Source organism: Phymastichus coffea, unplaced genomic scaffold (assembly GCF_024137745.1).
Source record: "Phymastichus coffea isolate CEN01 unplaced genomic scaffold, Cenicafe_Pcof_1.1 PCOF00040, whole genome shotgun sequence".
Lineage (NCBI taxonomy): Eukaryota > Metazoa > Arthropoda > Insecta > Hymenoptera > Eulophidae > Phymastichus > Phymastichus coffea.
In genome coordinates this window covers 687582-759670 of record NW_026706851.1, presented here as the reverse complement: position 1 = coordinate 759670, position 72089 = coordinate 687582, and the positions used below count along the sequence as shown (strand labels likewise).

The window sequence follows — 72089 nt, the reverse complement described above, 5'->3', positions numbered from 1 at the left end:
TAGGTCATCGCGATTTTGATCGTAGAGTCTCGCTGTATCTGCAACAAATTTCGTCAATAAAATGTCAGCTTTTGTAATCTGCGTTCTACTTATTGATTGCATTTTTAAGCTTGTATCGCTTCAACTAGTAACTGCCAATGTTCTTCATACTTTTTAAAATTAGGCATCAATTTTAGACTGAGAAAACTATAATATAACAACCATTTCTGCCATTTACGTACATTGCATTATTTTCTATCATTTTGTATTCGTGAAAATTATGTATTTGATTAAGTGCTTACATTTTTGATAATATACGATCAATTTCTGGTATTTCATCGTTTAGTGAGTACAGTAAACTCGATTTATCAAACCACTTACGTCCAAATTGTCAACAGATTCCTAATGAAACTAAATGTATTTCATCAGAAACGAAACCATCTATTATATAAAAATAAGAAAAATACAGTAAAGAAGATATTCCTATTACATCATACGTATCTTTCGATACAGTCAGTTTTTTTATGATACTTCTTTCATAATTTTTAAAGTATCTAGAAAGGATCGCTTTTCTGGTATATAATCTAGGAGTGAATATTTTACTACTCTTTTTTTATAAATCACGGATATATCTGGATAGAGGCATCAATGGCAACCGAAATACCTATTGAACTGTTTGAACCGTATTGAACCGAAATTGAACTGTTTAATTGCTTGCATTGGTGCTCGCACCATAGCGTCTACATAACAACACATTGGGTAGATTCTTATTGTTCTAAAGTGATGATCAATTTTGAAAGTTATGCCTTCTTTATTTACAATGCTAATATTCTTGGCAAAAATCTTAATTAGAATATTCATATCGAGCTTGCTGTTCCCATACCGTAGAACACATTATACTACTACTATATCTTTCGTCAGAAGGTAGTTCGTTTATAATAATCTGTACGGGCTAAATCGAATGATTTGTACTTTTCCTAACGGGAGCCCCGATGCAATTAATAGTTAATGCAATGTACGAATCTTTATAGTTATTATTCAACGAAGAAATAAATTCTCTGTACTTAAAACCATCATAAATATCTTGTAAATTTTCATGCGCACGATTTTAATCATTCACCATTGCCACATAGTACTGATCGTTCTTTTTTAATAATTCTTTTAGTTTTTCTTTTACATCAAAAATGGCAAAAGATTTAACGTTGTTTCTCTTAATAGATACGTTTACTCTACAATTTTCGCAAAATAAATTTGATTTTATCATTGATTTATCATGGAAAAAAACTGCATTATAATCAATACAAAACATTGAATTTCTTGTTACTATGAGTCTACCTTCATTTCTTTAATTTTCATCTATCTATTGGAAAATTATAAACTTATTCTATTTTAAAAAAATCATATTTGCTATTATGAGCTTTCTTCGAGTGTGGTGCTTAAAGTATACTTACAATACAAGTATACTACAATCGTACACGCTCTAGTACATTTTTTTATTAGAGGAGATATAATTGTTATCGCTGTTGAAAATATTAAGCATTTTCATAGTACTCCACCAGTTCATGTTTACCAATACTTAGAGTATAATATTTATCATCGTAAAAAAGAGGGGGAAAAGGATTTTGTATACAGCCATACATAGAGAAGAGTATACATCTATGCTCTAGGAGGTAAGATCTCGAACAAGTAAGTTTTATTGAATAGAATGAAATTATAATATTTTCATTATGATTACAGAATATGATGATGTACTGACTGTCTATTAAGTGTTGAAAAATAACATTGATTGTGCCCTTGTACGTTTTATTGATGATGATGCATTACAAGTAGTAAATATTAACAGCATTTTTTTTATTTATTATATGGGATATAATCCCTTATAAATAATAATACATAATATAATAGAAAAAATACAAAGTAAATACAAAAAATAGTAATAACTTAACTAGAAGTACAAAATGAACAGATTAATAACATAGTGATAAAATTTAATTAGATATAAAAGTACAAAATACAAAAATAACATTAAACTAGCAGCGAATAATTACGTGTTACGTCTTACGACGCATCCCTTTTGTAACAAATGCACATTCGTAAAATTCAAAGCTGCTAAACTATTCGCACGTCAGCAAAAAGCTGACGAAACGCGAGGTAAATGACACTCCGAAATAAAGTCACCGAACGCAAGAATTTATATTCAGCAAAAACAAAATGTCAACCATATCGCAACACTGAGCTGAAAAGAGCTGTAAAAGATATAAAAAGAAATGAACAAAATTACTTACAGTAGTTGATCAGTAGTCCGTCAGTCAGTCAATAAGTACCTGTAAGACTCAACTCCGTACACACCGGTCCAACAATTGATGATTACTTTACTTAATAAACTACTAAGTTACAAAGTAATATCGTGCAAGTATTATTCAACGACCTATCCAATACAATTCAACAAGCAGTTAGAGCCTGCTACATTTCTATCAACAATTAAAAACTACGATTATCAAGGTAGTGCAATTATCATACATACATATTTACATTTCCACATACATTTACTATAAGTGAGACATATCTAACCACTAGTCAACATATTGAAACGTCTCATTCATTATCTATTCGTAGTTGATGCATGAGACGTAACAATTGGTTCTGGTACCGGGAATCGAACCCGAGCCTCCTGGGTGAGAGCCAGGTATCCTAGCCACTAGACCATACCAATTGTTATATCGCGACTACGTAGCCGTGACGTGTAGTTTTAGAGTATGTATGATCATTCATTTATTAATAATTATTATAGTGACAGGAACTTACCTGGGTTATTATTTCGAGTTAAATTGGCTGCTTAGCTCTATCTCGATGAAGCATATGTGAGGTCGGTTGGTAATGATGGACGAACACTCGATTTAAGTAATTATTTATTTATTCAAGAACAGAAATGATTTCTCAAAAATAACAATAGATAAAATGTACGTTATTCGGCCGTCGCGCGTCGCGAATCAGCTCGTAAGAACTTCAACCAATTTTTAATGCTATTGAGTAATCGCGCGTCGCGAATCAACTGCCGAAAAGTCGAGTCTTTGTTTGGACATTGACTTTTCGGCCCGTATTAATGTGTTGAGTAATCAGAAAATCAAAATGTCGGGCGCACCAAATTTTCGGACTACTCATCTTTTAATTTCGCTGAGTTTGTATTTCGTAAAAATGCCGTTCGTCGTTTATACATTATTTCGTTTTTGATGAATGAAGAAATATTTACGTCTCAGGACGTAACACCTCCGTGGCTAGATCGTTGTATATCGGTGTGATATCAACGCAAAACAGAGAGAGAAGAAAAAAAAAATTAAATAAATAAATAAATGTACATTACTCTTGGTGATTCGGCGATTAATTGAATTCGCTTTAATTTTGCATTAATAGTACTTTTAATGCTACGTGAACAATAATACTCCGTGTCATGGTATAGTAGAGCTTCATTTCAGGATTCGATATGTATATATATAACAGGTTTGTGTTTTTAACTAATGTGATTCCAATGTGAAAATTGGGATATGTTGCTTCTTTCTGGTGGAAATTTCTTTAGGACTAGGAACGGGGGGTATGGTGTTTGAGATCTGATTCGTGAATGGGATTGTGGGTTCTCATTTTTTTGTTTGTCTATTATTATTTCATCCAATGCATATTCTTCATCTTTCGATGGAGTTTGGTTTCTCTGTTTAATCAGTGGTTTGTTCAGTGCCACCAGTAGTTGTGTTATTGAATTAAATATGGTTCCTAGCAAATATGTAGAAATTTTATATATAGAGTGTAGAGTGTAGCCTCTGATTATTACGTTGATTAAACTTTTACCGCATTGAAATATAATGGCGGTCATTATGATGGCAGAACTTATAGAACCAAATTTAGTTAGTTTGGTGATGAACTTATTCCATATGTTTTCAGCGATGTTGGTTAGTGTTTGTTTTGTCAGTATTAGGTTTGATACTAATCCTCCCTGTACACTTTCGTCATCTCGCATACTTCTCGCGATTACGTTGAGGAGTGATGCTTTCTCCATGGGAAAGAGGATGTGATTTTGTAATTTTTGTAGGTCTTCTTGGGAGTAGATCCCACTGGTCGCCAATGATTCTAGTTCTGTTGGTTTCCATGTTATTTTGGTGGTTCGTTTCAAGGTTAGAACTGCGTTGGTTGTTTTTCTCGGTGTTGGCGTCAAGTTTATCCATTCGTTTCCTATTTTGTAGTATTGGGGAATGATTGTGTTAAAGTTTATTTCTGTTCCTGTTTTCATTAAGATGTGTGTTTTTGGTGTGAGGTAAAATGTTTCGTTTCTTGAAATGACTGGAAGTTGCGAGAAATTTGTCTGTATGAAGTAGTTGAACTTCTGTAGGCGTACATTGTATAATATGTACGGCTTCCCCTGCCGGGCGAGCTATGTACCCGGGCTTCTCCATGATGTTGTACGCAAATTTATCTGGTGAGAGGGATGCCAGGGATAAGGAGTTATATAGGACTTTCCTTTCCAATTCATATTTTTGTTGCAATATATCTATATAGAGGCTTTTTATTTCGACCCTGAAATGTTTCTCTACATACACAAATTTGCTATTGAAATACGTGAATAGATCATAGCTAAGTATCCCTTGCTTCGATTGAATATCATTGTCGTACAAAATATTGAATTGGGTTCGTTCATATATAAAAAGTTTGGGATGTTCAGTTGTGATTAAGATTCTGTTGCAAAAACTCATGTTCCCTCTAGTTAACAATGCAAAGGATACTTCGTTCGTACTTATGCTAAAAATGGTTTCATGATCGGGTGAGCTTATTTTAGTGACCGTTCCTCTATACAGTGTATCGTATTAATTCTCGAAACAGTTCTCGTGCGGTAGTAATGACCAAAAGGTGTAACCCCCTTCCATATCGATACAATGTTGGTCCGAAAACTTACATACTGTACCTGAATTTAATCTTAATCTATCATTATTTAATTTAACTGCTGCATAGCTTTCTAACAAGGTTATTTTTATAAGTCCCTGTACGAGAATATCGCTCCACGTACCAAATCGGTCGGCGTAGGCTGCCCCTGAACAAGTTTTTCCCTTAACGTTTCCTGCTAGATCTAAACCTACACTTTTTGTCGAGTTAATCCTTAGGTCGGCTATTGTGTGATATTATATTCATGTTTTTTATTAAATTCTCTAGGTATCCATTAAAAGTTGGCAATTGTTCGGATTTTTTTAATGGTATACTAGATGGTAATTTAGCTGGAAAAGCAAAAACTAATTCATGTGGTTGAAGAACATAATAAAAGATTCAAACTCATAGCAGAAAAATTAAGAATGGCAGGATTAAAAATTGAAACGAGTAAATGCAAATTTCTTCAAAAGGAAGTAGAATTCTTAGGTCACATTGTAAGTGAAGAAGGCATCAAAACAGACCCAAAGAAAATAGAAGCAATAAAGAAATTTCCTATCCCGAAAACTATCAAAAATATCAGAGAATTCTTAGGCCTAACAAGCTACTACAGACGCTTTATTGGACACTTCTCACAAATACCAAAACCTATCATAGATTTACTGCAAAAAGAACAACCATTTATTAGGACTGAAGAAAGACAAAAAGCATTTGAAAAATTAAAAAATACCCTATGCACAACTCCAGTTCTTCAATACCCAGATATGAAAAAACCATTCATCATTACAACAGATGCTTCAAACTACGCACTGGGTTGTGTACTCTCTCAAGGAGAGATTGGTGATGACAGACCAATAGCATTTGCATCAAGATCTTAAAATCAGCAGAGAAAAAATACCATACATACGAAAAAGAAGCACTTGGCATAGTATTCGCAATAAAGACATTTAAGAATTACATATACGGAAACAAATTTACCATCATTAGTGATCACAAACCATTGTTATCCTTCAAATCAGCAGATAACAATTCAAGAGTACAAAAATGGAGACTAAAACTAGCAGATTATGATTATATTATCTACAAACCTGGCAAAATAAATACAAATGCCGATGCACTATCACGAAATCCGATGGAAGATATAAAAATAAATGTAGTTACCAGAGCACAAAAAGCAAAACAAGAATCAATAGAAATAATTACAAATGAACGACAAGTACAAGAAAAACAAGAGGAACAAATCAAAATAACAAGAAAAAAAGACAAAGAGAAAGAAAATAGAAATAAAAATATTACACAAGCACAAGTACATATGGAAAATGAAGAAAATACAAATAATGAAGCAAAAATACAGAAACAACATAATATTCGATTTACGAAAAAACCCATCGAATCAAGAAAAGACAACATTATACATTTTATCGACAACAAACATCAATCATTAGATAACGCAACAGAAAGACTAATAAAAATCAAACAGATACAACCAGACAAAAATCTACAGCCCCAGGAAATTGAAATAATACAGTCAGGAACAAAAAATATCTTCATAGCCTGTCTTGACACAAGACAGTCCGCTATGAGGATAAAGGAGAATCTCAAAGGTCTCTTCAAATTATTAAGAACATTAATAATTTGCAAGAAAATAACAACATTCAGCATCTCAAGAGACCTACAATTAAAAAACATACATTGGGCCGAAATAGAAAACATTCTAGCAACAACATTCGAAACTTCTGAAACTAAAATTATTATTTGCCTAAACTACATCGACTACGTAAAACTCGCAGACCGAGACAATATATTCGACCAATATCACTCAAGTGCACTAGGAGGACATTCGGGAATCAACAGAACATGGAACAGAATAATGAACAAATACTATTGGGAAAATCTGAAAACTGATATAGAGAACCGTATCAAAAATTGTGAAACTTGTCAAAGAAATAAACTAAAAAGAATAAAAACTAGACAACCAATGATAATAACGGACACTCCCATGAAAACATTCGACAAAATCGCAATGGACATAGTAGGACCTCTAAACGTTACTAATAATCAGAACAAATACATTCTTTCTATACAAGACCTACTCTCGAAATTCATAATAGTTGTTCCACTCATTAATCAAACCGGAGAAACAATTGCTGACGCCCTAATCAAAAGATTTATATGTATTTTCAGTTCACCAAAAGTAGTCCTCACCGACAGAGGAGCGAACTTTACAAGTAAAATCTTAAAAGCCATTACTCGTAGATTTAAATTTGCAAAAATAGAAACAACCGCATTTTTACCACAATCAAACGGCTCCCTAGAATGAGCACATCACTCCCTTTGTGAATATTTGAAAGTTTTTTCTAGTAAAAAAATTGAATGGGACAATTTATTAAAATTAGCCCAATTTCATTACAACACAAGCGTTCACAGCGCACATAGATTTACTCCGCATGAACTGGTCTTCGCTTACCCACCACGATTACCGTCTAGTGAACCGTTAAAAATTTCAGAACAATTGCCAACATTCAATAATTATCTATCAACACTTATACAAAACATGCGGGATATTGCATGCTTAGCGCGAGAAAACCTCGTAACAGCAAAAGAAAAATCAAAAAAAAATTATGATCACCACATAAACCCTTGCAATTTCAAAATAAGAGATCAAGTGTGGCTCATTAAAGAACCTAAACCAGGAAAATTAGAAAAGAATCACAACCTGGGTCCCTTTGAAATATTAAACATCACAGATAAATATAACGTAACAATAAATAAGGGTGGAAAACCGAATACAGTTCATGCAAATAAATTAATATTACACAAGAGTATATAAACTGATAAACTGTTCTCTGTTTTAGGACAAAGAAATCATGTTTTCAAAAATAACGTTATTCATTACATTCTTTCAAATTACTTATGCATACATTGGATATCACTGCGGCACCACAAACACTAACATCACAACATTCTCCCTACTAGACGCTGATGAATGCGACTTCAACACCGAAACCATAAACTCAACAATAGTAAATGTAGAACTTATCCAAGCAGACGAATTTAGAGATGTTCCAGTACATCAATGCAAAATTGAAATCCATCGGACAGTATACCAATGCGGATTATTCGGACATCTCAAACCTGAACAAAACGGAGAACAAGAATACTTGTATGAATTGAGCCATGAACAATGCCAAACTATCCACGAAACGAGAATTTTTAAATATGACAATTTTCATACGATTGCTGATTTAAAAATAAACGCCATAACAACCAAGGGCATAGACTTCGCTGGCGATGCAGGAAGCTGCAGCGGCGTAGCCTACGCAGACAGGTTCGGATCGTGGAGTAAGGTACTTGTTCAAGGCACAATTAAAATCACATTAATACAAGCCTATGCGAAAATTTGTCTGAGTAATGACAAATTACATTTAAGCTCAGGAACGACTTGTAAATTTTCAGACACAACTTGCGTAGACTCTGACGGGGGTTATACATTTTGGGACATTTTACCTCAGGAAGAATGTTTTACTAACACTTATGATATTTTATATAAAGGTCCAGTAACAAAATATTTTAACACACACAATGACGACATAATATACATAGTAAACACTAGTGACACGACCTTTGCTTTAACAGCCAAAGATAAAATATTGAAATGCTACAGAGAGTTCATAAGAACAGAACACCCAAAACTCTTTATCGCGGAAGAAAACAATAACTTCAACAAATACAAATTCGATAAAGATACTGTTACTAGCAAAAGCAAGGTCAATATAGATTTATTAACATACGTAAATTCTAAATTTGTATATGTCAAAAAGCATTTGGGCAAACAGCTGAACGACCTTTACAGAAAAGTCATTACAGATAGTTGCGAAGTAGAGAGGAAAACAATACAAAACTCCCTATCCCTTGCAACCCTTTCCCCTGACGAATTCGCATACAACATCATGAAGAAACCTGGATACATTGCCAGGATCGCAGGAGAAGCAGTTCATTAAAATGCACCCCTACTGTAATAAAGGCACAGCACCTTAGCGAATGGTACAACGAATTACCAGTAATTTTAGGCAATGAAACCTGGTTTCTTACTCCAAAAACACATATCCTCAAAAGAAGAGGTACTCCAATGAACTGCAACTCCATAATACCTACATACTACAAAGTAAACAACAAATGGATAAAACTAACGCCCAAACCAATGGAAACGATACCACTACAAGCACTCAAACCTAACACAAACATAAAATGGAAATTTGAATCCATAGACTCATTAGCAACTAGCGGCATATACTCACAACAAGAATTGGACCAACTACAACAACAAATAATGTTCCCCATGGAAAAAGCATTTCTGTTAAATATTATAGCTAAAGAAATATCAGGAGAAGGAACAACAAAGAACATTTTTACAGAAAATACACTTGCGAAATTGGCTGAAAGCACGTGGAATCACATGTTCAACAAACTAATCACGTGCGGATCAATCTCGTCAGTAATCATAATAATATTAATATTACTGCAAATAATAAAATTGACGATTGATACCATCATCAGAGGACATATACGCTGCACATGGTTTATGGCTGGTCTATGAACCTACTGTGGGCCTTCTTCAGCTCAATAACCCACCTGCTAGTGATACTAGGACGACAAAACCATGACAGTATGACAAAAAATAACAAACAAAACGCAGAAATTCAACTGGACACAGTACACACAAACCTGAACGACACAGATGTCAAGATACAAATTTACCCTGATACCCACTGTCCTATTCCTCAACAAAGCTTACCTCTCGAATCAACACTAGTCAAATACAAACATGACCTATTTTCAACAAAAGTCTAATTAATTGTCGTGTCGTTCAGTACCCCAAATGCTTTACGTCATGGCTACATTTTAAGCGGGGAGGGAAGCGAGATATTCGCTTTAAGATATTGGGCTAAGACTGCAAAGGAATTTAAATAAAAAAAAAAAAAATTTTTATCTAAAAACAAAAGAAAAAAAGTATTTATGTTTACAAAATTACAATTATGTTTACAAATATATAATTACACTTATATACAATTACAATTATATCGATGGTTGGACCTATAATTACATTGTAAAAATCATTAAAAACCTCCATACATACTCGACGAAAACCGTTACAATATACTAACAAATCATAAAAAAATAATTCACGAAGATTCCAAGTATTTTCATCTGGACCGTACTACCCCAAGAAGAAGGCCGTCCGTGTCACTCGGTCAAAATACTCGGTACAAAATTTGTACGGATTTCACACAAAATCTATATAAATTACGTATAAGATTTTTGCGAAATTCCAACGAGAAATGTACGGAAAACGTACGGTTTTTTCCGGATAATCATTGTACGGTAACCGAACGGTGATCGTATTGAAAATTTCACAGATATTGTACGAATTCTATATGAAAATACGTACGGTTTCAATACGGATTCCGTACGATATTCGTATGTATATTTCTGTCGGGGAAGATGTTATTTTTCATTATAGCGATATGTACACCTAAAAGATCTATTAATAATATACTTTTGTGGTATAATAACCTTCTCAAGAAGAATTACGCCCCTACAATAAGAACTATATTAATAGCAATCGGTCATTCTTTGAAATAACCGTCAATGTCAAGTATTTGGTAGAAATAGATTTTTTTAATTCAGAAAGTCTTGAATCAGTACTGAAAAGGATTAGTTATTGCGTTTGATTTTTGCTAACGATGTAACACGTTCATTTCTATAAAAACCTTATTAAAAACGCTACACATATTCAATTTCTACTGACCTGTGAGTTTTCAACTTTTGGACATTTTTTATTAACAAAAACTAAATTACGTCTAATTATTTATGCGTTTCGCTCTCCTTATTAATCCAGCGTAGTTTTTCAATATTTTTTCCAAGTTAATTTTCGTCGATATCTCATTAAGTTCCTTCATCCCACTGCATGCTTAGATTTTACGGGGTGGTAGATAGAGATATTCAGTTTCATAGTCTTGGTAATTCAATAACCACTAAAAGTGTTTCAGCGCGCGTACCACACGCGTGCAACATAATGTTCCGCGTACAATAATATAATCCGATTAGAGTTAATCAACAAAATAATAAATAAAAAAGTTTTTGATGCTTAAAACGCTCGAATGCTCGATTTTCAAGATAGCTAATCGCAAGTCAAATAACAATAACGACTTACTTAATATGGTCGCGTCCTCAAATTTTAGTTCACTTTTATGTTGTTATGATGTGATATAATTTGTGATATAATTATATAAATATACTTTTACGAATGGATTTATGTATAGACTATAAGTGTACTGCGCACGTGCAACTTAATGTTCTACGTACAATAATATTATCAGATAAAAGTTAGCCAATAAAATAATAGTTAAAAAAATTTTTGTTGCTCAAAAGCTTAAATGTTCTATCTCCAACAACCAATCGAAAGTGGAATAAAGACTTATTCAATATGACGGCCTCCAAGAACCAATATAATCGCGCCCTAATAGTTCTAACTTACTTTTATGAATGGAAATTGGAAATGAATGATGGATAAATGTAACGGTGTAACCCGCTATCAGGAATCGATAGAAAATTCACCAAATCGACTTGTTCTCTGCTATCAAACCCTTGCGTCAAAATTGGTTTAATTGCAATGCCTTTCTGAACTGTCTCTTGTTTCCGGTTGCACGTCTTGCAAGTAAATCTCGCTATATGCCAATTTTTTCACAATTACTATTCCTAATTATGCATGAGTAGCTTTCTACAGTTTTGGAAAATATTTTTCAGTTGCAACATGTACACCAAATCATCACTATCGCTGTTTCCTTTCACTATAACGTGGCTTTCATTTCGGATTGTAATGAGCTCATATTCCTTAAGATAGCGATAAAGAGCTGAATTTTTCGTTTAGATCGTACTAATGCTAGACAAAATGTTTCTAACATTATCAGTTGTTCTTTTATTCTACACACATCCATTACTACTTATATTTCCATGCAGCTATGTTCTTCAAATTCTTATACTATATCCGTATAGCATATATGACGACACAAACTTACCATATAGTCTAACCATATACTATATTATCTTTATTTTGTATACTCTGTACTATACACTGTAATTTTCAAAACATTGACGTTATTATAATTTATATCATACTTGTTTTATTTGTAAGTCAGTGGTTTGATATAAGAAATAATCTTTTTTTCATTTTTATTTGTATATAAATTTGATTTTTAAAGAACGACTGAATTGCTAATGACTGACCCGTTCAGGATTTAGAAATTTTCCTTCGTGAATGCGTCAAGGTGTAGCTCCAGGGGATAAAGAAAAATAGTATACGACACTTGGCTTCGTCGGTCATCATAGTACGCAGGCCAGTAAATCCAACTTTTGGGCCACGTATCTTAATGTACTATTGTTATCGTTCCAATGAAATTCTTCAGCAGTGAGAACGTGATCGGACTGGCTTGAGATGTGTAACTTGAGCGATGTTGGTACGATAGCGTCCAACAACTCAACTCGTCTGTTACCGAAAGACTTGTTGCGTGATAACAAGATGAAAAGGGATGATTTGTGAGTGTATGCGCGCGAGCTTTAGGCCGAAGTCGAGGGCAGTATACCAAATGGCTCACGTCTGTTTACTTGTCGGTACACAAAGAAAACGTGGATACCTATTGTAGGGAAGACAAGTTTAGCTGACCCATCAGCAGTGCCGTTCGTAGACCCCCTCCCAAATAAGAAAAAAAAACACGCCAGCTATATAGCCAAGCAGATAAGGTAGAGAGTGGTGGAAGGGGGGAAGACCCGAGGCGACAGCAACAGGGTCTAGCATCGAGACGTTGCGTAGTTCCAAGAATAAAGTGAAACAAATGACGGACGTGAGAGAAAAAAATCTCTGCGGAGGGACGTGTATTGAAGAAGAAGAAAAATGGAGAGGCGCTATTGCCGGCCAGCCACCTTGGCAGCCAAGCTTCCCTCGTTACAGTTAGCCAGAACGTGTGCACGCGCACTGCCTCCTATTCTTCCTTCTTGTGCCGAGAGCCTACTCAACCTAACATGTGGGAGATAAGGTGCTGCGCGCGGATATTGCTTTGGGTATTCGACACTGCCTTTCCAACAGCCTTGCCACTGATGCCTGATTAATTTTACAGCTCCTTCCTTGCCTTTGCTTCCCTCATACCTTTATTGTTTTTTCAATAATATTTGCAGCATTGACAGACATACTTAGCTACTTCAAGATGCTATTAATTCTTTAAAATTAGGTTTTTTCAGAGGCGTGCGGACAATTATGCACGGTTTTACTGTACACGCAAAATTTTGTGCCCAGGAACGTAGCGTAAGAATTGATACACGCTGATATGCGCCATTTTATTGTGCACAATAGCTCAAGACCAAACACACAAAAGAGCTTCGACTGAATAGTTCAATAATGCCAGCACTCAATGTTATTAAAATTGGCTCTCAGCTAACATCAAATAATTATAATTAAAATAATGATTTTCCTCTAAAATTCTAGAACAGCGTATTAGAAAAAATGTAATCATCATCATCTTTTACCTGCATAGGTTAGCTGTATCCTGTTTTCTACAACAGATAAATATCTTTCAGTAAACATTTGTTTTTAATCAAATATACTTCAAGCGTAAACTTCACGTTTAAACGTTGTGCTAAATGGTACTAGAAATTCTAGCGTAAAAGAATATTTCTAAACATACAATATTCTTTTTATAATTATATATATAAAATTATTTCGCCGGCGACCACGCCGTCGCCGTGTACTGGTAGTATAGGTTTTCTCGATTTTTAGCCGTTATTTCAATGGACCCTTTAATTAGAGTGCCCTTGTTAAAGTCATTATTTCGTTGGCCCTTTAATAAAAATGTCCTTATTAAAGTCATTTTTTGTTGGGTCCTTTGATAAGGACACCATTTTTAAAGAATTATTATGTTGGTAAACTAATTTTATTAAATTACTGTCATGTAATTATATATTACAGTAAGGTCACTACTAAATATTACGTCAATCATTATAATAGTCACGGGGGGTTGGCGCACGGAGTGCGCAGGGGGGGCGGAGCCCCCTATATATGTATATATATGTACACACAAATATAAACTATATATATATGATTACTTTATTACTTATTATTATTACTTTATGATTACTTGTACCATAGTAAAATATTTTACCATTGTAAAACAGGTTCCGTAGATAAGATAATAGAGTATTCCCCAGTTTCCAATATATGATACGTGGTGTCAAACGTTTTGTTCATTTCATCGCATCTAGATCATACACCCTCCATTTTTTAATCACATCTAGAAAAATAGCCTTGTTCTAGCTATTTGAAAAAAAAAATCTGTCCACGAGATACTTTGAGCTTTTCATATATTTTCACAATATTTGGCAGAAGTTCTTTAGTGCGTGTTAAATATCGCTTATTATTCATTTATTCATTAATTTATCAGTTCGGAGAAACCTTTGGCAAAGCCATTAACCACCACTCAGCCAGGCATTTTTGTTTACTGCGACGCTTATAGCTTATGCAAATAATTCTGCGAAGGTAGAAAATAAAGTCGATGATGAGTTAAGCTTCTAATAGTTTTTTAAATAATCTGGAGGAGAAGAATATTATGATATACATCCAAGTATCACCAAGTTAACATGCGATATATATAAGATCTAACATTGAATTGGATTTGACAGCGAATAATGAAGTTGTTAGAAAGCAGAAGAATGTTAAATAAAGTAATAAGCAAAGCTGGCAAATAGCAACCGGTAAAAATCAGAAGGGCAACTGATCGGGCATAAATGACGGCGAGCGCAAAAAATTGCGCGCTATCATTCAACAGGCGACGGTGAGAGCGAGAGGCTTAGACAGGGGGGGGGGGATTGCGAACGCTAGAATGCTGCGGGGTAGAACGAAAGCGAGAGGAAGCGAGAGGGAGGAGTGGGCGAGCAGGCTCGGGCGACGTACGCAGGAGGGGGCTGCAGCAGAGAGTGGAGTAGAGCAGCGGCAGCGGCAGCAACATCAGCAGTGCCGGGGAGGGCGGAAAGGCCTAGCCGTGTCCTCGACGTGAGCTCAGCAGTAACGCGCCGCGCGCCAAGCCAAAAGGACTTAGCTCGACGCGCGCGACGGCAGGAGGCGGCGCTCCCAGCTCGTCTGTCGGTCGAGGCGCGTTCCTCCGGTGCTCTTTGCGCGCTCCCCTCGGCGGCGCGGCTGCTCACGCTCGGGCTAGTCGCGGCCGCAAGTACTCGCCGCGATCAACAGGTTATAGACGATCACGCTGCGCAGCGACGGCGAGCCAGTTATATTATATTGTGCGCGTCGCGGCACGTGACGCGAGCGCGAGCCGCGCCGTTGCACTCCTATTGCTGCGCTGCGTCCCCCATCGATCCCTGTGCACGCTGCGAATCCACGGCCAGCCGCCGGAAAACTTTGCCTCCACGTTGCTACGCTGTTCCTCGTGTCGCAGCCTCTTCCCATTCCCTCTGTTTGCTTAGACTTCCAAACGAGATTGCCCGGTCAATCCCGCGAGCCCGCATCGATCTGGAAAAATCTTACTCGAAGAGAGAGAGAGAGAGAGAGGAGGGGGTGAAGGATTAGATTTGCCGCGAGAGATTTGCTACGAGTAGGGCTCGCAAGTGGCCCTCGCAGAACAATGCCACCGCTGCGCGCGAACGAAGGTACTTAGCATAGAACGGACGCGGAATCCCAGGAACAATCGGCGCTCGTTAGTAAGTCTACGCGCGACTACGCGCGAGGTGATTCGCGCGATGCCGAACGTAACTGTGCGAGGCCTGGCACAGCTGGCGCGTTCGAATCCCTTAATTCTCTCCCTCGGCTGGCAGCCTTCCCATGTGTACGTGCGATGACTTGTGCTCAGCACTTTCTGCCGCGGCCAGAGTTGCTGATAACGCTGCCGTCACTATTTTAGCTGGCCTGCCGCATACGTGCACTCTAACTGTATACTAGAAGATAGCACCGAGAGGCGCGGGCACGAATAAAGGCTGCCGGCACCGAAGGGGAGACGAGCTGCTATAATGTCAATAGCCAATTTGCGACCGAGGGAAAAGAGGATCTGCCGAGCTTTCGCGCGAATCTTTGTACAAATTGACTCGCCATGACAGGTGAGGTGCTGCCAGGGAAAGCCTAATTATTGTTCAAACTTTTTGTCTACCGTCACACGACTTACGGTCTTATTTACTTCTGTGTTGCCATCAATTTTCCCGTCGTCCAATCCTGAGATTCTCTCTCTCTCTCTCTCTCTCTCTTTCTCTCTCGTTTTTTTATCCATGCAAGCGTAAACGTACTTTGGATGAGTTTTATTTTTTAACGAGACACTTGTTTTTCAGTTATCGTCAATTATATTTTCACGCGCGACCGCATTTCCACAAGTCTATTATTCTGTATTATAAACTACATTAAATTTTATAAACACAATAAACGATAATCGTTCAAGTGATAATACCGGTAGCGATTAAAGTTGGTACATCTTGAGAAAGTGTTCAGTGAGGTTACATAGTTTGTCATTCGTGTTATCATCTTGATGAAATTTACACTACTGTAATTGTTAGATTTTCGTAAAGTTACTCGTACAAAGCGCGAAGGCTTTACGTTAAAAGCGTGCCATACAACGAAACCGTGCAACTCTAATTGTAATCGCGAGCTTCGAGCTGAAAACAGCTGTTGCACGCTTGGAGCGAGCTCTACAAGCTGAAAATTAATGGAAAACCGTGCCTGGAATACGAAGCACAAACCGTTGCACAATGTTACAGGTAGTCGATCAGCAGACGGAATAGGAGAGGGAACCCACAGCGAAAGGCTAATCGTCCGCGGAAGATAGACGGACAGTCTGACGAGCGACGCGACAATGTCTGGGAGTATCGGCAGTAACAACAGCAGTCCAGCGCCCGCGAGTTTCAAGTCGCCGAAGAGTCCCCGACAACTGCCGCAAGTGCCGGCGCTGTCGGGTCAGCGCAGTCCCAATCAGCTGTCGGCGACTGGCAGCAGGTCGCCCAGCACGCCGCGCGTCTTCGAATTCCCGGCCGAGTTCCGCGACGTCGAGACGCCCAACACCAGCTTCGACTTCGAGGACTTTGTCAGGGCGGCCGACTGCAAAAGCCCGCAGGTGCGTCACTTGCAGCCGCGACCTCTCCCGACCAATCGACGTTGCTCGCGCTGACCTCCGCAACCATAGCCATAGCCATAGCACGGCGCGCAGCCAGGCAGGCGTATTAATTTTCGGCCCTTTCAAATAACGCTCGGTTGCCCGCGCGAGCTCCGAGCCGCTGGCTCGCTTTAGCTATATTCCCGGCGGTCGCGCGCGGCCTTCGCCCAAGCGGGCGCATCTGGCGCTAGCGAATCGACTCCCACACCAGCCGCCGGCAGGCCTGCCTTTAAGCGTGCGTATGAATGATTAAAGGTACCAAAGAGCCCGAGCTCGTTGGCCGGCAGCTCGTCCGCGGCTGGGCCGAAGAGCCCGAGCTGCGGCTCGACGCCGCCGGTCTTCCAGTTCTGCAACCCGCGGCGCAACATCAGCAAGACCCTGAGCTATCCGCCCAAGTCGCCGATCTCGCCGAGTCCGAGCTGCAGCCCGGGCCTCGGCAATCGCGCCGCCTCCAGCTCGCACGTCTTCCTGGCCAAGAGCCCGCGCGAGAGGCGCCGCAACTCCAGCAGCCTCAATTCCCAGCCGAGTGTCCACGGCGCGGCTGAGCCCAAGAGCCAGGTGAGCGCCGCCACCGGCGACCTCAGCAACAGCCAGAGCTGCGCCAGCGATGCCGCCGGTAGCGAGGAGGCCGAGGCGGCCGACGCAGCCGAGGCTCCAGACCGGACCGTGTCAAGGAAGTCCACCAGCGACCTCACCGAGCTCAACGACGCCGACACCGAGGTCACCATGCTCTCCAGCCCCAGGAGGCGCGGATCCATGAAAGGTGGCTTAGGTTCGCGCTCTTTCCTTTTCACTACACTGTTCATTGACACTTGGTCGCGCCGTTGACTACTGTTACTCGCGACTCGGGCGCCCTCCACCTTCGGAGCAATCGTTGCGGCCCGCGCTGTACCAGCTATCGTCTTTCACCTCTCGCGTCTCTTATTTCATCGAGCACATACAATGACAGCCTTGTTCAATTGAATTTCTGCAAAATAAATGGACGCGCACGGCTCAGAATGGTGAATCGATCGTGAATTTTCGCTGTTTTGTTCTCGCAGCACGTAAAAAAATGTAGTCCAAGAAAGAAAGAACAGGCCTCGTTAAGCTTAAACTATCGCCAGGAAGGGACGAAATCGCCATTGTCGAATAAAAAAACGCCCCTTTGATTTGTCGGCCTGTCTCTACCTTCAAAAAAAGGACGTAAAGTAAACGTATAGAAGAAAAAGTATAGAGCAGGCTAAAGAATTGTCGAAGTATAAGCTGTGTAGGAAAAGGGCAAGCGCGTGAGCGAGGACCTCGTTAGAGATACGGGTATTTGGAACAGGGGAGCGGGAGAGTCCAGGAAATTTGCCGTCCGTTGTTGCTCAATATCAGGATTATAATCGGACCAAGCTTACGAAGTCGCGTGAAGCGTTAAAGCGGAATTCCAATAATTACCTGCTTTTATCTCTGTTGTATATATATACGCGTGCAGCGAGTTTCAATTCCAACGCCTTCATTTTCCTTCGGTCACTTACCGTTTCGTCCCTCCTGTTAAGTAGAAAATTTACTGGATTCTCCTGTAGTTTTTTTTCAGTTCAACTGTCTTCAAGCTTTCTCCAGCTTCCTTCGCCGTGTTCTGATAAATTTGATCTTTTGATGGAAAACAATGATCTTATCGTTACGAAGACGAAAGTTTCATAAATTTGTTATCCTATCAATCCACCGGAACACTTCCTTATTTGCGCATGTTTAACAGTAGTGATAGTTCAATTTACTTGACATGATTACGCTACATATTAAAGAGTTTCAAACTCTGATTTGAGACCTTTGCGCAACTAATATGCTTTTAATTTGAAAATTATCAATATGAATGAACGTAGATGTGTCTGTTACAGCTTACCTTGCATCCCGACGTGGTTCACGGGATAGCCAAGCCTCAAATATAAGTAATGAAGAAATCGGCCCGTTGAACTTTAGTGCCCATCCACGGGGTCGACAAAGAAGGACGTCGAATTTTCTAGAACTGCCAGGTACTTATTTATTCTCAACTTTATATATAAACTTATTAGCTTTCCCTGGAGTTGAAGCTATGATAAATCTAACTGCTGTTTACATCAGTATTCTCGAATTAGTAATAATCCAAGTCACATCTGAATCATTCATTTATTGAAAAAGTTTTAGCGAATAATAGCTTTATGCTTTGGAGTGGGACAGATTAGTCATCTCGAATTTTCAAAAAAATAACAAGCCAATAAGCTGTGCAATAGAGTATAATACTACATATATATATATATATATATATATATATATATATATATATATATATGCAATTTGTATACGTTTTCCAAGCAAATAAAGCACTGTGGAAATATGTCGATAATTTAAGCAACTAGAAGCTTCAACTAAATTTAACCGCTGATGTAATCTGCAAACTTATTCCTCGATCTTATCAAGCCACTTTTAATCCGACAGACGCTAATGTTATAATGGGTTTGTAACCCATGAAAAATTAATAACGAAAGATTTTTATACGTAGAAAGCACGCGAAGCATTAAATTTTTTCTTTACTTTCACAAGTTGGTCGTTTATCATTTTCAATCTTACTAATAAAGTAAACACTGGATTCGAGTGTCGAATCGCTAGGTATATTATTAAACAAGAAAATTGCTTTATTGAATCAGTTGAAGTTGAAAACGATATCAAAAAATTCATTGATCACGAAATATTTTAAAACTTAATTTCGGATGATTGATAAAAGGTAGAGGACTTCCCAAAACATTTAAAAGATAGTATTGCATTAATCCAAATGAAACTATAGTTGAGTAATTGGAATTATACACGCAAGTAAAATCATTAACAATTTCGTAGAATATTTTAGAGGCGTAGATCAAAGTGAAAAGCATGACACGTAACTAGCTTCTCAATTAATGCAAGTAGAGTATCCGCGGCATGAGTTTGTGACCTCGCACGAAATATAAGCCATTGCATTGATTGTTTGCTCATTTAGTTGGGTAAAATAGACCTGGCTTGATTCGAGTAAGACTCGGCGATATTTAAAAGTACGACACCGAACATTACAGCGAAGCCGACGCCCGATAATATCTATTCACGCAAGTTGCTAGCTCGCGAAGAAGATTGATGAACTCTTGTAAAAAATCTGAATGGATTCGCATTATGTATATTTGTCCTGGAAAAAGAACGTTGTAAAATTTAGACAAATTATGAACGCAAACTAATTATCAAGTAAATCATATGGAAAGTTGACTGCCATCTATTTACGGTGATGGAGTTTGACGTAAATTATGTGACACAGCAGTTCATAAACTTTGATTACTTCAAGTGACGTTACCATTAAATGTACTTTAAATTTAGGATTGATAAGCTGATTGTGTCCACCTCGCTGAAACTAGTTTTCTTTCACTATTCATTATAGAGAGTTGCTATTTATAGTACTACCTTATCCATAAACGTCTATTAAAAACAGTGGTCAGATATATCGAAGATTAGAGAGAGTAATCGCCCTCAGGGTAGGACGAGCCCCTTACTTTTATGAAGGCTACCACCACTTGAATCTCGATTTTTTTATCATGGCTAGTATGCTCGCCTTCCTTTTTCCGTGAGTTGTTGACCGTCGCTCATAGTTCTGGAATTTTTTAATGCAAGTAATATCTTTTTTATATGACTTTTCAAATTTAGTTTACGGTGTTCTTGCTGCTTGGTAATTTTTCTCTCGGCTTATTGTACTATTTTCAAGTACCATCTTGCCGACCGAAAAATAAGAAGTTTTTGTTACATTCAGTAATATTACACCATTTCCTTACATGACAAACGTACAAAAAGTAGGCTTCCGTAAGAGCTCGAAAAACTGAAACGGCTCCAGCATGAACTTTTGTAGTAAAAGAAATTCGAAACCCTCAGTATCCACAGTGTTCAAACAATTTTATAAGTTCAGATAGGCTGCGTAATTTGCATAAATGAACGATTGAAAATAACTATTACAGAACGGTCAGATTCCTCCGGAGCTCAACAGCTTATTTCGAGGCTCAAAATGTCAAGGCAGCTCAAGCTTTTACATTGAATATTATAGTAGCGAAGCAAATAGTACTTGTTGAGCATTTGAGTAATAATTATGTAAACATTCAAACATAATACTCGTAACGTCGTATGCAGAAATTTATCATGCAATCTTAATGAAACGCTTATATTTCTGACAAAACAAAACACTTTTTAGACTTAAAATCTTTTAAGGATTTGGAGGCTTTTTACAAAACGATACGAAGCTATTGAATCATATTTTACAGAAAATAAGAGCTTCTTGTTGACTTGCCAGAATCAGACAAAGGCGAGACATTATTTTTCCGTTTCACTCTATTTACTAAACGGCGGTGTTTTCTCCTGTTAAAATTTCGTGAACTGTTACGATACGCTAGATAATTAACATTAACAAGAAACACCAATTTCATTTACTCGGTGATCTCTTAGAATTGCCAGCAACAATGCGATGCTGAGATAAAGTCTCATTGAACTGAGGCAAGCAATCGAAAGTATGAAATTGGTTGCAGCGAAGAGGAGGTTGCGGCTGAAAATTGATTAACAACCGCTGGGACCAAACAATGAACGAGAGTGAGGAATATGCGAGAGCGAGCAATCGAAACGGAAATGAAGTGAAAACGAGTGCACAGCGTTGAGTGATATCGAAAGATAAAGGGGATAGCGATAAGCGCGAACGAAAAGTCATTCCTGCTCAGACGTCAGCCTGCTGTCGAGTTATCTGAAGAAATAAGCTCGAGATTGTGAGACTCCCTTGTGAGCCGCAAGATAGCTGCGTGATTACTGTCAGATCCGGCAGACCCATGTAGCACCTTGCTCTTTCGATCTTGACCGGGTGATGTTTGCGATGTTCGGCGCTGTCCAGCACTCAACGCATTGACTGTCGTTCTTCAGCGGCACAGAGAAGCCTCGACGTCCGGCAGCTGCTATTGCTCGGTTGCCGCCTCGAGTTTCATCTGTTTTTTTCAGTCCACTGATGGCTGGCCTTTCAAAAGGTGCATCTCCATCGGCTGCTCTGGGATAGGCAGACCTGAGAGTAAGCAGAAGCTTGGCTCGCGAGCGTACATAGCTCTGCTGGAACTTGCAGTGCCCAGCTGAATCACATCTTGGCCTTTGACTCTAGTGAAGTTGGACCGCGAAGCCCTGCCCATATTCCGACGAATGTTCTGGGACGCCGAGAGGGCAAACAATTGTCCCGTTGTGAGACTGCGCCCGAATCCGCCCCAAAGCCACATTGATTTCTCGCGCAGCCTTGCCAGCTATTATAACTCGTCGTCGCTGCAACTTTCTCTCACTCTCTCGGCACAATCCCGGAGAAAAGAGCCGCGCCGTCCCACCTTCCGCAGGTACCGTAACTTTCAGCCCTCTCCTTCTCTCTCGCGGGATCTGATAAGCTGCGGTCAAGGGCAAATTTAAATCGCTCGACTTATTTCAATCCCCCGTCTCTCCCCCCGCCACACTTCCATCTTTATCTCGTTCCTTAATTCTCCTTTGCCTTATCCAACGGCCGCGACATTTCAATTTCGCCCGTTAGCGGGGCACAATTCTAACAACGCCGCTCATTCACTGATTCACTGGTTGCATCTTATTTCGACTTTTCTTCAAAACCAGCTGCGCTCCATCGCCCTAACAATCAGTGCCATTCTCCGTTTAAATAACCTGGAGTGCCGTGATCGCAACCACATATCTTATTCGTAGCGGCGCCTCAATAACTGTCGATAGATCGCGCAATCGCTTCACTGATAATACGGACAATTGATTCGAAACAAAGTTCCTGTCCATCCAAACTGCGTCCTACTGCATAACTACAACGTGCAATTTCATTCTTCGCTCATTGAATGTTATTGGGTTATTCTTGTCATGTATTGACTACGTCGAAATCGACGATGATCGAGACAACGATCAAAGTTACCGTTCTGGGAAATGCATTTATTCGTCGAAACGTGCTATTTCTCTTAAAAATTACTACTCCGAGTACTATTTTATTTGGTAGACAGATAGTTTCTAGCAATTTTGGTATTTTATGATGTTCTATGATACGATTTATATCACTGTCTTCTAATTTTGTAAAAATCACGCTTCATGCTTTACCCCACACTCCGTAGGCACCTCATTGAATATCAGCAAAAATAATGCCAACTCGTTAAGTAATTAATTTTGTGTAGTGATCAGATGGAAATTTGATATAAAACCGCTTACGTAAACGCGACACCATGAAAAGACAACGCCAGGTCTCAAAGCTAAATCAAGAGTCATTAGTAACTCGATGTGGAGTAATTTACTTTTGAAAAAGTCTTTTCGACGTTGCCTTCATACTAGAAATCTCATTGCAGGTAATATGCATATTCGTGAAAAATTTCAATGAGTCTGCTCGTGTAAAGTTTAAATTAAAGCATTAAAAATTTTTCCCGACAAAAATCTGTCGGTCGTCTGTTATTTTAGTAGCTCATAATAAGCGGTGACTCATGAGATCGACGGATAAATTTTTTGACTGATTTGATTATAAGTGTGTCAGGTGATGAAAGATACCATTGGTTGTTTATATTTACAAGACCGCGGAAAACTTTTCCCCAGTACTAGCAGAATTGAAAAGCTTAGCTCGATAACAGCCGAAATAGGACTGCTTAAAGTAGGTAGACCGCTTATTGATAACGATACGTTAAGTAATCGAAGATGCAGAGAAAGAGAAGTTGAGTGAGTTTCAAGAATTCTGAATTAATCGTAAAGTTTGGGATGAGCTTGAAAAATGATGAAGATAAAAAGAGCAACGCGAAACTGCTTTTACTCTCGATCAATATTTCATTTAGCTGTCCAGATTAAAAAGCCTAGGAAAATGTCTGCGGCTGAGGTAAGTGGCGCAGACAGGCTAGCTTGGGGATTTCGGCTCAGAGACGAGATCCCCAATTCATGACAGCCTGGAACATACATGTTAATTGAAAGGAACGTAGTAATTTTTTTGCTAAGTCAGCTGTATAAAGACGCGAGATGCTATTTGGGATTCACTATTCGATCCGTCAGCTATGTACGTATCTTGGCTCGCGTTCTACTGTACAAGAGCGAGAGAGAGAGAGGTGACACTGTTTTTCTTTTATTGCTCATGGAAAAGTATTCTCTCCTTTTTTTACATGCGGTCGAGTGTTGTCACGCTGGGATATGCTCCCACATTTTAGAGGGTGGTGATTTTTATATCCTTTTATAACGCGCAGGTCCAATCGGGCTATTTTTTCACCCCTGGCTTTACAGTCCATGTGTGTCTATACACGTGTGTACACAGCGTCGGTCGGCACGTCAGCAGAGAGAGAGAGAGAGAGAGAGAGAGAGAGAGAGAGAGAGAGAGAGAGAGAGAGAGAGAGAGAGAGAGAGAGAAACGTGGCGAGTCGTGGCGCTCTTCATTTTCCGAGTGGTGTAGAGGGTAGGGGAGCGAGCAGGAGAGCCAGCCAGGGCCGCAAGGGAACGGCAGGGAGGTGGCAACAGGAGGGTAGTAGGGGGAGACGGAACGCCACAGGTTATCAAATCGATTTTGCGTGTATATAAGGGCTTTATTGTTTTCTGCTTTTTTTTCCCTCCTTTCTACTCTCCTTCCTTCTTCGCGTAGACACGAGGCGAACCGACAAGACGACAACTGTGCCAATGTGGATTGATCTTTCTTTGGAACTGCGCACATATACACGCGCGGAGAGGGAAAGAGAGCGAGGTACTCTAGCAATAAGACGTATTTGATGGCTTGCTGTGAATTATGGCCGATTGATGCGTAAAGTATGTTCTTTTCCAAAATATTGACAGACATCGACCAAGCGGTGAAATATAATGTCAGCGTAGGCAAAGGTAACGTTACGTAAACGCGCGGTTTCTGCTTATTTCAACTATTCTCAACTTTATCTCACGCAATGCCGGGCATTTTTATCCAAGTCTGCCGCGAATACTACTTTCTACTGAGAATACGTGTTTTGTCGAATTGGTATCCCTTTTACCATTTCTCAGACTGGCAGCTGTAAATCAATTGGCCTAGTCCGTCCAGTGCACCTTTTGCGAGATACATTGCTGTTGTTATGCTTGCGCAGCCAGAACGTCAGCGGAAACAATCGCTAAAAAAGCAGAGACGCGCGCGCGCGATTGATTGTATCGTGCAAGGTGGAGAGTTTGGGCTACACGGCAAAGCCGCTGGCTCATAAGCAGAATTAACAACGAGCTCATACAGCGCGAGTCCGCACGAAAGCAGCGCCATACGAAAGCTAGACAATGCGCCGCGGAAACGGAGAGGGAAGTGAATTAACGACGTGCGCGACTGCAGCGGCAAAAAAGTCATCGCGCTTGCTTTGACACGGGACGCGCGGCGCGGATACAAAGCGCGGCGAGCGCACGTGCAACGCGGCTGTAGTGCGTCGAGGCGCACGGCGGCCAAATTGAGTGATTAAGGTAGGCGTACATGCTGCACGAGCAGAGCGTGCAACGTGCCCGCGTGCCCTTGCCCACACTGGACACGCGCTTTGACAAAACTCCAGCGATGGCTCCATACTTGCAAGCCTATTTACAGCACAACTCGTCCCTCCGCCTCTCATCCAATTTCGGCTCCCTCTCTACTTTCTCTATTTACTGTATAACATGTTTACGCAGTCTTGTTACTCAATTTTTGTTATACTCATCGGCATCATTGTTCACGCATCGTTCATGTATTCCGCTTGTCTCGTATACCTTGTTCTATTGATTTTATTTATCTATTTATCTGGTCCATGAAAACCATACGGGGTTCTACCCCAAGGTTAAAAATAATGGTAAATCAAATCAAACTTCTCCCTCTCTCTCTGTCTCGCGCGCACCCGGGCGCTTCGGCTTCCACGTGCGCAAGCACTGATTTCGTTGCAGCCCAACTTTCGCAAAGGACGCAGCAGCCGATCGTAAGTACACGTGTACTCTCAAAAACCAACACGTCCCGTTAACGGCTCTCTGCTCGACGCGACGCTCGATCCAAGCCCTGAATACTAATGGTGACGTGCATACCCTCTTGCCTGTTGCCTCGAATAATTATAGTGCTGCTCGCTGCGGCCTCAGCTGATACGCCCGTTTGTACGTGTGCATTCTGTGTATGCGATGGTACACGTGACCAACGATTGGGACGACCACCCCCATGGCCGCGAATGCACGTTTGTAGGCCAGTCCTCGTAATTCACAATTTGGGTCGCAATCACTTCATATGATTATTCCAGCCATGCGCCTCAAATCAACTTTTGTCGCATCTTGCTTTCTTGACAAGCTTTAAAAAAAAGCACCAACCACTGGCCTCGCCGCGGCCAAAAATATTAAAATATTTCTCGAATAAAAACGAGACATCAATAAATAAAGCCCTTCCTTCTAATCGACTCGAATCCTTTTTCTCTGATACATACCGTCGTGTTCAAATCTCTTTCAGTCTGTCGTCTTTTCACCTCTCGTGCTCTATTCACTGAAGGAAAGAGAAAGCTTCATTATAACAACTCTCTGTAATTTCTATATTATTCCGAAATCAGGACCCGTACTTTCATCTCCGAGGATTTGGATAATCCCGGCAGATTAGTCCCTACGTGGATTTTGCATTAAAATACTCTAGCGAGTGAAATTAGTTTGTGGTTTGGCCAGATTCGAATAAAGTTTATCTCAGTGAATGCATACATTTAAAAAAATTGCATAAACAGATCAGAGTCGGACAGAACAAGCTACGTGTATTTTTTTTTTGTATTATCATTCCAATATGCCATTGCTTCACAACTGATGTTCGAGAGTTCAAGTCGGCTCGGGAGCTTAGAAACTTAAGTAGATATATACGTTTAGATATAGAGATTAAATGTATTAACGTATATTATATACATATTATAATAAATCAATGCAAACGATCAGCTCAATTTCATTAGATATCAAGTAACATTTTGCTCATTTTAAATAAACGCAGATTAATTTCATTAAACTTTGCGAGATATCCGTATGATAAACTGTGAATGTTATATATGCAAGAAACTTTTATTGAAAGATAAGTAATGAGACATTCGAGGCTGCATACCTTGAATGGAAAAACTTTTTGCTTCAATCCCTTTGGCATATCGTATTATTCAATACTACTTGGCGCAACATCTTTTATCACACTTTGCTTTTACAACATCAAATGATGCTTTCTACTTTCAGAATAATCTTTCTTTTGCAACCTTTAGCTTTTCTCCAACAAGAATTACGGCGAGAGAAAAACAGGAGAGCAGGATGGTACTCAGTAACTACAGATGTGATGGTGAACGAGCAAATGGTTGGAAGGGACAAAGAAGTGAGAATGACTTCCTCGGCTTCATTGCGTATTATTAATCTCGCTACTTGAATTCCTATCGTGAGAGTTGCGATGAAGGTACATACATTGATTTTTCTCATCGATGAATTACGCTGAAAGGCACGTCGTGGAAAGTGAGAGCTACGATGAGGCAGAAAGGAAGCCAGAGATCCGAGGCCATGTTCGCAAGCCTCCATATATTCGAGTAACGATCTTAATAGACATTGATTTTTACTACCTTTGCTATCTATAATGGTATTGATCTCTTGGGTACAGCTTCACTAGTTTCTTCCTCGGAAGAGTAGTTTCTACTTGAAAACTCGCGAAAAGCTGCCGTCCACTAATAAATTTTTAAATCTATTTCTCTGCATCATCTGATCAATTAATTTATAGCTACAAAATAATCAGCCTATCATCTTTCATTGCTACCTTTTACTTTCACTTTAACTTTATCTCTACGACAAATTATTTTTTCGTCAAACAGTTTTGTTTTGTTGTAATTCTCAAACATTTTGTTTTACTATAAAATGATTCTTGTTTACATTAATCTTTATTGATATTGCAAATAAATCTTCATTGAATGACGATTAGCGTGAATTATGTTACAAGAATATGAAAAAAAAAAATGAAATGAGTATTATAAGGACTGATATTGATACGATTTACTGGAAAAAAATTGAAGGGATGAAGCTATCAACAAACCTTCGGGCAACTCTATGTAGAGTTGAACGCGCGAGAAATCATAAGTAGAATATGTGTAGGTATATTTGAAGACGTTCCATCGCAAATGAAAAACGAGTACAATTGTTCAATATTCCTCATAGTTTGTAATATTTTCAGAACGCATTTTTCGTTTGTATTTCACTTTTTTCCTTTTGACTTTGAAGTCGTAAAATCCAATGTAGCCAATCTCTAATAATCCGTCCACGTGGTTAATAATTTTTCCAATATTATATCTGAAATAAAAATTGAATGCATGATCGATCAGACGGTTCAAAATGTTTCGCTAAAGTACTTCAATTGCAGGAAAAGTTCGTTTTTCAAGGTTTCTTGCAAATAAAATAGCAATCATATATTCTAAGCTCTTGAAAATCCAATAATAGATCATTTTCAAAAAAATACAAAAATAAATAATAAAAATCACGTTCTCTTCATCATGAATAAAGGTACATTTGTTGAAGGTGACAAGTTTCCTAATAAAAGTAGCAAAGTGCACTACAGACGTTACACCGATGTAATACTATAGGCATACAAGAGCTGTGGAACACTAAATCAATAGATTTTGATCTAATTATGCGGTGCAGTTTCAAAAGTAAACTTACGCATTTGTTTGGAGCGTGGTAGCCTTCAATAAGGCATATAGCCATTAGATGCTTTCACTGCATAGAAGCAACGTTGTTTTCAAAACTGATTATTACGGAGGCTACGGCACTCTAATAGAAATAAAACGACAAGCACATGCTAATATGTAATAAAAATGGTTTCTTTATTCAAGACACAATTACAAAAATTTATTTCTCCAATATGAATTGTGTTACAGTGCCTGATCATATAAGACCGCGAGTACACAGTTTGCCGGAAAAAGCATACAACCCTCGTGCTGGAGATGACTTGTACAGACTTCGAGCTTTCAATATAACTCAAAAGGGAGTCGTGAATCGCGGAGACTCCATTATTTCAAGACGGAGCCGGAGTAATACTTCAGTTAACAGTAGTAGGTGAGAATTCACGTTACTAAATATTCTTTATTTCACTTGCATCTATGTTCATTCCGTAATCATGCTCTGGAAGTAAATTGATTAACCAAAAAAAATATATGGCTTCTGAATGGAAATTGCTGAGACGCTGTTGATGAACGAAACTGATGAGTCTGCCTTATATCTTTAATTTAAAAATAAATTGCGCATTAGCTCTCTCTCTCGGTATGCTGATTCTGCCGCACTACTTCCTGCATCTAGTTAATTAGATTAATTACGTGGCTGAAATTTCATAATTCGTTGAGCTAGTATCAGACGTTCACCGCAAAAGTTTTACTGTTTTGGCGCGTTTGAAAGGACTCAGTAGTTTAATTGGACGTGCTCTGATATGAAAAAAATGTCGGCTATGCGACGTCAATATAGTTAAAGTCGAGCACTGAAAACGAGCATACGCGCGCGCGCGAGGATTATTTCATTTAAAAATTCAAATTAAAAGAGTAGGAAGTGGAGCTGGCAGCAAAAGTGCATTCTTGCGCGTGGCCTTAATAAACAAGAGCGCGTTCTCAAAGCCTGCAGCGCGGTAATACGCACGTAGGTTCACTCTGGTCTTTTTTATGGCCACGTCGAGTGGTGCTGGCGCGGCGTCGTTAACCGAGACCTGCCATGAGCTTTATTTAAATTTTTTCGCGTATCACTCGGAAATGGCTTTAGCGCTAGAGAGAATCGCAGAGGTATGCTGAATGCTGCGTAGTTGCCTCATCGAGTCCAACGCATATGACTTTTCCCGTATAACATATTTGCGCGGGGTGTTCGCCGCGCCCAGTCGAAGCGAAGTATCGAACTACTCATCAACCTTCCGAGGATTCAATATTGACCTAGCGTTCGGCTGAGACAGCTCGCTCTCTGCTCGATCTTATACGTTGTTTGCCGAATTTCCAATTGCAATGGTGCTGCATGTTATAAGCTTCAAAGTTAACGCGTTAAATATCCATTCTTAATTAAAAGTAGAGCAGTTTCCGTATTGTAATTGTGTTCGAACCTTACTTTAACTATTTTGTTTGGGAAATAGCCATAGCATTTTTTCTAGTCGATAAATATTTCTAAAAACATTTCTCCATTCACCTTTGAAAATTTCCAAACGGGTTAATAAACACTCGTAAAAATCCATCGCGTTAAAAAATCTTACCGATAGACAGAACGCGCGCACACACATGTACTATTGAATAAGAACACAAGTGAATGCAACCAATACAACCAGGTGTAAAATAGTTAATCATGGGATATTTTGTCTTTTCACAAAACGAATGAAACACAGTTTGCCCTATTTAATTTTTTTATGTTAGCTTATTATACTCTTCAACGCGTGTAATCAATAAAGACATTTTTGTTGCTTTATTTGATCAATTGTTTTTAATTCTAAAATAGAAATATTATTTATAATAATACATGTGAAGATTTTTCTAATTCTACCGAATAAGAATTCTCAAGTTGAACGCGAGCATTTCTTGAGATGGTTAAAAGCAACTTATGTCCAGCAAACTTACTTTTAAAATAACATGGAAAGCTTTAATTTTTTTAATATTCATCATAACTCACTTTAACAATTGATCACTACTATTTTCATTATGACGATAAAGAAAGAACTGTATGAAAATATGTTCAGAAAGAATGTAAAAAGACATGCAGACAACAAAAAATTTGTCGAAAGCTCACAAAGAGAAATATGTTCTCTAACTAAATGGGTTAAATTTGTTCTTGCTATTACGAAGTGCACAAGCTTTATACTTTTCGAAAAATAACCAGCAAATGCTCTGAGAAATGTACTTAAAATTATATTGCATAGTTTATATAGTTTATAAAAAAAATGAAATTTTACTTACTAAATGTTGTTGTTGTTATTATTATTACTTTTTTTTTTAATTTATAGCTTTATTAACTAATATATACATAGTTATTTAGCTTAATACAGGAATAATTATGTTATAAATGTAAAAAAGAGTGGACTACATATTTATACAATAAATATGTATACATTGGTTTTTGTACATACGAGTATATCTGAAGCCTTAGATTTTTATTTTCATTTTTCAATAAAATTATAAACTAAGTGCATAACTTTAATATTGGGTTTGCTCAAATATGTTTTTATGTCAAATGGAGGGTACATTTTGGCCTTTGCCAATGATTTAATTAAGCTGCTTCTCTGTGATTCAAACAATGGGCATTGCCATATTATGTGGTTGAGTGTTTGTACTCCCCATTTGCATTCACATATATTATCTTCTATTACCTTAATTTTATAAAGAGATTCGCATAAACTATGGTGGTTACTACGACATCTACAAAATGTTACTATAAAATCTCTTTTTAATGTGTATTTGGTAAACCAGGGTTTACTACATTCATCGTAAAAGCTTTCGAAATAAGTTTTGCCTTTGTGTAAGCTATCTTCCTTAATTTTTTTGATAGTTGAATTATTTATCAGAGCTTTAAAGAATGGTCTGAAATCGCTATACGGTATGCTCTTGATAAATAGCAATGCTTCTGTGGCTTTTTTGGCCTGTTGATCAGCGAGCTCGTTGCCACTGATTCCAATATGCGCTGGAATCCAGTAAAAGGTGACCGTAGATTTTCCGTTACTTTTGTTGTTAAACGTAAGGTATTTTTTCCTTATTTCGAGAATATGGTAATTAATGTCAACTTTGTTTTTCGGATTTTTTAACGCTTGTATAGCACTCAGGGAGTCAGTAAAAATGTCTATATTGTAATTTATAAATTCAAGAGCAATATCCATAGCGTCCAACAGAGCCATGCACTCAGCGGTGAATATAGATGCTTTGTTGATGACACTTTTCGTTTTGATAACATTTAAGTCAGGGCAGACGCAAGCACTGCCAACTGACGGACGGCCTTCCTGTTTGCTACCATCTGTGAATATTTTGATAGACGGAACATTGTCAAAGGTGTTTTTAAAAATGTTGTCTGGGTTATCACTATTCTTAAGTTGTTATTCTTAAGTCTTGAATAATATTATTATTCACCACTTATCATTTCCGAATTGATCATTGGTATTGATTTGAATTTCCATGATTCTATTATCATAATTATAAAGGCTAGAAAAATCATCATCATGTATTAAGTGACTGATGCTAACAACATGTTTAATACACTCATTCAGGACGTTTATTTTCTTCTTTCTATCGGTGCCAATATCTATAATATACTTTTCAATAGTTTTTCTTGTTATTGAGCGCTTGACACTAAATACTTTCAGGAGAAAGTTAATACAAAGAATTTTTGTTCTGTGTTGTAACATTGTTAACTTAGATTCAGCTAGCAAGACATTGGTGGGCGTGCTCAACCTAGCTCAAAGTGCCATTCTGATGGCTGAAAACTGAATTTTTTCAAGCTTTTCTCTTTTTCCTTTTTGAGTAGGATAATAAATAAACGAGCCATAATCTATAATTGATCGCAGATAGCTTTTATAGAATATTAGTAGAGTAGTGGGGTGAGCACCCCACCATACGCCTCTGAGAAATTTAATGATATTCAACGCTCTATTCGTTTTCTCATGGATATATTTCAAGTGTTTGTCAAATGACAGTGTGTAATCAAGAAACAGACCTAGAAATTTAACGTGGCTTGTCGAGGGCACACTTATATCGTCCTATAAGATTTCGGTATCGCCAGGCATATATTTTTGGTTATTAAAATGTACATAGCTTGTTTTTTCTATCGAAACCTCTATGCCGATTGCTCTTAGCCTGTTTGTGACTATTTTCATTGCTTCTTCAAGCAAAGGTTTTGCGGCATCTGGGTCGTCTGTTACAATATATAGAACTACATCATCCGCGAATTGCAAGTTTTTTATTTCAATGCCTAAATCATTGAATGCATCAGCTACGTATAGAATATATAATAATGGGCTTAAAACCCCTCCCTGTGGAATGCCTTTGTAACAGTCTTTTGGAGCATCTAAGTTGATTTCCGAAAAAATAAATCTATGGTGAGTTAGGAATTTGATAAATTTTAATATCTTTGTTGAGCATCCCTTATTAGCTAGTGTGGATCTGAATGTTTACTTCATTAAAAGCGTTACTAACATCTAAAAAAACTGCCAGGACATGCTTATTATTTTTTATTGCGTTTTCAACATCAAGTTTGAAGGCCGTAAGGTTATCTGTGCAGGACATACCTTTCCTAAAACCAACTTGGCTCTGAGGCAGAATGTTTTGGTTTTCAACCCACCAACGAATTCTATAAGACAACATCAGTTCAAAGAGTTTGTAGTTGCAAGATGTTAACGCTAATGGTCGTAAGCCTTTACCATTTGGTTTTTCAACAAAATGTAAGTAAGTATTTCGCCAACTGTCCGGATATGCGTCTTTTCGATAAATTTCGTTAAGAAGGTCTAACAGTATCAGATGATACTTAATCGGTAGATTGTGCAATCCTTTGTAATTAATACCATCGAGCCCTGGAGCAGATTTGTCGCCTCTTGAATTTAAAGCCGTATTAAATTCAATATAAGTAAATGTGTCATCAAAAAAGGAATTATCTGTGGAAGGCGGTATATCAAAGGGTTCGCGAGGAGCCGGGTCGGAGCACATACTGTTGAGGGCTGTTTCAATTTTTTTACTACTTGTTGTATATTCATTTTTACTCTACGGTCTTATTTTAATCCATTTATTTTTGAAAATTTTTGCTGTATCCCACGTATATTTTAGATTAGTATTGAAATTGATGGATTCAGTAAATTTTTGGTAACATTCTTTTTTTTAATTTTTTTTTTTTTTTATTTAACGTCGCTCTATTTATGCTTCATCAGTGCTAATCAGCGACGGAGGCTTGCAATGTGTTTGAGAACAAAGCACATGAAACTTTTTTCAGTGGTGCTTGTATCAATCAGCAGGAACTGGGAATCGAACCCGGGCCTACCGGGTGCGAGTCCGTCGCCTACCGACCGAGCCATTGCAGGCCTCTTTTTTTTTTTTTTTTAATTTTAAACAGTTTTTTTGTTAAAGCTCTTATTCGCTTATACTCTATTAGGTCAGAAATATTGCTAGTAAACTCCCATTTTTTGTAAGCCGCCTGTCTTTGTCGCTTCACCTTGTCACAGTCGCTATCCCACCACGTTACCGGATTACGATGCTTTGATTTGTTGTATTTTCTTTTTTTTCGGCGTACATTTGGAGACAGCGTCTTTAACTAATTTATTAAACATGTTATATTTTTTGCGGGGTGGGAGGTTATCGTAATCTGAACTCAGAAATTGTGCATGATTTTCATTAAGTATTTCAGTGACTTTATTTCAATTTGTGCTTTTAAATTGTATTTTGAACGATAGTTTGTGATAGAAATATTTTTCGGTATCGAAATAAATGTAAATAGGAAAATGGCCAGAACCAAGAGAGTCGCCAGATACCCTAACCTTCAGTAGATGAGCAATGTTTATAGTCGAAAATACCAAATCAATGTTAGATTTGGTATTCCTTGGTATATTAGTTCGCGTGTAGGTATCACTATTATGCAAAAATAAATCAAGTTGTTGTGATTGATTGAGTAATATTTCGCCGTTCTTATCAGTATCATCGCAGTTCCACGCAATATTGTGTGAGTTGAAATCACCAAGTAGCATGCATCTATTAGTAGTTTTAGTGTAATCAAGTAGAGTTTTCCACTCCTGATCATTCAACACAATATGTGGTGGTTTATAACATGCTATTATCAAGATTGGTTCATGGATGTTGGTGATCTCAATTCCGCAAAGCTCAGTGTAATCGTTAACATTTATAATATTTTTAGCTTCGACGTAATTATAAGTTTTCCGTATAAGAAATAAAATACCTCCACCGGCTGTATATTCTCTGTCTTTACGAAAGGTGTTAAATTTTGCAAACAGGAAGTCATCACTATCTTTCAGCCACGACTCGACACAAATAAAAACATCCACGTTTTGTATAATTTTCCCTATCTCTTCTTTCTTGTTGCACGTACTACGTGGGTTCCAATAAAGGATCCTGAGTTTCGTTGAAAAAGTTTTTTGTTGACGTTTACAGTCATTGTGTATATAAACGCAAGAGGAAAAGGAAGTTTCAGTCTACTGGGCTTTCGAATTCACTATTCGTTGACTCTTCATCGTCTAACTCCATGTCTTCAAGTTTATTATTTAACTGCTTGATAATGTTAGTGATTCTTCTTTTAATATTTCTTCCGGAGATGTATTTATGTGTATTGGTGAGCATTATTATTAGAGCATTTGTATTCGTGGTGAAATTTTCTGCTAAAGTAGGTACCTCTTTATATTCCAAGCCGAAGGTCTGTGACAAAAATTTTCCAAGTTCAGCAATTGTGATCGGATATGTTTCCATTTCTGTTTCAGTGAAGTTAGTGGCGGCAGTGTCTATAAGTGTTTGTAGATTACTTGGTGGCTCTTTGGTGTTGATTATTTTCTTTTTTTTATTCGGTGCTGTGATCTTCGGTGCATCTGGTTTGAGTGTTGCTTGTTCATTATTCCGTTCAGATCCATCGTACGACTTGGAGCTTGCGGATAACGGCCGTTTGGTCGCGAGAGTGTTGTCAAACAGGTGGGGTTTGGGGAACAGCTGTTGGCCATTGAACTCTGGCTGTTGCTTCTGCTGTTGTGCTTGTTTACTGAATTCATTGGCTTCCTGTGTATGTATTTCTTCCGATTTGTCATCATTATTTACTTTAGCCACATTACTTTCGTTTCCATCGGCAGCAGTCGAATTTACCATTGTCGATGACAGTTCTTCGTTATTATGAGGTGGCTGCGCATTATTAACTTTTTGTGTACCTTTGTTTTTTGGACAGTATTTAGTAATATGTCCTTCTTCGTGACAGGTGAAACAAGTAATCTTCTCAGTGGTGATATAAATGTGGTGTATCGAGTCATCATGATTGAGAATGAGCTCCTTAGGAAGTTTATTTACATCGTTTGGGTCGATGTAAAGTTGCCTCCGAAAGCTTAATATGTGCGTGAAACCGATTTCCGAGAATCCAAGCCTGATGCTGCTCATGCTGGACTTTGGGGAAATTCCTTTGTCTTCTGATGCTGAGGTGATTACGTCATGTAGAATGCTGGGATGGACATTTGATAAGATTACTCTTGTGGTTTTGGTGACATAGGGTCGAATTTTCAATATGTGATTATCTATTTTAATAGTATCATTTCCACCAGCTGTTAATTCTTTAACTAGTTTTTCTTGGTTCAAGTAGCAACAAAATCGGTTTTGTGAAATCTTTGACGCAGCAATTATATTCATCGGTAACGTTTTGGTAGCTATAGCCTTCAAATACTTATGGATTTCTATACCTTCTACTGTGTCAATGATTATCGCGAGATTCTTTTTAGGAAACATGTTGCTGTTAGAGACGACTTTGGAAAATGAACTTGGACTTTTATTTTTTTGTTGGTTGTTTGTACTTTGTACTAGTGTAATATTGGAGTCACTAACTCTATTCGAGTCTTGTGTACTACTCATTGTGGAATTATAACAATTTGGTTATTTAACTTTTCGAACTCGTGGTTTTTGATATCAGCACTAATAGTATTATATTAAGAGATTAGGTAAGCGAAGAACGCCGCGGACAGGCCGCGGCAGACGTACACACAAGCACTAGAGTCACCAGTCGGAGCAAACAACAACACGTCTTACTCGCACGACTGTTCAAACCGTACTGATTTTTATTACTTCAAAAGCTATATTTATGTAGAATGGTGCAGAGGTTTTAACAAATTATTATTGCAGACGATTAATTGAATCATTCTCATTCTCTCTATTTAGTTAGTTAATAGGTTAGTTAGTTAATAGCGTAAGTAATAGGTGTAATACAATCATTGGTATCAGAGTTGTCTCTGCATTTACGTACTTACATTCGTCTTACAACGTAGAACATTCTGTCGAAAATGAAACTACGAGGCACCAGTGGTACAAGAAACGCCATGTGCTATGCCTGAGGTAACACAATTTTCCCAACTCTAAGACATGAAGCAATATTATTTTGATTAAATTCATATGAAATGAATATTGGCTTGGCCGATAAATAAATGCAGATACCCATACTTGGACTTGATCTTCGTCTTAAATTTATCCGCAATAAATAGACTTTTATTATTTTATTGTCATCACTGTAAACACATGTATAAGATTAGATAAGGCTTCAACCATTTATACTTCATTTATCACTAATTTACTGGATCCCTGATTAATATCGTCTTGTTTGTACAGCTTTATTATTACCAAATGAATAACTCGACAAATAGTTTTCGTCAATTATGTTTTATTTCGAATTAATTCTTTGACAATATTTTCTTTTTCATTTCTTACATTACTAAACTATGCGATCTTAGACCTGTATTTTACGAGGCATAACTTGTAGAGCTATTTGGTTTTATATAGGTCCATAAAATGTTACTACTCATACTTTTCATTCATTTATCGAGTTATAATGCAACATCCATTCTGAAAAAATTGAAATTTCACTTGTTTAATGAAGCATTGCATTTATTTCTCGCATGCTTTGTGAATTATTAATTTTCCTAATATTTTCAATAACGCGTATAATTTATTTTTTGACTTTTTAAAAAAATAATTCGTAATAGAAGACAACGAATGTGTATAGAAATATGGACAAGAAGCGCTTTCTTCTGATGTAGCTGTAATTAAAACTGAATATTTGGTTAAACCTTTATATTCTTTTTTTAGAATAATGATGAGACCATTTACCTTAATAAAGATCTAAATGTTAAAAATCTAAAGTCGATAACTAAGCGAGACAAGAGAGTGGAGTAAACTAATACATTTATACTATATAAAAATGCATATGATAAGGAATTCCAGCGTGAGAAAAAGAGTTAGGGAAAGCTTAACTCTCTTTCTTAACTAACATCGTGTCGTAAAAACTAGAAGTAAGTGGGGTAAGGTGGGAAATAGGGTAGAGTTGGAAATGTCACTTTCCGGGCAAACTATCAAAGTATATTTGTCATGCGCTACTGACATGTATTTGCAATGACCGTAAGCAAATCTTTATGGTATACTTACGCGTGCAGACGTATTTTTGTGCTCTCTAGAATTTTTTAAAGTTTTTAAAAAATTTCCCACTTTACCCTACTTATCTTTACCTTATGTCAAATGCATGAAGCTTTATACGTTATCAAATATATTACAGATCCATAAAATAGTATACATTGAGTCATCTTTCGAGAAAAGAGTTGAACTCAAATGTGTCCGCCCGCATATGTTAAAGCTAATCGCGCTTCCAACCAATTATGAATCGATCTCTTCGACGGTGCGCGAAATTAAGATGTTCGATGTGACTATTGAACCAATTGCGACAAGATAATCTTGTTCAGTTCCATAAGAACTCGTGGGACTAAGAAGTAGGATGTTTTGCTTAATCAAGTCATAGACGATTTCTGTAATGTTAGATACTTCTTGCAAATGAAAGAAATATACAATTTATTAATAAATTATCAATATGTTATTTAAAAAATCACTTTAAAAAATTAATCTACGGCTAAATCATTCTACTCTGTGTGATATAAATGGACAAAAGTATGACTTGAGTGTACGACATTTAAGTAATGTGACGAATAGATAGAACTCATATTAAACAAGGATGGATTCATTCCACACAACCTAAAAAGAAAAATGTCTGAAAATGTTTGGAAAAGACAAGCAAGTTATATTTAGAACGCTTGCGTATGTTGCTCTCATTTTTTTGTATGGTTGTGTAGTCTCTGATTTTCACGTTGATCCATTTTAAAAAATCACGTATAAAAAAATGTAAGACAACCTCTAGAAATTTGCTTATATGTTTACAAATTAGATCGTCAAGAGAAAAATTAAAAAAATTGTTTACAAAGATAGAGGACTAAGAAAAATGAGAAAATCTTAAAGTTTATCTAGTAAATAAAGTACAACGGAACTTTACTGGATAAGTTTCGTAAGCTGATTTCTGTCTTCCACACACTACTTAATTTTGTCTTTTTCATTTGATTTTGCTTATTTATAAAAGTAAACATTGTCTAAATATTTTTCTCGGAAACCTATTTGTTATTGAAAGTTTAAAAGTTCATTGTTTACCTATATTTTGAAGTCATCAATCATTGCATATGTATTAGAATATTTCTGATATGTAAAGTATTTTCTGATGTATCATTTTGGCGTTTCACTCTTAATATTACTGCGCTAAGATTTTATTTATTTTATTATTTTTATTTACGCAACGAAACAAAATTTAGTTTTTCTTTGGCTTTTATCTTTGATAATCTTCTAACAAATGTGGAAAAGATAGACTTTTTATATTTAGAAAATTAAATTCAAATAATTTTCTGTTTTACTAAAAGTTTTTTCAAAACTGCTATGAAAAAATCCGACTATAAATTAGTTTAAAAACCTAAGGAGGTTTCGCTATCGCTGAAGATAACAATTTCACTCAAAAGCATTTTCTTTATTTTAAGTTGAACTTGAATTTTCATGATGGATTGGTTTAAATTTAATAGCAAGTTAGTTATATACAATACAGTTGTTTAAATGTTTATAATTATTTTATTAATCATTTAATGAATATTTTTATTTATTTATTATTTATTTTTTATTTATTTTTATTATTAATAAAACGGCCATGCATTTCTCATCTTATAAAAAACTCATGGACTTTTTCAGATCCAAAAAATGATGAATAGAAGTTTAGATATTGCAATTTTAGTTCAACGGTTCCGTCGATTACCTGCTTTGTTTTAAATCTCAGTATCTCAAGTTCAATACAACATTTTTCAGTTCTGAAAGAACCAGTGTATTTATTATAACATAGCTAATGCAGGGCATCAGTTCTGAATTTTGCTGTAACAATTAATAAATTTCTTATAGTCTTATAAACATTTAATTTGTTTATAATTAATTACCCATTCATGTCTGGATAAATCACCATCGCAATTCGTGTAACCATCATTGCTGACGATGTAACTCTATTTGTTCAGGAAAAACTATCAAATAGTGAAACCTTGATGCAACAAACAATGAAATTCTCTAAAAACAAATCACAAGCAATTGTTTTGTTAAATTAGAAAAGTACTAATTATAAAATAGAATTAAATTTTGGTTTCAATGACTTATAAATCAAAACCTTAGGTCTAATCTTCTTTTCATAACTCTCGCGGACATCGCACATAGAAAACTCGGAAAACTCAAAAATACAGCGTATCCGATGTATAACGTACTAGAAACTGGAGAGTCAAAAAATAAATCTTAATTGACACCTTCGAAGCATTTACTAAAGTAAAATTGATTACACCAGTAACGTATACAGCACAATTAAAAATTATAAAATCAAATCTTTGGATGATACAGTCGTCATCTCTAATTTACAAATAGCCACAATAAGTGGTTTTACGGCTGATAGAAATCTTAAAGACATGCTCAACAAATTGCGTAATCATTGAAAACAACGCACTATCACTAAACCTAAGAAGAAAAAAACTAACAACAAACTATGTACATATTAAAACTCTTATCTTGAAATATATCAAAACTATAAATTAATACAAGATTATAAACAAACAAAATTGTCACATGGAAAGTAGAAATAAAAAAAATTTCTAGACACCTTTTTACCAAAAATCTATCTCATTATTAAAAAAATCGATATTAAACCAGACAATATAACATTATAGCTAAGATAAAACATGGATTCAAAATAGAATATGCTACGCAAACCTACTTCATAGATAAAGCCTCATTAAAGCACATGATACAGCAATTCTCTAGCTGTAAACCATTTACATAAACGCCACAAAAACACGAGCTACACTTAAAACAGCTGCAGCCTTATCTAATTAGGAAAAGTGTCTCCTAAAATAGTCCAGGCAATAGAGCCCGAAAAAGAGCGTTTCGCGTACTTTTTTCTGGAAAGCACGAAATTTTTACCGTGGATAGTTGACAATGAGTGTAATAACATATCTTCATCCAAAGTCTGAAATCGGTGCGGAACATTGTTAACCAGCCATTTGAAAAAAAAAAAAATTTATCTATTTTCATGTTTTCGCGTAATATCTTTTTTACTAGCAGTTGAATCGAAAAATGGTTTAATGGTTTTTTGTTCGTCTCAGCACGACCTACAAAAGCATGTGTCGTACGTTAATACATGTTAATTAGATAAAAAGTTATTAACACAAAAAGGCCAATCGTTTATTTAATAATTACCGTTCAATATTTAATCATAGAGATTTTCCATGTACCTCAATGTAGTTATTATTACGTAAAGATTATGAGCTTTGAAGCCGCAAGCTCTAATGTTAATTTCAATGGATACATACGGTTAACAACAAATTAACTGTTTCGTTTTGTCTACAGTCCGAATCGTTAAGCAAAGTGACGCCAATTTTTTTATCGGTACTTGTTAGAGTTTATAATCAAAAACTGCAATTTAAACAAAAAAAAATTTAATTTACGACTCAGGGAATTTTTTCTAAAATATTGCTTAGTTGCAAAATGCCATTAACCGCGTATTATAAAACTTTTCTGGTGTTTTACAATGTATATCGGTAGATGGTCAAAAGAGCTTCAATTTGAAGAAAAACCACATGAAAATTCGTCAATTAATAAAAAAGTTACAGGTTGTTAAAGTTTTCGACTTGTTGTTAAAAGATTAATATAAATAACAAAAAATTTTTTAAGCGATCCGAAGCAGAAAGCCAAGGTTCTTTTAACTGTGAAATATCTAGACTTTTCTTCAATTGTACATGCATTACATTCACGATTGAACGTAAACAGAATTAATGATTTTTGTGGTGGAGGAAGTCGACCACCGTTATTTGGATCGCTCAAAAATTCGCTGAGTGTCTTTAAAACGCATGGCGAGACTTTAACATTACTTTTCTCCCAATCTAAAGAAGATAATTAATTCTTTTTTTTTAATTTTATTCTACTTATTGAGAGAAGTCTGAATATGATCTTTTTAATACAAAAATATTGTTATAAAGCCACAAATCACTTGTATAAAAATCATAGGTTTTTAACATTTAAATTTACAATAACTTTTTTTTTTTTAATTTGTTAGTAATTGTCACCTGTTTTAAATTTAGAAATAAACCAAATGTTGGCAATTAATTTGGTTTTGAATGACAAAGGTCTTATTTTTCTGCTGGCAACGAAATATCATATATTTCCAAGCAGAAAAATAAGACCTATGTCATTCAAAACTAAATTAATTGCCAACATTTAGTTTATTACTAAATTCGCGATCTTCCGTTTTCTAAGTTCTCTATTCCCTCTTTCAGTACCGTGTGCAGAATTTCCTCCTATCTTTTGCTTGATTGCTTGACTAAGGTCATATCTAGATCTATCTTCCAAATAATTTCTCATTAGCTAGCTTTACCTGTATGGCCAACACTTTACCAATTGTCTTTCCCTTTGTAATCATTCGAGCCTATTAAATGAAGAATGTCACCATTTTTTTTATTTGATATATACTCTTGTGTAAGCCATTTTACTGGTCCTTTGTCAGTTTACTTAAATTTATCATATCTAGGACATAAAATTGACTACTTAATGTCTCTGCTAGTCCAGATATTGATTCCTCGTTGAGTTCCGAGGAAAGCACCTTTTCGATCTCTTTAGTAATGGCCTTTTCCAGTTTCCGTTTGCCCGATGGTTTAACACTTGTTAAGGATAATCCAGTCATTACATTTCTGTTGTGCACTTCTGTTGACGTTTGCGGCTTATCGGCCTTACTCTTACTTGTTCGCGAGATTATTGTTGCCCTGGAAACATTTATTTCACATATCCTCTACGGAGACAACTTCTACGTTACATACAGTCCACAGTTAGTCCAATTAGATAAAGCAGGAGCCTAGTAGTGATCGATGTCGAATTTACCGACCATTAATACCGACGATGGTTCCCCTTGTGATGCTTGCAACTGATTGATTTAATTTATCAATTGAATTCAATTGTAAGATGTCGCTCATTGGAGAGTACATCAATGAAAAGCTTGGATGTTCAAAATTAAGTTTCGTTGTTCATTTCACGCTATACGTAGTTCAATTAAAAAGAAATCTTTAAGCAGTCAGAAGTTTAAATTCACTAACAATAAATAGAGATAGTTGTTTTATTTATTAAAGTAATAGTTGTTATATTCATCTATTTGTGCATGTCTCTCTAGTGCAAATAATTATAAATAGAAAGTCGTTAATTGAAAGTCGCTCATCGGAAAGTACATAAATGAAGAGCTTGAATGTTCAAAATTAAGTTTCGTTATTCAATTCACGCTATACGTAGTTCAATGAAAAAGAGTAGTCAGAAATTTAAGTTCGCTAACAATAAACAGAGATAGTTGTTATTTTCGTTTATTTGTGCATGTCTCTCTAGTGCACATAATTATAAATAGAAATAGAAAGTCGTTAAAACTAATTGACAGAAGTTCCTGAGCTATGAATCAATTTGAAAAAAAAATAGTACATAGACAAAGTGTATAAAAATAAATCAATTTAATTTTGATATTAAGAATTTACTATATCAAAGTTACAGTATTTAATTGAATGATAAAGCCATGAACTTTTCGTAATTTTTTCTTATAAAATTTTTAAGGAAATTCCAAAATATTAAAGAAAGCTAGCGTTGTTCTTGTTAATAAACTATACCGAATGATATTGAAAGATATTGGACTCGATTCTGAGGCTTCATGGTATGATGTTATTAATTAGATTGCCGTAGAAGTGTCTCAAGCAATCGCCTATTTTCCGTTTCTCCATGACAAGATTAAGCCTTTTCTATTAGAAATTATTCCCTCTTATTTCTCGGAGATAGACGATATATCCTGCTATATCCTTAGGGCTTCTGTCGATACTCCCTGTGATTTCTTTCACACGCTTTTTCCGTTCTACCTTTTATATTGTTTTATACACTGTACTGTACTTATTACTTTCAATTAAATTTTATATTTGTTCAGATAATAACTACATCTTGTAAGATAGTTTTTTTAAAATAAATAAATAAATAAATATATATATATATGTATAATTATTAATAATGGTTTTTTAATCGATGTCAAAGTCTGCAATTGAAAAACAGCCCCCATATCTAAAAATTCTTGTTCTGAATAAATTTAAACAAAGAATTTCAACATGGAACTTGTAGTACTAATATAGGGTATTAGGTTAATAAATTGTTAAAATATTTCGATCTGATCCGCGCCAAACTAATAGTTTATTAATGTCGCCAAGGTTGTCAATCGTTATACGTATGGTCTTCAGTCATATGTATATGTTGATTAAGTATTGCTGATATGTATATCGTGTTGTTGTTATTTGATATTTATTACTAGGGCTTTTAAAGTATTATAAATCATATATCGATTTTATTTTTATTACATATAATAATCAATCTAATCAAATGAAAAACATCCTATTGGTTTCATTTGCTTTCTGCCTTCCGAATAAAATAGACTAATATATTATTTTACAATTATAACTTGAATTCACCATGAAAAAAATTTGTTAATGTTCAAATTATTGTTAATTTTTACTATAGTTATTATACATAACAAACTAATGATCTTATTACATCAACATTATGGATTTTGTCTTAATTCATAATTTATTTAAACAATTTTTTTATAAATAGTTTTCAAGTTTTCTAATATAGTCTCATGATCTGTCTTTGAGTTTTATAAAAAAATACATACAAAAGAATTCATTCAAAGACAAAATAATACATGCGTTATTATTTTATATCTTCAAATATTCGCTTTGGATTAAAACGTAATCTATGTGTCAAAATTTATACTTTATAAAAATAATAATGTTTTGTAACATTAAATATTCTAAGACTTTGCAAGTTGAAATGCAACATACCTAGAAAACGACATAATAGAAATATCATCTTCTAAATAACCGCAAATCGAACAAGACAATATATAAAATCACAAAAAGTTTACGAGCGACCTTTTCGGTTGTTTAACGCTACAATATTTCTTGATAAATTATGTTGACAAGTCGAGTTATTTGAGTATACATGTAGAGATTGAACAAAGGAAATTATTTACATGCCTTTTCATCTCATCATTTACTGGATGATGTCCAATGTGCCGTGTGGCCAAAACAACTTAATTGCATATAACAATCCTTCTGTTTTCTAAAAATTATTAAATGTGTGAAAATATTTTAAAAAACTATCTATCTATCTATACTTCAAGTAACCATTTTACTTCTCAGAAATATAATTTTTTAATTTTTTGCCGTTATTTTCATATTTAAAATGAACGTATGTAATACAATATGATGTTCAATAGTTTTAAGATTTTGCAGAATTTTGAATAAAACTGATTATCACTTTTGTTAAATCAATAAAACAATAATTCTAATGACGTGATATCTGAGAAGCATGAACATGTGTTGAGAAGAAAGTAAAATATTTGGAATTTGTAGTAGGTCATAATCTAAAAATAAATCGTACAAAGTCGAGGAACTTGAAACTGATTTCTTCGCATCTGGAAATAGTTTGATATTTTTAGTACTACAATTACTTGCTCGCCAAATTTTTTCGAATGATTTACGTTTGATACAGTAAAAATACTTTTTTTATGTCAAAATTTTGTGCGATTTAATGTAATCTAGACGTATATTCATGATATATTTACTTACATAACCAACTAACTTTTCTAATTTACTTTCAAATAATGTTTTTGTCTCATAAGTAAGAAAAAAATGTATAAGAATTGCAGCTTTCACAATGATGCTTTGACATCTTTGAGTGAAACTTGACATCATATTTTGCAATCGTGAGATCAAAGTATTGTGTTGTTCATTTTATTCTAAATCCTCTTCCTCCTCTTCTGTATCATATTCAATTGTTTCTTCGAAGTGCATCGATTTCTGTGATTTCTTTGATGTTTGAGTAACAGATTTGAATGAATTTGCTGTCTGCATAGTGGCTGTCTTTTCAACATTTTCAACGGATTGCGAAGTCTTTACTGATTGTGAAAGAGATTTGATGTTGCTGTTGGACTGTGTCACCAAGCTCGACGAATTGTCATTCACTAATTGAAAAAAAGGGATTATTAGAAAAAATTGGATAGATATTTTTGAAATATAGTAATCTGTCGGAATATATGTTAAGCATTCATAAGGTTACTGAGAAAAAACTTTGAGTTGTTTCATTGCATATTAGCGATTTTCTTACAATCGAAATATTATTTAAAAATTGAAAGTATTCAAGAGAATTATCTATTACAGCTACGGTATATATCAAACAGAGAATAGTATAAGTTTTATTATATTAGAATAAACAACGTCCAAGACGAATGATGTGTTTTGAATGTTTTAAAAATTAACTAAAAAGTAAGAAGAGTTCTTTAACTGACACGAGTCTTAAAACTACTTTACTACTAACTCAGTTATTTTAATGAATAAAATATGTAATTTAATAGTGGAGGCAATATATTTCGAATATAATTCATTTAACTTTATCTCAAATAAGGCATTTATTTCACTCTATTTGAAGTACCTAGGAATGAGATAATTATATTTTAAAAGGTTTGAAATAATTTGAAGATTGAAAATTAAACCAACTGTCAATAGTGAAAAGAAATTGAGTATTTGTAATAAAATTTTAGAAAATAAAAATTGCGTAACTCATCTTAAGAAATGTATAATCAATGTTTATGGCTACACATTAAAGACGTCAAAATCTGAAGAGTGTTTAGTTGTTCAATTAAAAAAATAGTAGTTACCGTTGATTAGAAAAAAGGAATTATTAAAAATAGTTGGATAGATACTTTTGAAATATAGTGATCTGTCGGAGTATACGTTAAGCATTCATAAGGTTACTGAGAAAAAACTTTCTTGTTTCATTGTATATTAGCGATATATTATTGAAAGAACATTTCCCACAATTTCTACGTATACTTTTAGAACAAATCCTATTTCTTATTTTCTTAGTTCGTGCTACTATAGTATAACTTGATGAAAAATATTTTTAAATAACAATGACAATTTTTAAACAAAATGTAAATATAATATTAGAAAAAACATTTGTTCTATAGATAAATTCGATGTGAAAAGATACTCGAACAGATACTTTTGAAGAAACAAACCTACTGACCTTTTGCTACTTCCATGTTGAAAGCTGGTTGACGTTTTTGATGAAGCGCGAAGTCGCGAAATTAGTTGAGAAGCGAAAGTTGACAACTCTATATAGTTGTGTTCACTCTTGAGAAGAGCTCTCACGAATGCGTCGACTGCGTGCATGGCATCCGAATTTTAGCTCGAACAGTAGTTTCTCAGCGTTCGGTGGTGGGGATATTCTCGGGTTAAAACAGACAAAAGCTCTCTGTCCACAAGAAGAAACGTGGGCAGAGAATCGAAGAGAATTTCCCAAATCCCAAGTTCTTTGCCGATATCTGAGGCGCGCTCCAAATCGCCAGTCAATGATCTATCCTCCTTTTTCTCGAACCGCCATTCGGCGCACGTGGCAGCAGATACCGACGCTAGCGTCGTGGAGAATGCGAGCTTCTCACACAAGTGCTCTATTAGAAGGCTCTTCGGCCGTCAAGCTCATTTTTCTCCCTTTCAGACGCGAGCTTGCTTGCATCTCTGCGCTCCGCAGGCAAGGCTCGCGCCTTCCTATCGAATAATTTTACTTTCTCTTTCCCAGCTATGCTATACGTTTTACTTTTTATGCACACCAGATGTTTCCAATAGTTATTCCATTGGAATTTTTCTCAATTAATGCTTGCATCAAATCCTTACCGTATATCATTAAAGCGAATCAATAAGCAATCATATATAGGAACGGAATATTTATCAAATGTTTGAATTCATGTGTCAACAATGACAGTGGAAATAAAGCAAATGGGAGCATTCCCAAAACAACTGGCCTCGAGCGAGACTCAATAATGTTCGATCGCATTCTCATCATTTTCCCATAAATTCATTCGATGCGTTATTGCTTTCGTATCTATAGCAAACTCTGAGTGGGTCAAGTGTAGAATGTTTATTTGCTAGATAAAAGTGTAAAATGCTCCAGTTTATCATTTGAGGTGCATTTATTCAATATACAAGTAATAGACAATATAACAAAGTGATATAAGTCCGATAATGTCGAGACAAAGTAAAGAACTCTTAGAATTATTTGCGAAGAGAGCATTTTACCGGTTTTGCCAATTTTCGTGTTGTGCGCTCGACAGCTACTCCAAGAAATCACTCACTACGTCGAAGCTAACGGGAAAGGAATTCAAGCCAAGAAGCCTCTCGACATCAGTGAGGTTTAGGGCGATGATTTGGGAAAAATTCTTTCTCTTATTTACTTGAACGTTCTGATTGGATGTACCGTATTTAACTTGTTTTTTGAAATAACAGATGTACAAATTTATTTCGTGGACTGATTTTGTTGAATTTTTATATTATTGTATTTTTTCATGGACTTTTCGTCGTGAACTTTCCTATTTCGGTCAATTTATTCGATTTAAATATTTATTTCATAAACTTCTCACAGAAAGAAAATGCGATTTTTCTGCAATAAAAGTAAAACATTACAATATAAGAGATAAATAAATCGTAACACAGCAAGGTTTTAATAGAAGAAATCAAAACAATAGATTTCACACGATCCAATGAACAGGACCTAAAAATAGCAAAGAAACTCGCAGCGCGCATTCCCTCGGTGGTTCATCGATATGTAGTATCTAACTTATTCCTCTCTCTCTCTCTCTCTCTCTCTCTTTCTCTCTCTTCGTCATCGTTATATTTCAGTCATCTGAGAAAAGCTTTGTGACTAACATTGAGTTATTTATCACGTTACTACTACTGAGCACGCTGATTCATATCTGATATTTTCTTGCCAATTTTCGACCAAACTCTGTTTCTATTTACATTTTGGGTGACTTTATCTTCTCAATAAGACTTTTGACGACACAATCTAAATTTATTTCAAAAAAATATAATATATAACTATCTGATTTATACAACGATAATTTAGATTTGAATTAATTGTAGCTAGATTTACGATTATTTTATTCCATATTAAACCATTGTGTTTGTCGAAATAATGATTTAGATTCTTTGCATATTAAATCCAGATGCAAAATATGAAAGTAAATTAAACGTGGGATATCTCTTCAATAAACAAATATTATATTTTGGAAAAAATTTTCAACATTCTTTACTTCGATTTCATAAGTCTGTACTCATTCCATTTCATCCCCTTCAAATGTCATAGCCATATTCTTTTGAATTTTTATATACACAACTGCAATTTCTTCAGTCATTTAATGCCTAACGGAACCGATGTATTACGTATAGGGAAAAATCATACATTTTACTTATCACCTACATCTATGACATATTAACTGTATAACCCTTGAGCTAGTTAGCGTAACGATGATATGTGAATCCCATTATGAGGTGTTTGCATAACTTCATGTTGCAGTCTCACGCATGTAATCAACAGATGCTTTGTATTAGAACTAAGACGAAATCTTTGAATTTTACATTTGGTTGAAGACTAAAATAACATTGCGTAATCGTCTTATGTTGCGATATTTTAAAAAATCGATATATAGTAAGAAGTCTTCTTGATACGTGGAAAAAACTATTTCCAATATGACTATCCCTTTTCATAATATGCCACTATTGCTAAATTTGTTGGTAATATAATGTTACCATTAAGTATAAAAACTCCAAAAACGTTCTACGATATTGAACGTACAGAAAGTTTATATAAGAGTATGACTGCAGTTTGTAGCTATACGAGACCAATGAAAAGTTACGCGGAAGTAATATTTTAGCCAACGTCTCATTAATATTTAAAATTTCACGCATATTCGTAGGAACAGTAATGTATCGGGCGAACGTTCACCCTTTGAAGGTAGCTGCTGCAGTGGACAGGGCGTTGCCGCTGATAGCACCGAGAGTGAAGCTGAGGAAGCCACAAAATACAGAGTAGTCTTATTAGGCGATTCGGGAGTCGGTAAAACAGCTCTCGTGTCACAGTTCATGACTAGTGAATACATGAATACGTACGATGCTAGTCTAGGTAAGCTCAAATTTGGCATGTATTTTTTTTTATTTTTACACAAACAAGTCGACCGTTTCGAATTATTAATAATTATTGATTATCTTATTTACAAAATTTTAGAGATTCACGCCATTATTCTATTTAAACAATAAAGCTCAAAAAGCTCGAGCAGAATGAGGTTTAGCTCGATTTAGTTACGTTGAATCAGACTGGAGCCGACACGGGTTTTTCGAGCTCAAATTGCTTGAGGCCTCAAACCCACACGAACCTTACAAGCTGCTCAAACTTACGACCTCTCGGTCTTATCGAGTTTTATCAAAACTTTTCCAAAATAAGCACATATAATTTTTTTAACTTAACGGTAGTGAGTAGCATTATTTGATCAATGACACCACTATCAATTTTGTATCACTTGTCTCCGTTTTCCTCTTTTATTCGCGTTCACCACGTTCTGACAGCTTGGAGAATGTTCGTTAGGTTTTTCAGGCCGCGCATGCAAGTACATCTGTACTTCCACGGGGATAATTATAAGTGGAGACGATAAAGCGAAATATAAAACGGAGATAGAGTCGGCACGGGGGAGGCATTTAAGCGCGCGCGCGCACACACACACACCCAACCTCTCTCTCTCTCTCTCTCTCTATAGTTTTCCATTAATAAATACATACAGTTAATCATCATTGTCACTGTTTTTATTTCACACATACAACCCTATCTTCAACGATTGGGCAACGTCAAAGAAGAACCCTTAATCCGTCACACTACAACTTGCATGTATTTCCTGTGGGTCATTAAAATAATAATATTATAGATATGAAAAATGTTATTTGAGTGATAAAATAGTATCACATAATACTTATATCTTACATGAGCACCTAAATTTCCTTGGATTGACAAGGAAGTACTTTCTACTCGAAACGAAATGATCATTTCGGCCTTATTCCATCTTTCAATAGTGGATAACTGTTGCTTATATATATATATATATATATATATATATATATATATATATATATATATATGTTATTGAGCTAGCCTGCGGCATACCTGAAAAGAATGTCATCTGAACCAGGATATTTGAATTAAATGTATTTCGAAAAAGAAAATATTATTTTTAATAGAATGCTCATTGTTACTTGTATTGTTCTCTAGTTGAAAATATATCAAAGACACACTTTACCCTTCAGACTATTTGTAATCTCATTGCAGCAGAGCGACAGTTTTTCACGCATATTTATCTTCTCAGATTTATTTCCTCGTTTTCAGTACCATTATGTTTCCTCTTCCTCCAATTCTTAGATAAAACCAATCTTATGATAATGTAAATATCGCGTAATCTTTTGGTACAAAAGTGAAAAAATTCAATTCATTATTATTATCATTCAACGGGAAAAAAGAGAAGTTGATTAAACTTATTAAGCAGATTAATAATCCTTACGAAAATATGAATTCGCTTGCTGAAATTTCAAGCTTATGTCTTATTTATGATGATAAGACCAAACGAATAAAATTTTTCTTATTGTTCGGTTCTTTTTATTCTACCAACAGTTGTTGTTTATAATAACTATTGAAAATAATATATTTTTTGATGATATGTGAAAAGAGTTTCTGATCCATATCATGCTATTAGTTGATTGGTGTTAAAATTGTATTTTTGGTCTTTTGCAGATGACGAATTTGGTGAAAAAACTGTATCAATATTGCTGGACGGCGAAGAATCGGAAATGATCTTTATTGATCACCCGCATATTGAAATGAGTGTAAGTTGTTTTATAGAAAACTTCATAATTCATCGGAGCTTTAAATGATTATTCCTCCATGTTATAGAGCAATTTTATAGAAAAATATCTTTGACATATGAATTTTGAGGCTCAAAGGTCCGCAATACATAATCATCAATTTGTCTTTAGTTGGAAAATTCTCTCTCAACGTACGAGCCTCATGCTTGCGTGGTTGTTTACTCGATAGTATCACGTTCCAGCTTCCAAGTTGCTGAAGAGATGTTGAATTACCTTTGGCGAGAGCATTATACACAAGAGCGTTCAGTAATCGTCGTTGGCAATAAGGCTGATCTTGCAAGAAGCCGCCAGATTAACGCAAGTGGTAAGTAAATTTCTATGATTGAATTGAATTTGATTGCGTCTATTAGAGATTTATTTTATCGCAAACTCTAAAGCCAGTGCACATGCATTATAAAGAATTTTTGTTTATTTTAAGAGGGTAAACAACTAGCTACGTCTCGAGAGTGCAAGTTTATCGAAACTTCCAGTGGCATTCAGCATAACGTTGATGAACTTCTCGTTGGTATACTAAAGCAAATTAGGCTGCGTGAATCACGGGATCGTAAACTTCGCCGCCAAGGCAGCAAAGGCAAGATTATGTCGAAGCTGCACGGAAGCAAAACGGCTCTAAGCCTCAATCTAGCGCGCGAAATACTCAATAAGATGTGTTTAAATGATAGTAAAAGCAAAAGCTGCGAAAACTTACACGTTTTGTAATTCACTTATTTAGTCATTGACACATCAACAAGTTCAGTTATGTATATCTATATTGATATCAACTTTCGTACTATAAACAAATTTCTTCTCAAATAGATTATAACGATTTGTACTTTACACTAAGTGCACATGTACCTTTGACATAACACTGAAATTGCCGATGTAAATAACTATAGGCATTGTCCTAGTAAAACTAACTATTGTTTTGCATATTATCAACACAGCATGCGTGGCTCTTACTGGATGTACTATATCAATAATACACACAAATTCTTAAATCCAAAGTTGTTTGAATTGTGAACAATAAACCATTGAACAAGATGAACTCTGTAAAATTACGTGATTACCCATAAGTTCGATGATGTATTAGTTTTTAACTGTACGCAAATAATAAGACGAGATATTACTATGTGTATAATATAAAAATATATATGACTTAATCTACAGAACAATCGATAGACTCTGAAATTTTTCTATACGGTCCCAACTTTATTGAAAAAAGTCAATATAACTACGTCTCCTGACATTTTCATACAAAAAAATTACACAATCATTGTCAATAAGCGCTGTATAATACAGGTTTAAAATATTGATGTAATATAAAATCCAAAATGTATACCATTTATCGTACTGTAATAATTAATATACCACTGTAACTAACAAAAGACCACCAAACCTGCGAGAAATCGATTTTGACAATACTTTAAGAAAATATTCCTAGAAAAAAATGTAATCCACGAGATTTTCAGTTTTATTTTATAGATCTTTTTACAACTTACGGAGCTTTTTATTTAACATATTGAACAACCTTTTTAACTTTACATAATTTTTTAAGAAATAGAACGCTAAGATCAAATTCTTCCGATTGAAGAAAAATATTCGATGAAATTAAAATTAGATGAAACTAAACTAAAATTGTCCTAGCTTGGCAACTTAACTTGGTAATTTAAATGGTTCAACTTTTTTCAATAACTTTTTTTTGAACTATTCAAATATTTTGGTATCAAAAAATTTGTTAATAAAATCCTTAGAAAATTTTCATAATCGGTACGTTTATTCAATGAAACTGTGTTTTAGTAACTTTTAAACGGTTCAAATACTTTTAATAACTTTTATCAAGCTGTTAGAGACTAATTTAAAAATTATGGATTTCGCTCAACGCAAGGAATAACTTTTGTTACGAACTTAATTACTACGCATAGGACTATTCGATCATTTCTCTCGTTCTATAACTTTTTCCTTCGTACCTACAAATCTTTCTTCACGAACTCACTTGCTTGCATCTCGCTCGTTGAGTTAAACACACGTTCGAAATACATCTAACTAATCTAACTAATTTATTGATTCTTTTTGTAAAGTTAAAGAAGGTATTGATTTTCAATATATTTAATATACAACCCATAAGTTCTAAAAAGAATTTATGAAGTAAAACAGAAAGACACGTGTTTGTTATTTTTTAACAAGAATATTTTCCCAAAGTATTGTCATAATCGTTTTTTTACAAATCTGGTAGTTTCCTTGTAAGCTATAAAAATAACATAAGGCTCAGCGTTTTAATTACTCAAAAGTCTATATCTTATTCTTACCAAATGTAATGTATGATTGTGTATTGCATTAAAACAAAAATAGGTTTTGGCATTTGTGATGAAAATATTACAATATATACAACGTAAATCGTCAAAAAATCGCCAAATAAGTGAATGTTCTATTTATTTTCAAAATACATCTTCTGCATCGTTGAATATTTATCAATATCAGTTTATATTGAAAGATTTCAATTGCTAAAATACTACATACTCAATCTGAAACTTTTATTTTTATAGAGCAATGGTATTAGGCATGATCTATCCACAGGATGGTCATTAGTCTGCAATGCAGTGATTTGACTAATTGTTAGTTGCATAATATTTATTATTGCTGTAGAAAATCTATTGAGTGCAAACACTCAGAGAGTAACAAAATCAAAACAATGTTACTATTGATGTCATTTTTACAGATAATTTTATTCATTCAAAACATGTAATATGAAAAATACAAGATGTTATTAACTCGAAATCATATACATATAACTGTATAAAAATCAGAACGCTGGTTTCGTTCACCCTGGCGCTGGTCGTCTCTCTTGTTATAGACATACTAATAATTATATGTAGCATGTAAAAATTATGATCGATGAATAAATTCGCTCAGGAAATAAAGAATAATTGCATACTACACTTATTAAATCTTAATAAAATAATCTGTCATGCCATTAACTGATTATCACACTGCACAGTATAATAAAAGAACACTTTTAATGTATAAAGACTAATTTCCACAGCAGCTATATTCATCTAAATGTACTTCTATCATTGTATTGTTACTGATATTGTTAGTTCAAGTACTAAATTAATTTTAAACTGCAGAGGTATACAAATTGGCGTGCGGACAATTGTGCACAGTAACAAGTATTTTGCACAGTAAGAATTGGTACACGCTGATTCACGACATGTTATTGTGCATAACAGTTTATGTGCACAATAAAACCGTTTACAATTGTCCGGAAGCCCACAAATTACCTGTACCTATATTAATCTTAGTTCCCAATAATCATTCTAAGACATATAGACTAGTGTTTTTAGATTAGTAAAGTAACCGTTTTTTCAATTGCAGAAACATTTAATTATTATTTTATTATCGAATAAGTGATATATTTTAATTGTTCAGGAAGATAACAAATATGTTAAAGTTATTGAATATAACAGAATAATATTTTAGACATACGTTAAGTTAAAACACAAAAATTATAAATTAGGCATGTATTTAACGTAGTTGAAAATGAAACGAAGTTTTATTTTTGCATTTTAGCTTAGATAAATACTATAAAATGTCAAAAAATTATAATAGTAAATTGATAAGTAGTTACGATAATACAACGTTTGCTTCCTCATAATTTTACAGGATTGATATTCACACATATCAAATTACTCTAGTAAAATGTTACAATAAGTTATAGTAGTTTTGTTCTATTTATAAAGTACAGTTTCATTTTATTATAGTAAAAATATAATTATAAGAGATATGTTAAATCTGTCGATTTTCATAACTGTTAAATTATTGTATTCACAAAAGAGATTATAGAAAATCATACTTTTCTGAATATAAACTAGGAATGCTTCATATTTATTGAGCGAAATAAACTTATTTAGTTTTATAAAATCACAATGCACAGCCCTTAAGTTCTGATATTTAAATTTAATTTTAATTCTTTATGCTATCCAGAAGAAAACATACTTCCCGTCTCCATTATTTATCTACTACTCTTATTTTTACGTCAGCTATCGAATGATAAAGTTTAATAATAAATTTTATGTCAAATGAATTTTCAGAAGTAACTATATAATATTACTGTCACTCCATTTTGATTATTATTTTCATTTTCACCTTGAAAATATGTTTAAAGTTATTCAAGTTCTTTTAAATTTAATAATTACAAATTCTAAAGTAAAAAAATTTTTATAATTGTTTCTTATTACTTACTAATGTTCTTTATAACTCATTATTTTGTATGCATATAGAAAAGAGCTATTGAATATAGTTCATGTAAAACCTAGTAATATATAATATGTTACATATATGAATCATTAAAAATGAAATGGCATACAATCATCGAATTCATAGAATAACGCCATATCCATACTAGTATTTAATATTTGTCATTTCATTATTCTCTAGGTGTATATTAAAAATAATAAAAACTTTAAGGATAAAGCCTGCAGATAATTAGCAGTAATGAGCAGATATATTATTTTCTAATATTAAAATATATATATTGAACTTTCTATTTTTTGGTATAATTATTACAGAAACAGAAATATTGAGTTGAGGCGAATGGGAATAAATACAAAAATTATAAGTGAACTCAAATTTAATGTTATCGATCACAGATACAAGCTAATTTAATAGTAGAGTGAATTACAAGAAAAAAGAAAACACGCGTTATAAGCTAATTTAACACCAGATGATTTAAATGAAATCGAACTGTGTAAATAAGTAACGTTACAGAAGTTAGAAAACGAAATTCTTTTACATACCAGGCGCTCCCCTCTCCTTCTGAGATCTATGAGATCAGGCGCCCCCGCCGCCACCCTCTCTATAATCTAAGGCGTATGAGCTATAAGATCAGCACTGTTAGATCATGCGCAAGAGTCCCCCTAATGTGAAATGCGTTTTAAATATTAAAATTAATTTATGTATTTAATTGAATTTAATTAATTTGACGCAATTGATTTACGTGTAATGCACAGATTTAGTGAAAAAAATGAGCAGACACCACGGGGAATTATCTCGCGTCCTATGGATCGATAGACCGCAGCCTCTAGCAAGTGAGTCACGGCTGCTTTTAGCTCTTAGTATCTCTTATTGTGTATATTAGGTAGTCACAACCAAAAAGCGACTGGACTACGCCCCCCCCCCCCGCGACTTCATCCGTATATGTGCACGTGTTTTAAGATCCCGCGTTATCGTGTATGTGTGTGTGTATTTGAATGCATATATTCATATATATTGTTTTTGATATATGCATATAAACTGATTATTAATTGATGAAATAGTGGAGTAGAGGAGGGAGGTAATAGTAAATATACACATTGTTTTTCCTTAAATAAAATTTTTTTTAATGATAAAAAATAAATCTTATTCTACAAGTCATTTACATTAAAAGAATATTCATAGAAATCCTTCAATAATTTAATCGTTTTCTTCCCAATTCATGCAGCAACCATTTAAGTAAAACTTTTTCATAAATTTGACATTTTAATGTGCACACGTCGTTACGTATTTACCGTTATGATTAGGACACATAGTAACTGATTTCATATTTTCAAAAAGGGAATATTCTGAATCGTTCATTGGTCCACTAGTCGAGGGTGGGGGTTATGCAAGAGCACTGATTTTGTTGCGCGCATAAGTTGAATATAATTAGTAGTGGGAGTAGCTAAGTCTAAGGGGGATTGTGCGGAGTAGCTTGGCGTGGGTATATTAATGTGTTCTTAGTCGTGCGTGCGCTTTTCACGCAGCAGGCAAGACATAAACCTCAGTTTAACGGCTTTTCACACACAGCAGACCAGTCGTAAAACTCAACGAACAGGCCATAGCTGGTATAGCTGCAACGATTTGAACGGCTCTTTTTGTGAGGACCGTTTTTTCAAGACAATCGCACAGCTATTCCAACGTTCAATTAAATATAAAACAGCACTTTTCAGTGCTAAATGACGTATGAAAAAATATTTGTTGAATAAATAAACGAATTATATTTTAAAAATGTATTAAATTTTCCATAAAACAGCACTTTTCAGCGCTAAATCAAAAAAAATTATTAAAAACTTTGTTTAGTGTTTTTTCTTTTTCCCAATCCAATTTGCAGCAAAGTCAATAGGTAAGTATAAGGTAGGTATTTTTTAAATTAAGTTATATGCGCTATTTCTTTTTCCTATACAGTTTATAGCAAAGTCAATAGGTAAGTATAAGGTAGGTATTTTTTAATTACCGTTTCGTTAAAAGTCTGTCTTATTTTTACAAAAAATTCTAATTACATATACATAGCCACAAATTAAATTTTTTGAACAATCTTTACCTATTTTTATAGATTTAATTATAGTACAGAATATGAATATTTATTAGAGATGATAGATATTAAGAATACAAAATGCGCATAGTGACTAGTACTCTCTGAAAGAATGGCTACAGTTCAAGCGGCATAGCATAGTCGGGCGAACGCATGAGGAGTGCGAGTTTGATTCCCCCCGTAGTATTGATATATATTTTTTTTATTAATATTATAATTGTAATTAATGATAGATATTGTCTTATTTTTAAGAATTATTTAAATATAATTAAATATCCAAATATCTTTTTCCTGTTAGAGATTTAATCGATCGTTCTTCAAATGGAAGGGTATAAGGATATGACTATCATGAAAGAATAAGTTGATATATTATAAAAAAATTTCAATTTATTTGTTTATATAAAGAGTGTGGTTACTGCATGAAGAAAAAGTTTGATTTGATAGTTTCTTGAGTGAAGGATAACCCAAATCTTCAACATTGATCACAGTTGTTCTTTAAAAAATAAAATAATATCATATATATATATGACCCTTTATATGTGTGAGAAAGAATAAAATTATTTTGCATTCGTCAGTAAAGACCTTAATTAATTTGCTTTTTCGTAGCCTTTAACAAAAATAGTAGCTCCAAAGAGAGTTTTTCTCATTATTTTCGAAAGCTCGTCGTAAGGTAAATCGCCACATTCCCAGGGAATGCTATGAAAGTTCTTCAGCAGCCAACGATTTTCGGATTGATTTTTTTTCAATAACCAGCTCCACGGATAAGGTGGTTTGAATAGAAATATAGAAGGTGTTGCATCTTCTATAGAAACGATGGCCACCTCCTTGAACACAAATTTATTCAGGAAAGTCTTGAAGCCTTATACGTCTACGACAAACTCCATCTTGACTGATTAAACATTAAACACTTGAATCAGCGCCTTTTTATACGGCATGCTCATATCACTCATTTTCCCACCATTTTTTTTGTTGACAAATACAATTTCTTTTTCCGTTAAAATAATATTTCTTGATCCCCCCCCCCCCCCCAACCCACCCCCACCCATAATTTTTAACCAACCTAATTCGCTGACTCCAACCATAGTGTTTTTTTATAACCAATCAGATTCCACTAGTCTTGAATAAAATGTCATTCAGTTTGCTAGATTTGATCAGTAGTTGCTCGCTTGTATCAGCGTGAACTGTAGTGAAATATTATTCACACGTCGTTACAATTCTACATCATGGCTCAGTATTTTAAGGACACTGCTTCAATACTTTTGCGCGCATATCGCTTTACGAAGGCTGGTGATGCTACCGTTGAAGATATCGAAAGGTGGTTGACATTGGGTTCGTTTGCTTTGCAGAAAGCTGAGAAACTTGCTCAAACGTCAAACTGAACAGTAGCTAATAGACATAAATTGCAGGCAGCTATGTGTATTATTAAAAGTGTTTTACATCTACTCAATGTTTATAAAACTAAACTTGAGGCGCAGCCCGTTACTACGCAACTTAATGCTGTAATATCGTGTTTAGAAGCTGGGGCCTCGCAATCATCATCATCAGCATCATCATCATCGGTACACGAACCTTCGAGTGTGGTTGGTACTGGTGTGGAAGCATTCAATGCTCCACGTACAACGATAAATGTAGCCGAAGATGCAACAGTTCGTTGGAGTGACATTAACAGTGCTTTCAAAGATAGAATAAAGACTGGTGTAATTACCAATCTGAAACATTTAGATTTGGCTACGTTTTTGAGATATGCCAAACGACTGTTTCAAGCTCAAATCGATGAAGCTGTGAAGCGACATAATTCTATAAAAATGAATGCTGTACTAAATGCTGAGTATGTAGTTATGAAGAATGACGTGGAAACACTCGATGTAAAGCATGTCAATACTAAGATGATGCCAATATACATAACTACGAATATAAATGAATGGTATATTGAGAATGTACTCGAGCCTATCAGCACTAGTATGGAAGAATTCCAAGAACAAGATTCAGGGTGGTCTCTTCGCGTTATACTAAATTTAACTGTCAATATCAGTAAATACAATCTTATAAGGGCTGGTTCTTACATTAAATTGCCAGAACCTATTAGAAGGACCTGTCTAAATGTGCAAAACTACGATGATGATGAGTGTTTCAAATGGGCTATCCTCAGCATTACATCCAGTTGCAATGAATTCAAATCGTGTCAGCGCATATATTATACATCAGAATAAGTATAATTTTAGGAATCTTACATTTCCCGTGGATCCGAGGCAAGTCGTTAAATTTGAAAAGTATAATGATGTTTCAGTAAATGTGTATTTTCAAAATTTGAAAAATGGCATCTACGAAGTTTTACCTCGGCATTTGACCGCTGAGAAGAAGGAAAAGTACGTGAACCTTCTTCTAGTGGAGAATTATTACGTTGATGTAAATGCTGAAGAGAATGAAAATCAAATACAACGTCCTTATATGCCTTATAAAGTACACTATATATGGATAAAGAAATTTTCTCGACTGATGTATCGATAATTATTATCTAGGAGATGTAAGTCATATATTTGTGATCGTTGTCTGCACTATTTCCGAACTGAAGAAAAATTGAAAATACACGATATTGATTGTAAAAATGTGAATATGTGTAAACTTGTGCTTCCTGGTGAGAAAGACAAATTTTTACAATTTAACAATTTCAAAAATGTGTCCTGTGCCATACCTTGTGTATATTGATTTCGAGAGTCTCTTGAAGCCGGTGTCTAATGATGAACGCGTCTATCAGCATCACAAACCGTATAGTGTTGGTTTTTTCGTGATGTGTAGCTATGATAACTTTAATTCACATTACCGAAGCTACAGACAGAACACTATCGATGACATTAGTCCAGCCAAGTGGTTCGTACATCATCTCTATGACTTTGCTACGTACCTACAAAATTTATACAAAAGTCCAAAGCCTATGAGAAATTTAACTTTTCACGAGACATTAAACTTTCTTCATGCTACAGAATGTCACATATGTAACAAGCCCTTCGACACCGACAAGGGTACAAAAGTTCGCGATTATTGTTACTTTACGGGAAAGTATCGAGGACCTGCTCATAGTACATGTAACATTGCTTATCAAGAAACAAGAACTATACCCATATTTTTTCATAATCTCAGCGGATACGATGCACACCTATTCATTAAAGAAATTGCGAGTGAGTTCCCAGGTTGAGTGAGTCTTCTTCCTCAAACGAAGGAAAAATATATCTTTTACTAAATATCTGGTAGGTAGTGACATTAATCTACGATTCGTTGATTCATTCCGATTTATGGCTTCGTCTCTCGACAAACTGTCATCGTACTTGGAAAAACATGATATTCTAGAGCGCTACTTCCATCAAGAAGATAGATACACCATGCATCAGATCGCTTTATTGAAGATGTAGAGAGAGAAAATCATGTTTCCTCTAGAGCTCAATATTGGCGCTTCCGACTGTGTGAAGGCCGGGGTGTCAACCTAACGGCTAGTTCTGTGAACTATCTGCCGGACGGTTGTGCAAATTAAGGGGAGCTCAGACACTCGCAAAAGGTTCTCCGAGCAGTCAACACCACAGCCGCCAGTCTCCGCTTGTGCTGATTGGTATTCGACTTTGTACTGAAACCAAGATAAGGGGAGCAAGATCATCGAGGCCCCGAAGAAACGAATCAATACGCTACGCATCGGAATGAATACAAGGAAACAAAATCATCAAGGCACCGGAGCGACGCGTCAACCACAGCCCGTTTCTCATTATAAGCTAAGTCCTCAGCGTTGATGTTTGGTTGCCTCATTTAAATATTTGTATACACTTTATGTTGTGACTATGATACAATATTCGCACGGATTATTACGGTTACTGAATGCGTCGGACTCTGACTGTTTGAGAAATAATAAATAGTGTTAAATAGATATTGTTTTCTTATTATAAGCTGGTTGTCTGAGGTACAAAAAGTAATTGTTACAAAGAGAAAAGGTGTTTTTCTCTATGACTATGTATCGTCATTGATGAAACTTGAGAAGATATCTCTTCCACAAAAACAAGACTTTCACAGCAGTCTTTATGATTCGCATATCAGCGATTAGGAGTACGCTCACGCGGAAGAGGTTTGGAGAACGTTCAATATCACCGATCTCGGCAGCTATTCGAATCTATATCTCAAGACTGATGTTCTTTTATTAGCTGAAGTATTTGAAAACTTTAGGAACAAATGTCGAATTACGTATCGTTTGGATCCTGCTCACTATTATACAACACCCGGATTAAGTTGGGATGCTACACTGAGAGAAATGACCTTATAAATTTTATGATAAATGTAAGAAAAATTACTATAATAAATTATAAAGTAGGGATATACTTGTCTTATGATAAACTTTGATATAATTAAATCAATTATTACAATTATTGTATTAATTTTTATAAGAAGTGGCGTATAAAAATTGCTACAACGTATTATAAAAATTACTACAATACATAACATAAATTAGGATATTATAATATTTCCGATACCTATTGTAATATTTACTATGGCTATTATAATATTTACTATGTACCTAACTAATTTTATAATAGCATATATATTTTTTTCTGATTCTGCTTTGTAAAAATTGCTATACACATAGCAAAATTGGCCATTTTCAAATAATGCCACGGATTATTCTAAAATTTACTATGTGAAATAGTAAAGAAAGCAACTTAAAGTAGTTATATTTACTGCTTTGAAAGATAGAGCGCGCCATCGTAGTGTTAGGTTAGGTAAGGTGTGCTAAAAGCGCGCGTGACACGTGCATCAAGATCAAAACATGGTGGTGTTCGCCGGCATGAATTTTTGTGGTATCTTGTGCTTTTATATTTGGATTGACAGTCGTAAGTACCATATAATATCAATTTTAGTAATTAAAAAGTAGTTGTTGGTTTGAAGAACTGTAATATGTATTGATTTGCTAGAACGTTATATCAATCATTTTCATAGTGCTATGTATGTAACATTTTTAACCTAACTTTCATTCTTTCCATATATCATTTCTTAAGGAGTAGTCGGTTGTTTTGGTTTGCAATTGTGTATATTGAATAATTAATAATGGAAAATGAAAGGGACTATGAGGAGGTAATTGTTGGATTTTATGAATGTATGTTCGTAAATCAATTTTAATATCTGTTATGAAACTAATTAGTTGCATTTCTGTATCAATGTTAGGCGCAGGTTATTGATGAAGGCATTGAACATCAAGAGTTAGCAGATAGAAGGCCGCTTGAAAATATTATTAATCAAGAGGTAGTGATTCAACCCCCACAAGCAAACATAGATCAACTTGAAGAAGATCAGCCTGCTTATGTTAGCACAGTAAGTTTTAATTTGATGATTATTTTTTCTATTTTTTATAATATTTAATAAAATAAATTTGTAATCTTTTTAGGAGCTGCTTGCTTATATGCAAAATAAACCAGAGGGAAAAGCTATTTTGAAGGCGTATGAATTAGCACAGACCAGGAAACAACCATTGAAAAGGACAATAAGAAACAAATTGAGTAGATTAGTAATTGGTCGAGAAAAAGATAGAGTATTGAAAAATATTGGCGTAGAGGAAAAGTTGGAAAAGTTCGTGTAAGTACAAATATATATACTTAACCATAAATTTTAACTTTGGAATATATGTTTTTTGTGCATATTTCAGAATCGTAAAGCAGCGGTTTGAAACATTAGCCAATGAGATAGCACACATATTCAAGTATGAGTGTCCTGCTACCTACTTTATGGGACATGAGCAGCATACCAAAGGGTCCAAAACAATCAGTATTTTAGCAACAGACAAGCTTTGGAATCATTATAATTATACCAAGAAAAAGCTCAGAGAAGATCTAATTCTCAATAATTGTGCAGGTGGTCGACCAACTAATATTTTAAGCGCTGAAGAATTAAAACCTGCTATTACAGGTAATGTGAAACTCTTGCTAAAATATTTATAATGATTATTACTATCTACTCATATGTAATGTACGATTGTATATTTTCAGCGAATGAACATATTGACTGGTTACAAGGTCACGTGGAACCTTGGGATGAAGTAGCAGAGCGATGGAATGCATGCTATGAACTGAGGCGAGCAATACTGAGCCAAGAGTATTTGAGTGTGTTCCAGTACATGGAAAAGTTTCCATGCCTGAAAAATAACGAAGCAAAACTATTGGTATGTCTAGAAGTTGTATTATTTATTACTTATGCTATTATTACTCATTTTACATTATTTATTTATCTCTAATTACATTATTTATTAATTATGTTACTATTTCGAACTTAATTTTTTCAGTATGACATAGATTTTGAAAATTTATATCCGGATAATCACTTTGTACAGCCTGAAGATTGGGTAAAAATTTTTTTTTTTTTTTTTTTTATTTCCACGTTTATTTACAATCTGTCTCGCCGTTTGAGACAATAAGTAAATTTAATTACATTTAGCGAAGTTTACATTATTCTAGTCAGGATACTCCTTTGAGTTTCTGACTTTGTTTTACATTATGATTAAGAGACTATATATTCAATTATATATCCATCGGATTACGTGCTTAATATTTTATGTTTCTTTAGTCTGGTGTTTGTGATGGAAGTCTTGAGAAGATTGTTGACGAGTTCGTTAGGATGCTTATGGAGTCTTGCATTATATTTTCCGTAGAATAATTTAATTTCTTCTTTGACTGATGAAACTTGTAGATCATTTTTAATTATTTCGTTTGTGACGAACCATGGGGCTCGGACTATGTTACGTAACACTTTCGATTGAAATCTTTCCATTATTTCAATATTAGAGATTGAAGCAGCGCCCCATAGCTGAATACCATAAGTCCAGATAGGTTTGAGTACCGTTTTGTATAGCAACAGTTTATTTTCGATCGTCAGCTCCGATTTTCCTCCCATGAGCCAGTACATTTTCCTCCATTTCAGTCCTAGTTGTTTGCGTTTACTAAATATATGTTCTTTCCATGTAAGTCTTCTATCTATGTGTATGCCTAGGTACTTTACTTGATTGCTTTGAGGGATGTATTTATCGTTTAATTTTATAGGTGGACAGGTATCTTTCCGTAGTGTAAACGTAGTATGTGTTGATTTGCTTTCATTCACTGTTATTCTCCATGAGTGAAGCCATTTTTGAAGATAGTTGTCTATGTATATTTGTAGTATTTCTGATGCTATTGCCGGCTCTGTGTGTACTGTTAAAATTGCTGTGTCATCTGCATATGTTGCTGTTAGAATGTTATTGGATTTTGGTAGATCCGCGGTATAAAGTAAATAGAGTATTGGGCCAAGAACACTGCCCTGTGGCACGCCTGCTGTTATGAGCTGTCGTTTTGATTTAATATTATTTATTTTGATCTGGAAGGTTCTATTTTGCAGGTATGACTGTAGTATTTCGTAGTGTTGTACAGGAAAACATGATTTCAGTTTATGTAGTAGTCCCTCATGCCAGACTTTATCGAAAGCCTGTGCAACATCAAGGAAAATGCCAGTGCATTACTTTTTTTCTTCGATTGCCTTTCTCGTAGTAAGTGTTATTCGGTTTACTTGTTCTATAGTAGCATGATTACATCTGAAGCCAAATTGATGATCTAGGATAAGTTTTCTGTTTAATATAATTGGGTTAATTCTGGCTAAAATTAATTTTTCTAAGATTTTGGAGAATATGGGTAGAAGGCTAATCGGTCTGTATGAAGTCACAAGTTCTGGTGCTTTACCAGGTTTGGGAATCAATATAATCTCCGCTATTTTCCATTGTGTGGGAAAATGGCGTAGGCGGAGGCATGCATTAAAAATAATTGTAATAAATCTTACTGCTATAATGGGTAACATTTTAATCATTTTTCCGGTAATATTATCAGATCCGGGGGCTTTTTTGTTTTTAATATTTTTAATTATTTGTAATACTTCCTTTATTTTTATCAATTTGATAGGAGTTCTATCTTGAACTTCCGTAGTTTCAAGTAAGGTATCTTCTTCTTGCTCTGTGATAGTTCTTTTATGAGGGGTGAATACTGTGCTGAAGTGATCCGAGAATGCTTCTGCTTTTTCCTCGTCTGTTTTAGCCCAATTTCCTGCCGGTTTTCTAATTGGTGGTATGAACGTTACTGGTCTTTTGAGACGTTTATTAGCTTTCCATAGCGAGTAGTCTGTTGCTTCTGTCGGGCTCAGATTTTGGAGATAGTTCTGCATTTGTTTATTTTTTTCTTCATATAACATTTTTTTCAGTTCTTTGGCTGCTTTGTTTACTCTTGACTTATCTTGGCTTGATTTGGTTGCTTGGTACCTTTTTCTTATTGCTCTTTTTTCTCGAATTTTTTGATCGATTTCGCTCGAGTTTCTTATCCTTGTTTTATTTCTGTTACACTTAGTAGAACATTTATCGATAGCTTCGTTAAGAAGTGAGTTAAACGAATCTATGCTGCTTTCTATATTTATGACTGTTTTGAGGGGAACATTGCATGATATGCGTTTCTCTAAATAACGGGTATATTTCTTCTAGTCAACTTTATTATAATTTTTATCTGTGGTTGTTACTTGTGATAATAGTGTGATTAATACCGGCGAGTGGTCTGAGGTTAAGTCTAAGCATGACGATGTTTTAAAGTAATTTTTGCTTATTCCTTTTACTATTGCAAAGTCTATTAGATCTGGAAGCTTTTTAACGTCTGCTGGCCAGTATGTTGGTTCTCCCGTGGATATTGGAGTGTAGTTATTTGCTTGCAGTATTTCGTACAGAACTTGGGTAAAAATTAAAGATTCTTTAATATCGTCTTTGGAACGTGATGGAAAAATTACAAATGCGCAGGATTCCATATGGCTTGGACTTTTGTTGCTATTAAGCATCAGCTATATTTGAATTATAGATTCATGGCAAAAGAAACTGCCGATCCAGTGATTAAGTCCACAAATCATAAAGTTAAATCAACAAACACACTGGATGAATTTCATAAATATAGCTATTTGATAAATAGTTCTAATGTCATAATTGTAAAGTCGGTTTCTTTTTATGACAAAATTATTAAAAAAAAAAAAAGTATAATCGTGACGGTTACTCCTTCAGGACCAAACTTTCAAATGGTTCATGAAATCATTTATCAAAATTCCAATTATATTTTTATAACCAAAAATCTAAATGATTGTTATTATGATAATCATTTGAATGCTTATAAAGTTTATAGCTTAGACAGCTTCGATTGGGGAAATTTAGAAGAAAAGAGTCTTCATGATTGTTACTTAACAAATATGGTATTACTAGGCGACAGTTTTCATTACATTTGTAAAAATTGGATGTGAAATAAATAATGTATAAAAAATTGATATCTTTATTTTATTCATTGCATAAAATACTATTTTATTTATCCATTTATTCCATGAGAAAATCGATTGATTTTCGTCACCTGATTTTATGTGGTACCCGAGTACGTAACACAACTAGGTGGCGTCTTCTAACTCGCGAGCGAGCGACCGAAACTCTGTCCAGTTGATATATAAGGGCAGGGCTTCCTGTCGTATATATATAAAAATGCGTGCGATGCGAATTGTGTAGCGAATTGCGAATTTCAGGTTAGGAATTAGATAGGACAATTAAAAATTAAGTTTATCGGTGAGGAAGCTGGGAATGGAACCATTGAAAAGGACGTGATAAAAGCACCACTGACTATCTTACGGCAAGCAAGATAAATTTTTTTCATTTATGGTTCGGAAACCTATAAAAATTATTACAATCTTAATGAAAATTTGCGATATTGGAAAGTAAAATTTATAAAAATCTTCAGCAAAAAGTATTTTACTATGTTCAGTAGCAAAATTTATATTTGAAAATTTTACTATGTAACATAGTAGTTATTCCTACAATGCAAGTATGTCCCAAGCTTATAATATTACATAGTAAATTTTATTACAATTTTAATAAATTTTATAAGGTCATTTCTCTCAGTGTATGTTAAAATATACAGGCGTACAATTGAAGCTTCTGACGGATATCAATATGCTTATGTTTATCGAACGCGGTATTCGTGGGGGGATCAGCCAGTGCTGCAACAGGTATGCCGTTGCCAACAATCCGTATATAATATAATTCACAAAAAGATGACAAATACCTTATGTATTACGACATAAATAATCTCTACGGGTGGAGTATGTCAGAACCTCTTCCACAAGGCGGTTTTGAATGGTGCGACATTGACGCAAACTTTTCTTTCGATGTTCCCGATGATTCACCCTTTGGATATATACTCGAAGTTGACTTAGAGTATCCGGTGGAAATTCACGACGCACATAAAGATCTTCCATTCTGTTCGGAGCATAAGTCTGCTCCTGAATCCAAACAGAAAAAACTCATGACGACTCTGGATGATAAAGAACGTTACGTGATCCACTATAGAGCACTAAAGCAAGTAATAAAGCACGGTTTACGTCTCAAGAAAATCCATCGGGATTTGAAATTTGATCAGAGTGCGTGGTTGAAGAAATATATTGATTTGAACAGCGACATGCGTAAACAGGCGAAAAATGAGTTTGAAAAGATGCTATTTAAACTGTTCAACAATGCCGTGTACGGCAAGACAATGAAAAATGAAAAGAAACGCATCGATGTGAAATTGGTGAGCAAGTGGGAGGGGCGAATGGTGCTGAAGCTCTCATAGCTCGGCCAAATTTCCATAGTAGAGATATTTTTGACAATGAGCTAGCGGCGATTCAACTCTTGCGAACGGAAATAACAGTGAAAAAACCCATATACATCGGTCTTGCAGTCCTTGACTTGTCGAAAACTCTCGTGTATCGCTTCCACTATGAGTATATGGCCAGTGCTGTGGGTGAGCATTGCAAATTGTTATACACTGATACGGATAGTCTGGTGTATGGGATCACTAATACCAACATATATGACGTCATGTGCGTCGAGATATTCATGAATTCGATACCTCAGACTTTGACGAACAAAATCAGTTCAATATTCCAAGAGCCAATAAGAAAGTGGTTGGACTGATGAAAGATGAGAACAACGGTGAAATCATGTTGGAGTTTGTCGGACTCAGGAGTAAAATGTATAGCATTAGCGTGCAGAATAGAAATTCAATAAAAAAGGCGAAAGGACTAAAGAGTTCCGTATTGAAAGCTACGATTGTATTTAATGACTATGTCAAGTATCTTCGTGAGTATGCGATTTTAAGCCGAGGGCAGAAGATCATCAGATCTCGCCATCATGAGTTATACAGCGAGAGGCAGCCAAAGGTCCCGCTCAGTGCGCATGATGACAAACGGTTCTTGCTTCCTGGTACCACCGATACGCTTCCTTGGCGTCACTACGGTATTCCATTGGTGGAAAGAGAGGGGATAGAAGCATTGGAAATGGTCTCGATCAAGCCCCCAGCCGCCGCCGCCGTCGCCGCCGTTACTCCAGCATTGGTCACCGCTAACGAGCCGCTGACGAATTTGGAGAAGGGAGCAGAGAATGGGATTGGAGAAACGTTACATCTATCACAACCACAGACGGCGAAGCTCATTCTCGTCAAGAAAAAGTCGTCGACAATAGCAGCAGCAACCAGTGAGCAGCAACAGTCTTCTGATTATATTCTATGTCAAATTACATCAAGGAAAAGAAAGTTACTAGAAGCTAGATTTGTCGCTAAAATTTCAAAGTTTAGTGATTGAATGAAAAAAGAAAAAAAATTATTTCACCTTTGAGGTAAATACAAAATATTCTACAAGTCATTTTTTTCCTTTCTACAAGTTAAGTCGTTATTGCTAATTTGTTTCTTTTACAAATGGATCTTACTCAACTAAATATTATTGCACGTGGTGAATTTAAGCCCACCAAACATGTTAGTGAATTAACGAAAGGATGCAAATATATGATCACCAAACTAAAGCCAGTTGCAACATGATTTGATGACAAAATAATTGTTGAGATTGACAAGGAATTTCAACTGTTCTGTCATCCAAGCTGTCGATTGCAATTATACAAAATCAAAAATTCAAGGAGGAAACTGTATAGAATTTAGTAGCGCGTAGAAACATTATTATTATTAATGAATAAATACTCCAATCATATTTCTACATCAAATGTTTATTTATTTATCCTTAACTCTACATACATAAGTTTAGACTAACTCTCTTTTTTTTCTACAGTTCACTTTTATCTATCCGACTATTATGCGAATTATCGAATCCTAACCATTTCACAAACACTCGATTATCACGCCTTTTAATAATTTTTTCAACTAGATATATATCGAGATGTTTCGTTTTTTGTAGTTCCTGCTAGTAAATACCACCAAGAATAGGTTGATCTTGATAATCTTTCAAGTGATAAATAGTTGGATTTGATGAAACTACACGTACAATAGTAAATATTTCCGTAGACCACATCGGTGTATATCCTTTTTCAAACATTTGCTTCGCATTACTCACTCTCACTTTATCGCCAACTTTAAACTTTGGCCTCCTTCTCATACATTCTTGAGCAAAATTGCGTAATACTTGATGTTCCGTACGACCGAGTATAATTTAACCGTGGTTTGCTTGCAACGAAATCAAGATGCTTGTGTCAAAATCGAAACTCGTGCTGACGATGACGTGTGCCTGAAAGTCTTAATTTTCATAGTGTTTCTATTTCAAATTTCGCTCTTTGTTTCATGATTCATAGCCGATATACGATACAACTTGTATACGCATACAAAATCCGATAAAGCCTTCGCTCTCGAATCTAAGACCGTACAATCAAGTGTCGCCGAGCCGACATTCGAAAAATTCTTCGGAGAAGAAAATAAATTGTAACGAAATGTACGCGATTATGCCATCTTTTAATATTGTCTCTGCGCCTTTTTTGGACTAAGTTTGGCTTGTAAAATGGCAGGCTTTTTCCTCTCAGACGGCGAGGTTTTTTATGCCGGCCATTTATTTAAGTTTAATGTAATTTTAAACCGTTTCACGTTTTCTCTACGATTATAATTTGTAACCTTCGTAGTATTAACCACCTAGACATAAGCTGAATGAGTGAGCGCAATCATAATTTTATTGGCGAAAATTATTGTAAACCGAGTGATTAAAACTATATAGAATGATGCCGGCCGACACGAGCTGAATTATAACAAACATAGAGTAGAATTGGATTGGAAGGAGAACCGTACAATTGCCACATGTCATGTTTAAACAGAAAAATACAAAAATCTAATGCCACCTGCTCTCAAACTCGCAGCTCGAATCGCATGCACATTCATAGATCGGATGGGAGCCATGCATACCGCAATATATGCAACCTCGAACATTTACCGTGCAAAGGCACATCATTGTTGGATTTTTATCGTGCAAAGGCACATCATTGTTGGATTTTTATCGTGCAAAGGCACATCATTGCTAAATGTTTATCGTGCAAAGGCACATTCTCATTTAAGCACTTTTAGCGTGTAACATTACACCATCACTTGAACGTCTGAAAAGCCGTGCAAAGGCACACGATCAATTGATAGAGCGAGCAGTATGGTGCGCATAGCTACGCATATAGTCCAAATTTTTTTTTGTTTTTTTTTTTTTTTTTTTTATAGATGGAGAAATGCGTTTACGCATCTCAGCAGATGTTGGTGCTGGTATGTGGGACTCACCTCATAGAGGAATACCCACTAAAACTCCATCTGTCACCTGCACTGATGATGTTGATTGTGCAGGCCACGACTTTATTTCCCAGTGCCGACTTAAGATGGTGGGGCCTGGGTTACCCAAACGCTTTAGCGTATCGACCGTAACCGCCCTATCCTATCCCTTCTCGTGGGACAGGATTACTGGGATAAACACCAGTCATCCTGTTCCACCGTGTCCAATTCGTGTGCGAACCCTGCAAAGCTCTTATCGTTATGCC

At 35.3% G+C, this 72089-nt stretch overlaps 1 protein-coding gene, 1 long non-coding RNA gene and 1 other non-coding gene across 7 annotated transcripts; 1 reads left to right on the top strand and 2 right to left on the bottom strand.

The window, feature by feature from the left end:
• Positions 1–2620: 2620 nt before the first annotated feature.
• Positions 2621–2692, bottom strand: Trnae-cuc (transfer RNA glutamic acid (anticodon CUC)). The gene has a single exon. It is a non-coding gene; the product is annotated as a tRNA-Glu (tRNA).
• A 12283-nt stretch (positions 2693–14975) lies between these two features.
• LOC131664102 (uncharacterized) lies at positions 14976–55133 on the top strand. 5 transcript variants are annotated; one of them, XM_058934969.1, is made up of 10 exons: positions 14976–15178; positions 15846–16038; positions 16687–17039; positions 17334–17850; positions 18938–19072; positions 28919–29096; positions 49926–50131; positions 51782–51873; positions 52024–52216; positions 52331–55133. In XM_058934969.1, the coding sequence occupies exons 3-10, from the start codon at positions 16782–16784 to the stop codon at positions 52609–52611; spliced, it is 1860 nt and encodes a 619-aa protein (XP_058790952.1). In that variant the 5' UTR covers positions 14976–15178; positions 15846–16038; positions 16687–16781; the 3' UTR covers positions 52612–55133. The 5 variants fall into 5 exon arrangements, with proteins under 5 accessions (XP_058790952.1, XP_058790951.1, XP_058790955.1 ...); XM_058934968.1 differs by having other exon boundaries at positions 14976–15770; XM_058934972.1 differs by having other exon boundaries at positions 14976–16038; positions 17334–17841.
• Positions 43431–47577, bottom strand: LOC131664103 (uncharacterized). Its single transcript, XR_009301910.1, has 2 exons — positions 47201–47577; positions 43431–46136 (listed from the first exon to the last, which is right to left on the bottom strand). It is a non-coding gene; the product is annotated as an uncharacterized LOC131664103 (long non-coding RNA).
• Positions 55134–72089: the final 16956 nt, after the last annotated feature.

Bases quoted from the DNA above. Each gene is read 5' to 3' on its own strand.
- LOC131664102 (XM_058934969.1), top strand. From the start codon at position 16,782: ATGTCTGGGAGTATCGGCAGTAACAACAGCAGTCCAGCGCCCGCGAGT. The intron at 17,040-17,333 runs GTGCGTCACTTG...GAATGATTAAAG, and splicing joins CCGACTGCAAAAGCCCGCAG to GTACCAAAGAGCCCGAGCTC. The intron at 52,217-52,330 runs GTAAGTAAATTT...GTTTATTTTAAG, and splicing joins CCGCCAGATTAACGCAAGTG to AGGGTAAACAACTAGCTACG.